Source organism: Panthera tigris, chromosome A2 (genome assembly GCF_018350195.1).
Source record: "Panthera tigris isolate Pti1 chromosome A2, P.tigris_Pti1_mat1.1, whole genome shotgun sequence".
Lineage (NCBI taxonomy): Eukaryota > Metazoa > Chordata > Mammalia > Carnivora > Felidae > Panthera > Panthera tigris.
The window spans coordinates 91,673,250-91,745,338 of record NC_056661.1 but is presented as its reverse complement, the minus strand read 5'-3'; the positions used below and the strand labels follow the sequence as shown (position 1 = coordinate 91,745,338).

The 72,089-nt window shown below is 37.4% G+C and overlaps 1 long non-coding RNA gene across 1 annotated transcript; it reads right to left on the bottom strand.

Moving 5' to 3' along the window:
• Nucleotides 1-42,359: 42,359 nt before the first annotated feature.
• On the bottom strand, nt 42,360-66,904 carry LOC122233488. The gene is made up of 3 exons (XR_006211029.1): nt 66,728-66,904; nt 42,978-43,055; nt 42,360-42,538 (listed from the first exon to the last, which is right to left on the bottom strand). It is a non-coding gene; the product is annotated as an uncharacterized LOC122233488 (long non-coding RNA).
• Nucleotides 66,905-72,089: the final 5,185 nt, after the last annotated feature.

Below are 72,089 nucleotides of genomic sequence, written 5' to 3'. Positions count from 1 at the left end.
TGCATTATTGAGATTCCTATATAGCTCACTGATATCACGTCTTTAAAAGGAAGACACCCATGTACTATATGTTTGGGTATATTTGATAAAATGCTGAAATATTCAGACCTTATGAATGTAATTTAATTTGACCAAGTAAAAAAATGTGACTTATTAAACTTTAGGACAACTCATAAGGTAATTCTCAGTCCAATGAGAGTTATGGTTCATTACAGTAAAATTTTCCATAAAACTAGAGTACAGAAAGAAGTTAACCGAAACAGAAAATGAGTATCTTAATACTGAGCATGTAGCATTCAATGTTCTTATAACAACGAACATAGGACATACTATATATATGTGTGTGTATATACATATATATATTCAATAAGCATGTGACATTTAAACTGGTGTGGCCTGTGCCATTCTAATTCTTTTATTTTGATATGGATATCTTTACAGTAAACAGACATGCCAATGCTCTTATGTTCGTTTCAGAGTAACCAAGGGCTTTCGGGAAGGTTATAGTTTTCATGAAGGTTAACTAAAATAATGTTATTTGGAAGGAAAAATCCTCCCAGGGTGAATTTAAAATTTTTACTGTCTTCATTTTAATTAAAGAGGCATCTGGATTCCTTCATGGAGAATTATTGTTTGATACAAATAGATTTTTACATTCAGGGACTTTATCGTAACTTTAGTGACACAAAACCACATTTCAATTCAGTTATTCCCACAATTCAATTCAGAATTCCCCCAACTTCCATGAGGAAGTAGAAATGAGACAGCCCATCACCAACTCTGAGATTATTTCATAGTGGAGAAAATGACTTAATATAGAATTAGAGTTCTCCCCCTTGTGGCCAATTATGTAAATTTCCAGATTACCTGCTGATGGGATTTAAGCAATAAACAGCACATAGTTGTTCAGAAAATATAAAGGGAACCCTCAAAGGCAATTTTCAAATGTCTGCTCTACTCTACTTGTTTGGCAGATAAAGATTCTGAGACCCAAAGACATGAAGCGTTTGCACGCAGTGAAAGCAAGAATTGATAACACAGTGTCCTATTTCCACTTCACTAATTTACATAATTAGCTGTGGTCACAGTTAGTTTAGGGGGTCTGGATTTAATTCTGAGTGGTCTCTTCACTGCTGCACATTACCCTTCCTGTGCTCCAGCCCTCACTCACATACTGCCTTCTCCAGATGTCCCACTGCCTTTCCACAGGCGTCTCTATCTCCATAAGCTCTAGATGGAATGCATCCTTCCCTGCCACCACACTTCCTTTGATTTCCCTCCCCCAGCTGCACTCTCTGTTGCTATAAAATGGACGACTCTCCACACAGTTGCCAAGTCAGAAACTTGAACTTCAGCCTAATTACCCTTCCTCCTTTTCATCAGTGACAGCCAATCAGTGCAAGCCCCAACCACCCTCTTTCCACAGAAAGTATTTCTAGTGTCTGGCCTTGTCTTTGGGCTCTCCTTTGGGATCTCCCTCACTCCAGTCTCCTCTTCCTCCTCTTTCTCTTGCTAGTCCATATAATATTTCCATCAATGTTAAAAGAAGCATAGCACAAATTTAAGAGAGCCACCTCTGGTATCAAATTGCTGTGTTGAACTAGCTCCAGAACTTGAAGCGCTGTAATTTGCTGCTTCACCTTTCAACACCTCAGACTCCTCACCTATAAAATGAGTGTGATAACAGTACCTACATTATAAGATTGATTAGGGGTATGTTGCATGAAATAATGGTATAATAATTGTGCATGTAGTAAGCATTCAATAAATGTCATTCCTCCAATCAAAATTCTTCAATGACTTCCATTTCACCTCCAGGATAAAATGCAAAATTCTATCATGATCTGAAAAGCTTGGATTCCCAATATTCCACCTCTCTGTCTTTATCTTCTTTCTTTACTTCTCTTAGCAAAATTCTGCTTATTGATCAAATTATATTTCCTCTGTGAAGCCTGGCAAACTCGAGAAACCCTCATTGTAAACTTGGACTAAGAATACCTTCTGGAAGTGATTCAGTGGAACTTTTGTATTTATATGTTACTATTCACTGAGCCAAGAATAGGAACTCATTCCAATTCATTGGATTAAAAATAAAAATACTCCTTCCTGTTGAAGCATCTGAGCAAGCTACTAGTAAGGTATATAACCTTTATTTCATATTTTAAAGCTGTTTTCTTTATGTTCTTCGAGGCCTTGTTTCAGTAGCCACACTTACCTGTTCTTTGAGAGATACATGCTTGAGAAAGCTAATATTTATTACCTAAATTTTCTTAAGTTATTATAAAAGTATAAATATGATTCCATTTTATTCATACACTTCATATTTCTAAACTCTCTCTAAAATACTAACCATTTTTAAAGATCCTGTTTCTAAAACAGTGCATTAAATGCAAAGCCTTGATTTACGGAGAAATAAATGTCTGAATATTGAACATATTTACATTTTACCAAAATGCATCCTAGTGTAATGACCTCCCAGGGGAAATCTCTCACTCATGTCTCACCTTCTTTCTGTCTCTCTCTCTCTTGTTTATACTAGACTCAGTTTATACCAGACTTTACTTTTTGAAAGCAAGTGTAATAGACTACAACAAGGTTTATCACAGGTAAAACTACACACCTTGTAATATTTTGATTCATTGATTCTTCACTTTCTATCCTATACAGTGGCAATTCATGAGTATATTCCAGCCAATATCAAAATGACAAAATGAAAAGAACATTGTAATGAGAAGACTTACCTTTGTTATGCACTCCATTGCCAACTCATAATGTGGCCCTGAACAAGTAATTTGTTCCTTCTGGGTTCTCTGTTCTTCTACATCGTAGCGTCTCTGAGCATTATAAACAAGTCCCTGAAGCCCTTGAACTGTTAAGCAAAAATGTGTCTGAAAAGAAAGACTTCTTGTTTTAGATCACTAGGAGGAAAAGATTAAGATGTTTTTATTAAAAATCTGAAGCCTAATGTGTGAATGAATGAATGAATGAATCTACCTTATCAGAGAGTACCCATGGACAATACCCACATTTTCCTTTAAAAATTCCATCCTGGATGTATCCATTTTAGTGCAAGGATGAATGGGAAACTGACAAGCCAGAAATCTATATACAGGATTATGACATCTAAATAGCAAGTTTGGTAGCACTTATGAAGTCAGAAGAAACTGTGAAGAGTGGAACATTTTACTTTAAGGTTGATGGGAAGCCATTGAAGATTTTCAGCAGGGCATAATCAGACCGGTTTGGCTGCTGAGTGAAGAATGGACTGGCAGGAGACATGTTGACAGACAGCCTTCTTAGGAAGGGTTTACAGGTCTTCTGGGAGGGGATGATAATAGTTCCCACCAGATTAATGACTATGGAGATGGATCTAAAGGGACCAGTTTGAGAGATAATCAGGAGGTAAATAAACATAGGTTATGAGGGAGTGAAAAGTGTCAACTATTTTAGGTTTCTAGTTTTTACCACAAGACAGTTCCATTCCCGAGGTAGGAAATATATAAGGAGTATAGAGTTTGTAAAGGAAAATGTGCTTTCAATTACTGATATATTACAGTTACATCAGGTTGGAATCACTTTTGTTTGATTCTTCAACTATTAATATCTTTCGGTGAGGTATAGAGAATGTGTTTCATATTAAATCTCATACTTTGTTGCAATGGCTAAGTACTAATATGCATCTTCTGATAAAAGCAAGTAACTTCCAGGAAAGTTAAACAGTTTGATAAGTTAAAATAAATCAATCTAAAAGAGCAACTGCCCCAAAGATTATCCTGAGTCTGATATTCACTGCCATGGCTCCCCTTAATATCATATCTGCATTCAGTTGAGCCAAATATAAAACCAGCAGCTCTTAGTGAGCTTAATTCCTTCCCTTAGTCAAATAAAGCTCATTCGAAATACTAATAATCATTTATTGATTCCCACATAAATTTATTCAATGCCATGCCATTGTCATTTATTGATATGTACAGTCATGTGTTAAGGGCACAAACATATAAAAGCCTCCATAGGGCCCTTCCAAATTCATTGGCATACTATTTATTCCATTTGCAATAAAAATGTAGGTAAAAAGGTGTCTTTTGGCATTATATTGAAATGACTTGTCCTCTGTTTCTCTCAGTTAGTTGCAGGACAACATGACACACACTGAATTTTACTCTTTCTCCGCATTTAATCATTCAAGTGTGAACTGACAAAGTGTGTCAAACACTTAATCAGGCATGGAGGTGTGGGGGTGCCATGCAATCATGAGCAAATAATATGTGGTCTCTATTTCCCTCTACCCCAGACACAAAAAAATTAAAGTTACAGTAATTATATTAATATGTAATAATATATAATTATAATTATTGTTATCATCTTGAATATACAGGTTGCAATTATTTTCTAACTTTACCTAGGGTAAAGAATTAGGGGATGCCTCTGAGGGAAGAAAGATACAAGGATTTCTGGAAGTTACACAGAACTGAGCCAAATAAAAGGCAAGGAGTAGGAGGGGAGTGTTCCTGGTGGAGGATACCAGGGATGTGCTAAAACCCAAAGGCCAGAAGAGTCACACTGTGTTGGATGGAAGTTGAGAAAGAATATCAATAAGGCAGGGGTTGAAGTACAAATGAAGTACTCTTATGAAGTACATAAGAGATGAGATTGGATAGGTAGGCCTGGGACCAGATTATGCAGACACTTAGAGCTACATAAGCTAGATAAGCTACCAAGATTTCATCTCAAGTGAAATGGGACACAGTTTTGTTTAAATCAGAGAAATGCCACGATCAGCTATGCATTATAGAAGTACCACTTTGAATTGAGAGAAGAGATGAGAAGAGTACTTGGTAACTAGACCAGGTACACCTATCAGGAGGCCACTACAATAATCAGGTAAAGAGATGAAAGGAAGTCTATACAAAGATAACGACAATAAGAAGAGAGAGTGCTGCCAAAAGTCAAGAGATCTATATCTTGGTTTCTGATTGAAAGTAGAGAGTGTGAAGAAGACAGAGTCAACATAAGCCACGGTGCCATTCCCCAAGATAGGCAATACCGGAAGAGCAGCAGCTTGGGGTGTGTAGGGAGTGAGGTGAAGTTTTCTGTTTTGAACATGCCGAATCTGAGGTTTCTGCGAAACATCAATGTTAAACTATCCAGTAGAGATTTGGATATATTCCCCAAAGCTCTGGACACGGGTCTGGTAGAGATAGAGATCGAACATCACCACAGATGATGACTGAGCTTTCAGGATTAATACTATCCCCCGGCACAAGAAGATAGTGAAGAAAGAAGACAGTCTACTCCAAAACCCTGAGGAATGTCCTGGGAAGAACAAGGACCCACAAAGAAGTCTAGGAAGACATTATTTAAATTGCCCAGAAGCAGAGAAAATGAAACAGATAGGGGCAGTGTCAAGGAAGCCAAAGGAAAAGCACATTTCTTTTAAAACAGAGTACTCGATAGTATCCATTGTGGTCTCAAAGTCCAGTAATAAAAGGAATAAAAAGTAAATCTAATGACAAAGAGATCACTGGTGACTTGGAACAAGTGACTGGAGACAGAAGCAGGATACAGTAGGTCGAGGAGTGAGGGCTGGGTGAGGAAACAGAACAAAGTATAAACAGCATTTCTACAAGCTTGGCTATTGACATAGTTGTCAGTGAATCTGCAGAATCAGTTTAGGAATGCAAAGGGCCTTCTTGAGATTTTAAAGTTTTTACTAAAAGAGAGCCCATCATTTATTCTGGTTCCAAGAAAGGAATCTGTCCTCTCCTGGGAGATTAAACATCCAATCATGGCCCAAGAGGGAGAGTTCTACCCAGATTTGAATGGCAAAGATCTGGTCTTGTACCTTAAAGGTCCTCAAGTGACTATTTGTACAGTTCTGGAAAAGAATGATTGCTCAATAAACATTTTGTTTAGATAAATGCACTAATCTCTGGGAGAAATCTAACTATGCAGAAAGTGGCTTTAGAATATATATGAGCTCAAACTTCTGGTTATTCCATTGGTGCTTCCATGGTCAAACTTTTATAGTTGACTGCAGATTATGCCATGTGCTTTATCTACTTTATGGATCAGCCCCATTACATTTGTAAATTTTGCTCTGACCATTATCCAGACTGCTTCCTTCTTTGCTCAGTCAGGGCATGCTAGGAAATCGCAAATTACAATCAAATCTCAATTTTCCAAACTAATGATTTTAAAGAGCAATAATGCATAATCCAAAATGATGGTGAATTCATGAACCATTTATCTCTGTAATGTATATTCATTAAATTTGACTATAAGTACATCTTAGATGTCATTCACAATGAAATGATGAAGCATTTCAACTGAAATGGCTCAAGAGGACTTGCAAGGTTTTCTAATTTCTATTTCTGCTTCCTCCTATATCCTATTATTTATATCACCTTTTATGTTTAGGTGACTAATTAAAATAAAATAACATACCATGTTTTTAGGATGGAGGAAATAATAAGCAGCATTTCCTTACTGTTGCCATCATCCTCTATAGTTCTCTCTCTCTCTCTCTCTCTCTCTCGCTCTCGCTCTCTCTCTCTTCCTCCCTCCCTCTCTCTCTGAAAAGTTTCATTCAAAAAAGTAACGAGAACAGTATAATGAACCTTCAACAGTGATCAGCGTCTCTTTTTAAAATTTACTTTTTGTTAAGTAACATGACTATGATCTCTGAGATACCATAGATTAAGAAAGGACACAGGAGCACCTGGGTGGCTCAGTTGGCTAAGCATCTGACTTTCACTCAGGTCATGATCTCACAGTTTGTAGGTTCAAGCCCCATGTTGGGCTCTGTGCTGACAGCTGAGAGCCTACAGCCTGCTTCAAATTCTGTGTCTCCCTCTTTCTCTGCCTCTCTCCTACTTGCGTTCTCCCCTACTTGTCTCTCTCAAAAATAAATACTTAATTTTTTTCATTAAAAAAAAGAAAGGACACAAGTATGATAACTAGAAGGAGCTTCATTACAAGGTGTATTACAGTCTCGTCCTTAAGTGATGAAAATGGAGCAAGTAGAGGTTCAAAGCACAGCACTGACTGATGGTAAGGCAAGAGCTAGACATCATCCACATCTTGCTTATTCTCTCCAATGAAATTAAGGCTACACCTCTACTGCCTTATTCTTGGTACACAATATTGCCAAAAATCCACATATTATTAAATGCTATTTCCCACCATCTTACAATGTGCAAACTATATGCAAAAACTTGGAGGGTTTTAAAAGTCTGCATATTAGCCACATGATTATCAGGCTGAGTTTTTAAGGGTGAACAGCTGAGTGATGAGTTGTAAGAAGCAAAGAAAGTTCTCACGTCAGTTGTTTTTTAAAAGGATATCATCCATGAACATACTCAGTATTTATCTCTTTATGGGATGATTTCAGCAATTCCTGTATTCCTTTCACCACCCACAAGGGGAGGTAATTAGCAGCTTGACATTTTCACTTTTGACCTTCTTATATAAGCAGCAAATGTTTTTCTAGACTTGAAGATGTTTAGGGATTTCATATAATATTAAGTCGAAATGAGTATAGTGTTTTCCTCAAGAGTCCTCCCGTCCATAAAAACTGCTTTGTGGGATAATTCTTATGAGGGCCACTAACTCATGTCTGCTGCTAAAGATGTTTACTCAAGGGATAGTGCCATGTCAGAGATGCTGGAGACCCACAGCTTACAGGCAGGCACACTCCACTCACAGAAGTGCCATTTCTTATCTCTGGCACTACCTGGCTCTCTTTGTTAATAGTAACCAAATGATAGCTGTGTAAGCACAAGTAATTAGTTTACAAATGACAAAAAGACAATGCTTCCCCTTTTGTATCATAGAAGAGACACCAAAATATCTCTTTGATGAAGATAACTCTCAGTTGATTAACAGGAATAAAATGCTTACATAAATAGAATTATATGTGCATATTTGGAATAGAATTATAAGTTAGACATATCAGTACACACACACACACACACACACACACACACACGAGTATATGCACAATGCTCTTAACCCAAACTAGAGAAACCAATTAAGATTCATGAAACTACTCCCAATCAAGTGGGAGAATCAGGGATTTAACTATCAAAGTTTAACAGAACAGTACAAGAAAATCCTTTTGTATAAATAATACAGATCATTCCGTTACCAGATATGTCCTCCCATCTCCCCTCTGACTCCCATCTGAGAAGCTGCCCATCAAACTCAGAGTGTCTCCTCCCACAGCTCCTTGTGTGGGTCACAGACTGCCCTGCACCTTTCCTCCCACCCAATCTCTCTCTCTCCCCGTTCCATTAAGTACACACACATGTACACACACAGGCTAGACCAATCATTATCTATCAGAGGCAGAGAGAGGCCATTTGTAAGGCAGCGATTGATGAAGCTGAAATAAGAAACAGATGAGATATCTGGAAATACCAGAGACACAGTCTCCTCAACTCCTGATTCCATTTCCTAGCCCTGACTGAGGCCCTAACATTTTCGAACCAGGAATCTTCTCTTTTGTTTAAGTCAGTTGAAGTAATTTTGGGGTTTTTCTTTTCCTTGAAGCAAACAATTTCTTAGCAGCCTGACAAATGTTTTTCAAAGCAACCCACTCACACACAGTGCAGAGTTCTAGGTTTCGTACTAGAAGACTTGTGTTCCACTCTCTTATTTTCTGCTAGCTAACTGTGACCTTAAGACAGTTATTAACCTCTCTGGGCCTCAGTTTTGTTGCCTATAAATTGAATGAGCATCCAAATATTAAATGAGATAAATCATACATGAAAATAACCAGTAACTCAATAAGTCATTATTGAATTCATCAGAGTTTACAGTGTGCTCTGCGAGTCTGCAGTTTTCCTAATGCAGTTATGACAATACGCTTTGTGACAAGGACATGAGATGGTTTGAATTCTGACCAGCAGCCTAGGGAGACCTCAGGGACGTCAGGCCAATTAGTCAAGCTGCTGATACATAATGCTTCTGCAGCAAGCCTCCAGTCGTCTAGAGATATTCTAGAAAATCCCCTAGCAGGGTAAAGCACAGGGTTAGTCCTTTAGCTGGCTTTTGCTCCTGCCTTTAATATTTTCTGGAAGAGTCTGAGCTACTCTTCCATAAATGCTTAAATACCACTTCAGACAACTGGACCCTGATAAGTTAATTAACTTTTATTAATATGTGTTATGAATACCCGACTTATACTCTTCAATAATAATGTGAAGATTAGAAAATCACTCACCACTGTAATTAAATGGTTTAATATACTTATGAGGGAATTTATTATTATTATTTTTAAAAACTTGAATTCTAATAAGATGAAAATGGACTTATGTAGGTTTTATGAGTTTTGTTTCTATTACATGTTTCTAAGAAGAAATTGGTTGCTTAATCACATGTACCTGAAGGGATAAGGTAATAACACCATTATGCGTTGTCACCTGACATACATAGATTGACTTTTACTATTCATAATTATGAGGAGAATTAGGGTATGATAAAATAAGAAATAGTACATAATAGTAAAGAAAGTAAATAAACATTTTTATTTTCTCCTATGAAGAGAGATAATTTGGGGTCTTCACCTTGAAAAATTACATTATTTGCAATTTATATGAGATAAAAAAATTCAAAGTATCCATTTCACTTTTCAATTATTATGCATTCTTAGTGTCTTTGGGTTCTTGGAAAATACCTTTATAATTTTGTGTAATTGCCAATAGCGAGCTTTTATCATTAGTTTTTTTTTTACTAAAACCTGAACGTTAGTTAATTATACCTACACTTTGACTGCAGTACATACGGATATTGTGTCGAAGTTCTATCTGCTAATTTTGCCATGTGTGCAGGAACCCAAATTTTACACTTATTTTAACTTTTTTTAAATGTTTATTTATTTTGAGAGAGAGAGAGAGAGAGGAAGCAGGGAAGAGGCAAAGGTAAAGGGAGAGAGAGAGAATCCCAAGCAGGATCCATAGTCGGGTGGCTTACAACACTGGGATCATGACCTGAGCTGAAATCAATAGTCAGATGCTCAACCGACTGAGCCACTGCCCGCCTACTTTAGCTTGATATTTTCATTTTGACCCACTCTAGGCAACTATGACTCAATGAATGAATCCAAGGATGACCAAGGGGACAGAGTTTTATTGAATGCCTCCTGAACTACAGACTCTGCAGGACCCAGGTGCTGTCATTTAAATGGCAGTCTCCTGCTGCCAGGAGACTCAAAGAAAGAAAAAACAGATATGTGAACCAACAATTTAAGTGCCATTATATTGTAATAAAGGGATGTGAAAATCATCATGGTGGCACACAGAGAGAATAATCAATTCTCCAAGAAATGCTTTCACATCTGAGCCTTGGAATCTGAAGGTCCTGGATCCAAGCCCAAGCTCTCTGACACTCAGGAGTTGTGAAATGGGGAGCTTCATCTCATCTGCAAAACGAAGTCAATAGTGCCAACATTTTAAAATTGTTTTAAAAATTAAATAAAACAATGTATGAAAGGCTTGCTTCGGCCTAGTATGTCTGACATAAAATGAGTGCTTCTAACCTGCTACTGTAACTGTGACCTGGGAATTAGGGAGGTATTTAGAACTCCAGGGCAGCTTCATGGAGGATATTCACAGGACTTACCAGTGGGAAAAGGAAAGGACAGAGAGTAAGAAAATCACAAAACCTTCCTCTGCCCCGGCCTCTGAATTACAAATCAAGGCAGCATTGGTGAGTGGCCACTGGTTCACTAATTCCCTATTGTTAGTGTGTACAACACACTCATGGGCTCCTTGTTTAAAGTGCAGATCCCCGGCCCCACCCCAGGCATTCTGATTCTATCAAGTCTAGTCTGGGGACATCAAATTCTGCAGTTTAACCCCTTTTAGACAGTAACTGAAGAAGAGGAGCTCTACAGACAGTTCTAACTTGATTTTACTACAAGTAGCTAAATTGCCATATTTGGCTTGTAATTTAAGTCTTATCGTTCATCTTTATGTTCTAGAATCAGGAGAGAGTGACACATATACACACAGAAAAGTACTTACTACTGATTGCATTTAAAGCAGCCAACTTGACGACCTTTCTCTAGAATATTCACATTTTAACCCCAATTTTTGAAAAATGAACCATAATGGCAAAGATTGGAAATGTCCTCTTCTGAGACATTTGTCATACAGGTTTATTTGTATAATGTGTGTTTTCCATTCTAGACTGCAAATTCCATTGAGGCAGACAACAGGGGCACTGGATTTGCATCAGTAGCCCCCTCAGCTCACACAATGCCAGACAAAGTTAATCAAGAAGCATTTTGTTTTTAAAAAAATGGAAAATGCTTGCATTCTTTGGCAGGAGGAAGAATGGCAGAAGAATCACAGGGCAGGAGTAGACAGGAGAAATATTTAGGAAGTACAATGAGCAGGTGTACCGATCTGATGAGGGATTAAAGAAAAACACTCTCAAGCTTCAAGCCTATGTTGTTGGATGAAAACGATGTCCCCAACCAAGGAAGAACACACTTGATGGAAGATATATTTTTAGAGGTTATGTGTCTGAGATGTCTGTGAGAGATAATGAGTGAAGGACTACACATGTATATGAACCTAAAATTCTAAGGTGTGGTGAGCAGAATAACAGCCCCCATCAATGCCCGTGATCAAATTCTCAGAACCCATAAATTCTATCTCACATGTCAAAAAGGTCTTTGCAGATACGATTAAAACTAAGAACCTTGAGCTAGTATCCAAAATCTATAAAGAGCTCATCAAACTCCACACCCGAAAAACACATAACCCAGTGAAGAAATGGGCAGAAAACATGAATAGACACTTCTCTAAAGAAGACATCCGGATGGCCAACAGGCACATGAAAAGATGCTCAACGTCGCTCCTTATCAGGGAAATACAAATCAAAACCACACTCAGATACCACCTCACGCCAGTCAGAGTGGCCAAAATGAAGAAATCAGGAGACTATAGATGCTGGAGAGGATGTGGAGAAACAGGAACCCTCTTGCACTGTTGGTGGGAATGCAAATTGGTGCAGCCGCTCTGGAAAACAGTGTGGAGGTTCCTCAGAAAATTAAAAATAGACCTACCCTATGACCCAGCAATAGCACTGCTAGGAATTTATCCAAGGGATACAGGAGTACTGATGCATAGGGGCACCTGTACCCCAATCATTATCTATCAGAGGCAGAGAGAGGCCATTTGTAAGGCAGCGATTGATGAAGCTGAAATAAGAAACAGATGAGATATCTGGAAATACCAGAGACACAGTCTCCTCAACTCCTGATTCCATTTCCTAGCCCTGACTGAGGCCCTAACATTTTCGAACCAGGAATCTTCTCTTTTGTTTAAGTCAGTTGAAGTAATTTTGGGGTTTTTCTTTTCCTTGAAGCAAACAATTTCTTAGCAGCCTGACAAATGTTTTTCAAAGCAACCCACTCACACACAGTGCAGAGTTCTAGGTTTCGTACTAGAAGACTTGTGTTCCACTCTCTTATTTTCTGCTAGCTAACTGTGACCTTAAGACAGTTATTAACCTCTCTGGGCCTCAGTTTTGTTGCCTATAAATTGAATGAGCATCCAAATATTAAATGAGATAAATCATACATGAAAATAACCAGTAACTCAATAAGTCATTATTGAATTCATCAGAGTTTACAGTGTGCTCTGCGAGTCTGCAGTTTTCCTAATGCAGTTATGACAATACGCTTTGTGACAAGGACATGAGATGGTTTGAATTCTGACCAGCAGCCTAGGGAGACCTCAGGGACGTCAGGCCAATTAGTCAAGCTGCTGATACATAATGCTTCTGCAGCAAGCCTCCAGTCGTCTAGAGATATTCTAGAAAATCCCCTAGCAGGGTAAAGCACAGGGTTAGTCCTTTAGCTGGCTTTTGCTCCTGCCTTTAATATTTTCTGGAAGAGTCTGAGCTACTCTTCCATAAATGCTTAAATACCACTTCAGACAACTGGACCCTGATAAGTTAATTAACTTTTATTAATATGTGTTATGAATACCCGACTTATACTCTTCAATAATAATGTGAAGATTAGAAAATCACTCACCACTGTAATTAAATGGTTTAATATACTTATGAGGGAATTTATTATTATTATTTTTAAAAACTTGAATTCTAATAAGATGAAAATGGACTTATGTAGGTTTTATGAGTTTTGTTTCTATTACATGTTTCTAAGAAGAAATTGGTTGCTTAATCACATGTACCTGAAGGGATAAGGTAATAACACCATTATGCGTTGTCACCTGACATACATAGATTGACTTTTACTATTCATAATTATGAGGAGAATTAGGGTATGATAAAATAAGAAATAGTACATAATAGTAAAGAAAGTAAATAAACATTTTTATTTTCTCCTATGAAGAGAGATAATTTGGGGTCTTCACCTTGAAAAATTACATTATTTGCAATTTATATGAGATAAAAAAATTCAAAGTATCCATTTCACTTTTCAATTATTATGCATTCTTAGTGTCTTTGGGTTCTTGGAAAATACCTTTATAATTTTGTGTAATTGCCAATAGCGAGCTTTTATCATTAGTTTTTTTTTTACTAAAACCTGAACGTTAGTTAATTATACCTACACTTTGACTGCAGTACATACGGATATTGTGTCGAAGTTCTATCTGCTAATTTTGCCATGTGTGCAGGAACCCAAATTTTACACTTATTTTAACTTTTTTTAAATGTTTATTTATTTTGAGAGAGAGAGAGAGAGAGGAAGCAGGGAAGAGGCAAAGGTAAAGGGAGAGAGAGAGAATCCCAAGCAGGATCCATAGTCGGGTGGCTTACAACACTGGGATCATGACCTGAGCTGAAATCAATAGTCAGATGCTCAACCGACTGAGCCACTGCCCGCCTACTTTAGCTTGATATTTTCATTTTGACCCACTCTAGGCAACTATGACTCAATGAATGAATCCAAGGATGACCAAGGGGACAGAGTTTTATTGAATGCCTCCTGAACTACAGACTCTGCAGGACCCAGGTGCTGTCATTTAAATGGCAGTCTCCTGCTGCCAGGAGACTCAAAGAAAGAAAAAACAGATATGTGAACCAACAATTTAAGTGCCATTATATTGTAATAAAGGGATGTGAAAATCATCATGGTGGCACACAGAGAGAATAATCAATTCTCCAAGAAATGCTTTCACATCTGAGCCTTGGAATCTGAAGGTCCTGGATCCAAGCCCAAGCTCTCTGACACTCAGGAGTTGTGAAATGGGGAGCTTCATCTCATCTGCAAAACGAAGTCAATAGTGCCAACATTTTAAAATTGTTTTAAAAATTAAATAAAACAATGTATGAAAGGCTTGCTTCGGCCTAGTATGTCTGACATAAAATGAGTGCTTCTAACCTGCTACTGTAACTGTGACCTGGGAATTAGGGAGGTATTTAGAACTCCAGGGCAGCTTCATGGAGGATATTCACAGGACTTACCAGTGGGAAAAGGAAAGGACAGAGAGTAAGAAAATCACAAAACCTTCCTCTGCCCCGGCCTCTGAATTACAAATCAAGGCAGCATTGGTGAGTGGCCACTGGTTCACTAATTCCCTATTGTTAGTGTGTACAACACACTCATGGGCTCCTTGTTTAAAGTGCAGATCCCCGGCCCCACCCCAGGCATTCTGATTCTATCAAGTCTAGTCTGGGGACATCAAATTCTGCAGTTTAACCCCTTTTAGACAGTAACTGAAGAAGAGGAGCTCTACAGACAGTTCTAACTTGATTTTACTACAAGTAGCTAAATTGCCATATTTGGCTTGTAATTTAAGTCTTATCGTTCATCTTTATGTTCTAGAATCAGGAGAGAGTGACACATATACACACAGAAAAGTACTTACTACTGATTGCATTTAAAGCAGCCAACTTGACGACCTTTCTCTAGAATATTCACATTTTAACCCCAATTTTTGAAAAATGAACCATAATGGCAAAGATTGGAAATGTCCTCTTCTGAGACATTTGTCATACAGGTTTATTTGTATAATGTGTGTTTTCCATTCTAGACTGCAAATTCCATTGAGGCAGACAACAGGGGCACTGGATTTGCATCAGTAGCCCCCTCAGCTCACACAATGCCAGACAAAGTTAATCAAGAAGCATTTTGTTTTTAAAAAAATGGAAAATGCTTGCATTCTTTGGCAGGAGGAAGAATGGCAGAAGAATCACAGGGCAGGAGTAGACAGGAGAAATATTTAGGAAGTACAATGAGCAGGTGTACCGATCTGATGAGGGATTAAAGAAAAACACTCTCAAGCTTCAAGCCTATGTTGTTGGATGAAAACGATGTCCCCAACCAAGGAAGAACACACTTGATGGAAGATATATTTTTAGAGGTTATGTGTCTGAGATGTCTGTGAGAGATAATGAGTGAAGGACTACACATGTATATGAACCTAAAATTCTAAGGTGTGGTGAGCAGAATAACAGCCCCCATCAATGCCCGTGATCAAATTCTCAGAACCCATAAATTCTATCTCACATGTCAAAAAGGTCTTTGCAGATACGATTAAAACTAAGAACCTTGAGCTAGTATCCAAAATCTATAAAGAGCTCATCAAACTCCACACCCGAAAAACACATAACCCAGTGAAGAAATGGGCAGAAAACATGAATAGACACTTCTCTAAAGAAGACATCCGGATGGCCAACAGGCACATGAAAAGATGCTCAACGTCGCTCCTTATCAGGGAAATACAAATCAAAACCACACTCAGATACCACCTCACGCCAGTCAGAGTGGCCAAAATGAAGAAATCAGGAGACTATAGATGCTGGAGAGGATGTGGAGAAACAGGAACCCTCTTGCACTGTTGGTGGGAATGCAAATTGGTGCAGCCGCTCTGGAAAACAGTGTGGAGGTTCCTCAGAAAATTAAAAATAGACCTACCCTATGACCCAGCAATAGCACTGCTAGGAATTTATCCAAGGGATACAGGAGTACTGATGCATAGGGGCACCTGTACCCCAATGTTTATAGCGGCACTCTCAACAATAGCCAAATTATGGAAAGAGCCTAAATGTCCATCAACTGATGAACGGATAAAGAAATTGTGGTTTATATACACAATGGAATACTACGTGGCAATGAGAAAAAATGAAATATGGCCTTTTGTAGCAACATGGATGGAACTGGAGAGTGTGATGCTAAGTGAAATAAGCCATACAGAGAAAGACAGATACCATATGGTTTCACTCTTATGTGGATCCTGAGAAACATAACAGAAACCCATGGGGGAGGGGAAGGAAAAAAAAAAAAAAAAAAAAAGAGGTTAGAGTGGGAGAGAGCCAAAGCATTAGAGACTGTTAAAAACTGAGAACAAACTGAGGGTTGATGGGGGGTGGGAGGGAGGGCAGGGTGGGAGGGAGGGCAGGGTGGGTGATGGGTATTGAGGAGGGCACCTTTTGGGATGAGCACTGGGTGTTGTATGGAAACCAATTTGACAGTAAATTTCATATATTAAAAAATAAAAAAAATAAAAAAAAATTTAAAAAAAAATTTCATATATTAAAAAATAAAAAATAAAAAAAAAACAAAACTAAGAACCTTGAGAGGAGGAGCGATTCCTGGATAGATAGGTCCAGTCTAAACACGTGAGTCTTTTAAGGCAAAGAGTTTTTTTCCAGCTGTGGAGAATCAGAGAGATGGTACCAGGAAAGAAACTTGCTGGCTTTGAAAAATGGAGAGGGGTAATCATAAGGCAAGGAATACAGGCAAATTCTAGAAGCTGGAGGAGGAAATGGATTCTGCCTTAAAGCCTCCAGAAAGGAAGGCAGCCCCTTCCTATCCCTTGATTTTAGTCCACTGAGATCTCTTTATGACTTCTGACCTACAGAACTAAGGAATAATAAATGTATTGTTATAAAGCTATTAAGTTTATGGTAATTTATTAGAGCAATAGGAAACTGATATACATGAGGTCTGGGTGGAACATAAACATTTGAACCCATTCTTCAGATTTCTGTATAACAGATATAAAATAATTTCCTTCCTTAGTTAATGTCCCTCCCTCTTAGTTTCTGCAATCTTAGAGTACCCGGTTTCAATGCAGGGCTGGGTATTTCTCTGTTGTCATTCAGCTCTACACTTACCATTCATACTCTCTTCTGGGACTGGAAGCCACAAAGCTACAGCTGGCCCTTGAACAATGCAGGGCTTAGGGGCACTGACCCCAGGCAGTTGAAAACCTGTGCCTAACTTTGACTCTCCCCAAAACTTCACTCCTTCTGTCGACCAGAAGCCTTACTGATAACAATGAACATATTTTGTATGTTACATGTATTATATAGATATTTATTCTGACAACAAAGTAAGCCAGAGAAAAGAAAATGTTATTAGGAACATCTAAGGAAAATACACTTACAGTACTATATCGTATTTAGCAAAGCAAATCTGTGTATACGTGGACCAGGAAGTTCAAACCCATGTTGTTCCAAGGTCAACTGTACTAGCTGGAGACCTTTAAACTACATATCCATAGAGCTCCTTGCCAGCCATTCTGGTTAGGTCTGCCAATGGAAAGCACCGGTGGGAGAGTGGAATTAGGAAAAGGAAAGAAGCCATGAGCTTCTTTCACCTACTTCTGCCTGAAGCTGCCTTGGCATCTTAGCACTCCTGGGTTCAGGTAGCGGTGGCAGCCACACAGCACAACGGCTGGCCTCTGCGACACAGCACAATGTAGCAGCAGCCAGCAGTGGTAGGCCGGCCACTCGGGCAGGGAGGCCAGCAAAGAGAAGACCTGCAAACTCTTAGATGTTCACAGAGCAGAACCTTTGGCGGTTTCAGAAGCAGCAGCAGCAGCCAGAGAACCAGAGTAAGGTTTCCAGGGCTTAGGGAACACCAGTCCCCTTTTGGTCCTCCAGTCCCAGGAGCTATAGTGACTTCCTACAGTTACTAACCTCTGGGTATCACAGCACCTTCCTCTTTTGTCTCCCTCAGACCATTCAACACATTTGGGAAGAATTCCTTGCATTGTAAACCCTCTGTCTGAAAAGCTAAGAATGGTTTCTGTCATCCTGACTAGACACTGATACAAATGCTTTTTGCAACAATGATAAACATTGATTGAATATTTTCTGTATGTATTCTGTGCTAAAAGCAGAATGTATGTGTACAAGAGCTTGTATCTCCCCACAGACCTTAATATTTGCTCATAATGTGATCTTATGTAGAACATACACAACCCTTAGCCACATACTATTTCCTCCTTTCAAATATTTTACTGTTAAAGTAGGTTTTTAATTGGGGAGAGAAAGTGATGGACGAAAAAACACCCGATTGGTTCACTGGAATATCCAAAGTCAGTGAAAGATATTTAAACACAATAATGAGGCTGGATGCTTATCAGCACAGAGACAGCAGTTTTAGATTAAATATCTATCTCAAATGGAAAAAAGGAGAAAAAATTCCTTCCACAAGGCAGCAAGATCATAACAACAACTCATCTACTTAACTCGATTTGCTTTGACAAAAACAACAGGAAAATGTAGCATTGTCATGAATTAAAGCTGTATCAGGAAAGTAGGGCACATTGAGCATTTTCATTATGAAAGTTGTGAAAACACGGAGCTGCTATTGGCAACAGTCGTGTTAAACACAAAGCTAACTGGCCTCCATGCCCGTGCTTCTCTTCCCAAGAAGACAATTCTAGTAAAGAGCAGTCTGACAGGGTTATTCCAAAGAGCAACAGTTTCAACAAGTTAAAGTTGAAGCACCAACTTCAGCACCACTCTCAGTCAGTGCTGAAAACGTTTTAAGGGGTCAAGGACACCTGTTTGTGACAGAACAAGCCAGCTGCTCTAGGAGAATCCATCAGCTGCCATTCGCTGTTGCACTTACTAAGTGCCTGATACTTTGCTAAGCACATGATATTCATTAGCTCGTTCACTTCGTACGATGGCCCTAGAAGACCATAACATCACCAGTGAGCAAGCTGAGGTTCAAAGTGGCAAAGCAGTCACATAGTTACTTGGGGCTGGAGAGGGAGGTCACAACAGGACAGGTCAGTTCGACTCTAACATCAATGTGGCCTCAGGACTTCTCTACACTGATGCAAGAAGGGAAAATGTTCATGCTCCCACCCTTAAACTGTAGGGGTAGGAGGGATACATGCATAAAATAAGATAAAATACGTGCATAAACAACACAACAAAACCCTAAACACAGCACAGTTGTTACCTTCAAATTTCAAATAAAGATAAAAGCATGTAGCCTTTGTCACCAACCAACACTAGGAGGGACTTATCTTTTAGTGGGCACACATGCATTTCAGAGATCTAAGGAAATTATTATTGTCTTGGATCATCAAATTTATTATATTATACCTTTGATCAAATTTCCTTAACAAAGACAAAATGAGTTTCTGTAATTGATTCAAAACCTTCTTTAAAACCTCCATTTTCCTTTGCTTTCTTGATGGAAATGTTCTATACCCTTAAAGCAAGGAAACTCTCCTGTGGCCAGACCACCCCAGATTACCCTAAAACAGCAAAGAGGAATATTTTGGGTGAACTTTAAAACATATCATTCCTGTGTATATATCTGAAAAGTGACTTCTCAGTTCTCTTCTTATAAGAAAGGGACTAATTATAATGAACTTACTCCACAAGTAACTGCGTTACTGATAATTCGATTTTGGTGCTCTTATTTTCTTATTTATAAATCATTTGAGTTTGTAACAACAACAACAACAACAGCCATGTTACCTATCTCATTTGGCACAACTCATAGAAAGTAATTAGAAGTTCGCAAGCCAGAACTACTCGAGCGTATCTAAAATTCTGTAGTGAGATTAAAAGCCACATTTTTTCCCCAGATGATTTCCTCATTTCCTTGTTTTGCCTTGCTCCTAGGATTTTCTTTGAACAAAGCATACACATCATAGCTTCAAAAAACAAAACTACAATCTGAAAACAACTGGTCAGACATTAGTGAGTCGTTTCCCAAGAGGGAAGTAACATATTTAGAGGTTGCAGTTTCTTACCACACTTCACCAAGCACAGCACTCATCAAGATCAGAAACTGAATCCTAGGACTAGCCTGATCTTCATGACTTAATGAAGAATTTAAAATTTTACATACCTAGATTTTTGTCACACAAGCAGATCACACACTGTATTCCAGTTACTGTCTGTTGGGTCTAATTCTAAGATCTTCAGATTAAGTGATGCTTATATACTGTATAAATCCAACCAAGGTCACTCTATGAATATCTTTATGCCAATTATGATCTTTCCCTAGTTACGCTTTCTCACCTGTTCTATTCCCTGTAGAGAACTGGTTTTCTCTAACACTTTCAAAAGTGGATTCCACCCTGATGATCAGAGAGTATATAGAACTGACTATGGCTTAAAAAAAAAAAAAAAAACTAAACATACAAATTCACAGCAAAGTGACCTACTATTGGAAGGGACACATAAGGTAGATTCATTGATCTTTATTACTTTTTTTTATGATGATAAATCATCAGTGGCTGTCACCAAAGATTTTCTAGCAACATTAGACACAACTCTTAAAATCATACTGTATAGCAAATGGATATTGGAAGATGAGCATTAAATTTCATTGAAAATATATGGTCAGTTATTTACATATATTTAAATTCATTGAAATTAGGATTGATTAATATAAGCATTGTTTGGGTTTTATCTGTAAACCTCTTGGCAATAGTCCTGTTTCCATAGTAACACAAACTTGTATTTTATCCCCGTGCATGTGCGTGAAATTATAACAACTTTTGTAATAAAGTTTCCACATCATTTGCACATAAATTTCATTTTTTATGAAAAGTCCAAGCTAGAGGTTTATTTTCTTAAATTATGTATTGTTATCTTGCCACTAAATACATAATTCACATCTCCCCTCAATGAAAACACACCAGAGCCATCCCTAACCACTTGCAAGAGATTACTGAATCTACATGATGGTCGGATCTTTGAATTTAAACATGTGATATTAAGGAAAAGATAATGAAATATTTCACAGATGTCACCCTGGATATAATCTGTGTGTTTTATTAGCATAAATCCATTCGTTCTTGTCCAATCAGAATTCTTTTGTTCATTTGTTTCAAACAGTTAACAAGTTTGCTTCGGTCACTCAAAGAGAAGTAGAAAACAAAGCAGCTGAAACACTGGCATGCCTATCCTGACCTAAAAAGAGGGACTTAATTCAACAGTTTTCTGGTGGCTGAGCTGCAAATTCATGCGTTCTTTACTGAAACTCATTTTGACATCATTTTAAAAAAATACGGCAGTTTATAATCTGGTGTTCGGACTTTCACCGCCTTTGGGGTAGGTGGTACTTGAAAAGGGGGACATCTGGGGCTTCCAGGGAGGTGTGATGTTCTCTATCTACATCTGAGGCATGAAAAAGCTGTACGCTTATGATCTGTGACAATTCACATCTTATTTTATTCTTCGACACGAAAGTTAAAAAATAACTTTCCGTTCAGATACCACTGTGCCTAACATAGCAAATGTTGGGGATTTCATGAAATTACAATTATTACTTTAATTGATCTCATCACTTTTTATTTAAAACTCATGCCTTCCCCCTCCTAGGAATTAGCACGTGTCTAAATCAAAGACTAAAGAAATTATGAAAGATAGCCTCAAGATGTGCCTTTGAGATGATCTGGCTTTTGTGTTCTTAAGTTCATCTGCTGTAAAGATGATGGATATGATATAAAAAGGGAAATATCTGGGGAAGTAGTTGAAAGTGTGGACAGTATTTTTCTAAGTGTATGATAATGTTTTGCCAAGTTTACCATCTTTCAAGAATATAAAACCATAAGTATGTTATATTTCAAAGCCTGGATTACATTACAAAGTGTAATAAATAAAGCACTTTGAGTTGCAGAAAATTCAATTAATGTGTAATAAAATAACGCAAATGATGTACAGGGAAGATTAGTTAGTTCTCACAAAGTTTTCAGTCCTTGACATGATTTAACAATGGAAAACCACCAGCTGTCTCTGAATAGTTGAAGGGCTGTCACGTCCTAGATGGGATAGATCTATCCTCTTGCTTCCAAAGGGCAGAGTGAGGAACAGTGACTAAAAGCAAGAGGGAGGCAGATGCATTTGGGTAAAAGCAAGAGGAGATTCAACCTTGATGACATTAGTTTCACAAGAGGATCAGTCACTCTGGTGAGCAGAAGGCCTCCCACCATTGGATATGTTCACCCATGTTAAGAGTGGTTGTATTAGTTTCCGATGGGTGCTCTAACAAATTACCACAAATTTACTGGCTAAAGAGAATACAAATTAATCATCTTTCAGTCCACTAAGTGAAAAGTCTTACTGGGCTAAAATCAAGGCACTAGCAGGGCTCTGATTTTTCTGGATGCTCTATGGGAGAATCCATTTAGGTGCCTTGTTGAGCTTCATTCTTTGACTTGTGGCCACTTCCTCTGTCTTTAAAGTGAGCAGCATACCATCTTCAAAGCTCTCTCTCTGCCTCTGACATTTCTGCCTCCTTCTTACAAGGGCCATTGAGATTGCGGTGGGTCCATATGCATAAACCAGGACAATCTTCTCAACATCCTTAGTTTAGTCACATCTGCAAAGCCTCTTCTGCCATGTGAGCAACAGATTTGAACGTTTCGAGGATTATAACACAAACATCTTTGGGAAATTATTATTCTATCATCGTGATATATTTAAAAATTTATACTGGGAGATTAAACTAGATTGCTAAGGGTCCTTCCAATATTAATATCCTACAAATGAGGCAAAGAAATCAAATATCTGTTAACAAGTGTGAAAAGTTTATTTGTATAAAGAAACTGAGACTACAGTAAACCGGATTCTTTCCATTCCAAATAGTATTACTATCTCTCTGTATCTCCATAATAGATGGCTGGATATTTTCGCTAAAATTCATTGTTTAGAAGAAGTCCAAGCTTCTCTTATTGACAGTGGCCACATCTTGGCTGATCCAAGAGACAACAAAGTTGTTGGAGAGTGTGTGACTAGTAAGTTCAAGCAATGGGAAAGTATTGGCAACTATGCAAAAACCACCCTGTGGCTGCTCCAGGATGGTACTTCCTCAAGGGCTTTAGTGACCAGTGATCAAAGAATTATTGTCTCTCTTTCAAAAGAAAGAAAAAATGACAGAGATAGAAAGAGAGAGAGAGAAGGATGAGGAGGAGAAGAAGGTGGAAGGAAGGATGGAAGGAAGGAAGGGAGGAAGAGAAGAAGGGAGGAAGGAGACAGAGAAGGAGGAAGAGAGGAGACAGAGAAAGAAAGAAAAGGTGTAAGAACCCCTGCTTTTTCTCCTTATTATACACTCCTAAATAGGAAGGGAATAATCAAGTTCCTAACTTGAATTCATTTCTCAGAAGCTATTAAATATATACCAATGAAAAATATGGCTTAACTAACTCATGTACAAATTTCATCTATTCACATATAGCCAATCTTCAGTCTCTTGTGGCCTTTAACAAAAATGTTCTGAAATGGTTACATGGAATAAAGCACTCTGCAATTTGGATTAATAGGAAGTATTAAATTATACTCGAAGCAATTGACCAAATGATCTTGGTAGATGTTAAAGTGAGAAGCATTACCATGAAAACAGTGACCACTTAATCCATCAGTATAACAGTGTGCATTCTAAAAGATTCTGACTAACTAACTTGGGAAAAAAGTCTCTAAGGAAAAGTTTTCTTCATGGAGCTACAAGCAGGACCAAAGGGAACTGTTTACACTAATTAAATTTCCACTGAAATCCTTTTTTTTTTCTATTAAAATCAATAGTAAACCACAAGCTGTGCTTAGTACTGGGGATATAAGGATAACAGCAGACATGACCCCAAAGGTCTCACATTCCATGGCCAAAATGGAGACGAATAAACAACTACAGTTCAGTAATAATCTAGGTAAGTAATAGATGTGATGGCAGCCTGAAAGGGAAACATTTGACTCATGGTAGGGAACTCAGTGTCAACTCACATGAGAACCCAACTCTTTAGTTAGGTCTGAAAGAATGTATACGACATGGCCCAACAAATGAAGGCAAAAAGAGGATTTGTGCCAGAGGGAACAGAATGTGCAATGGCATAAAGGTCTAGAAACACCTGTCATAGTCAAGAACTCTGAGTAGTTCGGTAAGGCTAGAGCATAATAGGATCAGGTGGAGAAACAGAGTTAAAACTAAAGATGCAGGTAAGGACTGGATCATGAAGACTCTTCGATACCATCCAGGGACTTAGAACATTTTAAAGATAATGTGAATGTAATTAATATGGCCACCAGGGTATCTTTCAACTTCACATTTTGATGAAGCAAATCAATAAGAAGGGCAGACTTAAGTAGGGCTTCCAGCCCCTCCATCATTCAAAAAGGGGGTCCAATGGTTATGTTCTGTTTAGAATATGATATTTATTTCATCCACAAAGAGGAAACGCATTTGGCTTTGCTTGCCAAGAAAAATGTTAGGGAATATAATTATTCATTGCAAAATGGAGATCTGGCAAGGATACATGTGTGTGGGGGGAGGTACTGACTGTATTTGTTGCTCAGGAGGTAGATAGGACAAGTCAAGTGCTGAGTAATAGCTGTGGGAAGGTGGGCAGGGGAAGAACACTGAGAGGTAGTTCTGAATGGAGATAGGCAGGAAGCTCTAAATGCGGAGGGTGAACAGAGAAGAAACGTGTCTGCTTGGGCTGGGAAGCAGACAAAATGGCATGCTGCTCACCATTTGCAGGGGTTTGTACCTCCGGAGTTAGACACATACACCAACATTTGTGCATAAACCAAAAAAGATATTGAAAAAATTGATAATCATGTTAACAAAAGGAATAAGGACCAAGGACAAGAGGAATAACAGGGAGGGGAAAAGATTGTTTGGAAAAAAAAAAAAACTGGCAGTATCTGTTTCAAAATAAACTATATCCTGCCTTAACACCCACACTAAAGTGAAATAAAATTTGCCAAGAGAAATTTGCCAATTGTCAAAGCAAAAATTGGCAGCCCTAATTATGCTTGTTACAAATGAACAAAATGAATGTTCTCTATTCCATGAATCGTGGTCAAAGCCTGGATGACCAGTACAAAATCCTGAGTGGCATCCTTATCTTTAGGTATTCTATATTTCATTATTTATTTATAGCCTGACTTATTTTCACAACAGAACTAAGTCATATGAAAGAAACTTTATACATGAAAATGATCAAATATAAATTTAAATGAATGAGAGCCATGGAAAATAAAATTAAAATGAAAGCTGAACTGGGAATAGGAGATGAGCAAGGATGCGGAAATCATGTTGCTTTGAATGCCATCATCAATTCCCATGGCTTTGTTAAGCCACAGATTTCTCTCTGAGTTTCCTACCAGCCAAAGAGGAAAAGAAAAAATAGCTAACTCTAATAGCTGTCTTTATTTGTGAAGAACAGTATATTATCAGTTTTTCAGAAAGATATGCTTACATTTTAGGTATCAAATTCGAGTGAAAGAGGGGATTAGTTCAAAGCATGTTATCGGGGTCCATCTCAGGAAAAGCAAGATAATACATTAGTAAATATTTCTAAAAGCCCTTTTTCATTTCATATGCCATATAATATCTTTTTGCATTTTTTGTTTTCAATAAATTGACAAGGTCTTAGTTACAAGTGAGAATACTGTCTAAGGTATAAAGTAATTCAACTCTCCAGAATTTCTCTTCAAGTTCAGCATGTACTTCCCATGCAAGAGAGACTGTGGAAGTAGGGAACTGGCATATTCCTTTCATCATTATAACTACACCTTGTCGTGAAAACATATCAAATATTTAATTTGTCTCTCCACACCTTATCCACTAAGTAAACCTGACTCATAATATCTATCTCCAAAAGGCTGTCACCTGCCATTTTATAAGGATTATCTGAAAAAGTATACTTGTTAAAACCAAGATATTTTCAAGCAAAGTAGCATTTTTATTTCAATTTTGCTTCAAATTACTTTCTACAAAATATGTATGTATATGCTAAGGAATTATTCTGACAATATTCATTTTGAACAAACCAAATTCACACTGAAGTCAATGACTTCATAAAGTTATTCGAAATATATATACTCCTGCTCCTTGCTCCCAATACAGCCTAAAACCTACCTACATTTCGAGCTTTGTTAATACATAACACATGAAAAACATGTATCATCGTGCCTACACATTGTACAACAAAGTTTTCATAGTTACTCTTTCCACTACAAATGATTATGTTTTATGTTAAATTCCACCTTCATTAAGTCTAAACATGATGCCAATATGTTTTACTTTTATTTTGTTTCCAAATTATGGAGTAGAAATTTAAATTCGAGGTTATCTTAATTGTATATCTAAAAGAAAGAAATTGAAATATTTGATCTATCAAATTTTAACTATGAAATAAATACAGTATAATCTACTAAAAGTCATGAATTAAAGCATTCAAACACTCATTTGATTCTTTTTACTATGGAAGCTTTCTAAAGTCAGATAGACACACATTTAAGACCTGGAAAGTTGACACTTATATTTGAAAGCATAAATGCCAACTATAAGTTTCTGAAATCAGTTAGTTGAAAAAAAGAAGGGTTGAAAAGGCAATGAGAAGAAAGGAGGTTACACACTTCTTAAAAAGTATCACCCTAAGCTGCAAGAGAGTGGTAATATGCTAAACATATACCATGGATCAAATATACAACTACAAATATTATTAATATTTAATCAATCGATAACCTGAATGAGTCATACTGTTAAAGACACAAATTAAGTAACAAACCATACTCAAATCTAAATTGAGACAATATTTTTCTTTTTTTTTCAATTTTTTTAACGTTTATTTATTTTTGAAGGAGAGAGAGACAGAGCATGAGCAGGAGAGGGGCAGAGAAAGAGGGAGACACAGAATCAAAAGCAGTCTCCAGGCTCTGAGTTGTTAGCACAGAACCCAACCCCAATGTGGAGCTTGAACTCATAAGCCAGAGATCATGACCTGAGCCGAGGTCTGATGCTTAACCGACTGAGCCACCCAGGTGCCCCAAGACAATATTTTTCACTACAAAAATAACTAAGAACCGATTCAAACACATTTTTGACACTATAGAGAGAATATTTTTTGTTTTACTGAATTCAAACATGGGGATAGAAGAACTTGGAAGTTCACAAAAAAAATGAATTCACTTATAGATTGTTTTCTTAATGAATACTTCAATTACTGTAACAAAGTTTTAGAGTTAACATATATGATGGTAAAAGACTTTATAACATAATGCATAGTGACTTCTTATGTTTGAGCACCAATAATAATGTATCTGTATCTAGGTGCATGTGTGGGTGTAGACCTGTGTGTGTGTGCATATGTATCTCAAACGGATCTTTTAAAATCATCGTTCAGTCATTTTATTTCAAAGTTCTGACAGGGTGAGGGATAAATATTCTAAATTGTGAGGACGCAAATTTATTTTCTAAAATTAGAGACTTTTACCATCAAGTACTATGTCATCATACTAAATGGTCTACATAGTACTATGTAATACTCTGTCATTTTTCTTTTCTTTTCTTTAATGTATCCCTACATTTAAAGTAACATAAACTATCTAAAATCAATTATTCACATTCTAATTAGGATGAAAAGCAGTATGCTATTTTTTTCATATCAAGTCTCGATGCAACAGATAAGACATTTGCATGTTTTTACTTTGAAGATAGGAGCTGAATTTTACTCTAGGATTTTCAGTTTGCTGATCTGTGAACATTGTTTGGGGGTAAAATGCTTTATTTATTTCTCAAGTATCCCACTAAGTATCTGTTACAAGAACTCCATGTAATGATTCAATGTTTTCTAAATGAAATCCTTCGAAATAAAAATGCATATAAATATAATAATTTTCCTTATATGGTCAGTTTAATGTCATATGTTCAGATTCTACAGACATGTGATGTGAACATGACAAATGTATATAACTACTTTAAATATAGAACTGAATAATTCTATCTAGAAGACACCAATTCATATTAAATTATATTATTATTAAAAATAAATTTAAATTATATTAAATTCATATTATCCAAGTATATGTGTGTATGTGTGTGTGTGTGCATTATATATAGATAGATAGATATAGATATAGATATAGATATAGATATAGATATAGATGGATATATATAAATATATATCAGAAGAAATTCTTGTTACATCAAAAAGGAATTGTGGCTTTGCTCCTTTCTGTAATGAAATTACAGAATATTCGCATTTGATAATTGTGTTATGTGCTACTTTTAAAGAGCTCTATTAAAACAGGAAAATATGGATTAAAGTAGAAAGGAAGGACACTTAGATTAGAAAAGTAAGAACCAAAATTGAAGTATCGCAGACCTTAGTAAGAGTGAGTAAAATCAGCTAATGGTTTCCCAGTCCAGAGTCCCAGATAAACTGCATCTTAGTGAGTTGAAATAATCCAAGTCAATGATGTAGAGGTCAATTTGAGACTATTCAGGGTACTAAATTTGAAAAACAAACAACAAAAAAAACGTATTGTCAGAGTAGAAATGTGTTTTAAGAAAAAAATTAATGACTATCTTACGGATCTGTGAGTTTCATATTTATGTTGATGAAAAAAATCAATAAATTTTAGGTCAACCTGAAACTAACTAGGGTGTGTGTATTGCTCAATATAAAAAAAAATGACGTATAACCACAGTTTTCAGCTTCATGCTTCACAACTCATTAATAAAGAAGGCAAATATACACTCTTATACACTAGGAAACTCTTACTTAAGTGCTCAGGGGACTAAGGTCCAGAAGGTAGTGACCTATTTTAATTTAGGAAGAAAGGCTAAGTGTCATGTAATGTGAAGGCAGTGACTTTTTTCAAAAACCTGCCTTTGACAGAGAAGGAATGAACATCAATTTTTCACACACTGCCTAGCTCATGTGAGAAACTACTGAAACCTTGAAAAAGCCATTCAAATTCCATAGTAAAATGTAAAAGAAGAAAAAATAAATCAGTTGTAGGAAGCCCATATACAGACTAACAGATATTTTTAAATGATGCAAATGTAATTTAAGCACACTCAAATGTGTTAATACTGAAGAGAACAATCCCATGAGTCAAAGTGTAGCACCTAGATAAAAGTAAATGAATTAGTATTTTAGTAAAAATGAGCCCAGCAGTGAAAACGAACAGTGTCCTGTGCGTGTGAGCACCTGGTCAGCTAGCAGAGCCATGTGGATTATGGGATGTCTTGTCACGTCCACACTCATGTGTCCAGTCCCTGGGGCATTAATCAGACTTCTGGGATATGAATGACCAATAGTGGAGGAGGGAGGACACCTTCTGACCATGTGACAGAAATTTCCTCTGCAAGCCCCTTAGATTTTGGAAGATTAACACCATATTCTAAAGCAACTTCAATAGAACTGAACACTAGGAACTAGGAAATAATTCTTCCTTTATCCTGTGAACTACTAAGGCATACATATACTATAACACACTACCCAGTTCAGATCTCCATAATCAAAGAGAGGGTTTTGGAACACAGCCACAAAGATTATCGAAGCGTTGGAAAATAATAAAAGGTGGAAAATTCTAGGTTTTCAAGATGAAATGAGCTTAAAGAAAAATTTGATATCTTTAAGTTTGCTATAAGGAAGATTCTGACACTGTGGGTTGTTAAACATTGAGGTGGTTTGCTGAGACTGCAGAAACTCCAATCCTGAGAATCTTTAAAAATAGAAAGGATTCCGACCAGCTGCTCAGAAGGATTGAATGTGGGCTTTATTCAACTAAAACTCTCCAAGACCACTCTAACCCTAAGAGTTTATTTGAAAGTGCCAATATAAACAGCATATTCCATCTAATGCTTTTGATTCAGTACTGCGTAACTGAGGAAGTCGGAGGGATTACAATAACCCCACACTTCCAGTGCATAAAAACATGTGAGGCGATAGTTTGTCATAATTAGGACTTAGTGATACCTCTGGGCACTTGGACTTTCTGATTTTAAATTTCTCATGCAAATCACATATAGTGCTTAATCAAAAGTTTTAAAGATATATTGCAGTTTTGAATAACTCATGCTAATGAAGCATGAAACCATGATGAAAAGTACAAAAAGTAAATAAATAAAGATCAGGCAACTTAAGTTTTCACTCGTTATATCATACAGACTTAAAATACTGGTTTTTGTATTAAACTAGAAACTTGATCTCAGTCATTTATAAATAATCCAAAATTTTAATATTTCATGACATTTTTTGAAACACATCTGAATCTGTAAAACAGTTGTCTATAATACGTACTAATTAGTAAATTAATAAGACTCTCAGAAGTCATAGAGTCTGGTCAAAATTATTTCTTAAAAAAACATAAATAAATCAAATAGTAAACTAAATTGAATAGTATACTAAGTTGAGCGATCAGTCAAATGGCATATAAATACATTTGTACCTAATACCACAAACTATCCACTTCATCTTTCCACAAAGGACTCTTGGGCTTTCCTTAAAGAATGTATACAGTCAAGCATTAGATTTAAGCAAATTTTAACATCTAAACCCTTTCCGTTTGCCAGTGCTCTGATGCGAAATCTTTAAAGAGTTTATTTTCTTGTAAAGTAACAGCAGCATTATTTAACTAATCCCAACTAATGACTTCACCAAGCACGGTTATAAAGTGCCACTCAAACTTTCTACACTGCCCAAATCAGCAGATTCATAACTTGACAGAGCACGCTAGAGCTACCTTTACAGCCCTGCAGTTAACTGCATTCAGTAAATATTTGCATCCACAGCACTATAGATGTTAATAACTGTGAAGAACATATATACACATGTAAACACACACCCCTCCCTGTGTAACAGTCTACCAATAAACTGTAAAAAACAGACACAATATACTTATGGGTAAGGTAGATATCCACCAACCACTGATTGTACCAGGACGATATCTCTTTTTGTTTATCTTGATTTTCAACGTGTGTGTGTCTGTATGTGTGTGTGTGTGTGCGCGCGCGTGTGAGCAGGTTACCGGAGAGGGAGATCCATTCTTGCAGAGGGGCCCTCGGAAGACTCCTTTAATGCCCCGGTAGTGCCCATTGCTGAGATGTCTCGAACTGATGACCAGGTAACAAGCCATGTGGGTCCAAGCAGGAGGCGCAGCGTCTCAACTCCGCACCAGACGCCCAGCCGTGGAAATGCGGGCTGGTTTCTCAGCAGCAACAGTGACTGCCACCTCTCGAGAAGAAGCGGCCAGCGGCAAGCAGGGGACGCGGCGGCCGCGCGTCCCCGCTCCTCGCCCCGCGCGGGGCTCCTGCTGCCGGCAGCGGCTGCTCTGACGGAGGCGGCGGCAGCGGCAGCCACACAGCGCTTAGGGGACCCGGCGAGCCAGTCCACATGCTGCTCTGACGAGGCGGCTGCTCAACCGCGGGCCGGCGATATAATTTTTTTTTTTTTTTTTTTTTTTTTTTTAAGGACAACTTCCTGGGTCCGCTAGGGAATCAGGAACTCCCCCGCCCCCTTTCCTCCCGCCTCCCACTTTCGCACCCAGTGCACGCCTCGAGATGCTCCGGCGCGGGTCCCGGTCGCCTGGCCGGGGTGGGGAGGGTGGGGGGAGGCGTCCGCGGGCTGGGCTGCGGGCAGGGGACTGCGACGCCGGGCGGCGGCAACAGCAGTCGGCGCGGGAGAGCCGCGGGCAGCCCCCAGGAGCGCCAAGCCGCTGCCCCCGCTGCAGTGGCGGGGGCGGGGTCGCAGGAGGCAGCGCGCGGGCTGGGGCGAGGCCCGGGACGTGGGGACACGGCGACCTGTGAGCGGGAGCAGTCAGCGCCCCCGCTCAGAGCCGTCGGCTGGGGGCGAAGGGCGCGCCGGGCGGCCGCGCGGGGAGGTGACAGCAGCCGCGGTGGCGCCCCCGAGGCCCCGGCGGCTGCGGGACGCGCCGCGCCCGCTTCCTGCCTTCAGCCGCCCCGGCCCCCTGGTCGCTCCGCGCGGTCTCCGGGCCAACTTTGCACCGGGTTTGCGGGCGGGAGCCCGGGCGCCTGGGGAGAGCCGCGGCGGAGGAGAGGAGCAGGAGGAGAGCGTTTCCTTCACCCTTTGGCTGCCTGCTCGCCTTCAGCGTTTTTCCGCGCTCCGGCTGCCGGCGGCATTGGCGGAATCAACAGCTCCCCAGCCGGCTGGCTGTTTGGACGAGCCGTGCAGCCCCAAATAAGGCAGATTGATTAGATGCGCGATGGAGGGTGATGGATGCAGGAGGAAATAAGTTTTAGATAGAAAACTTATGTAAGGAATAGAAACGAAACGTGCACTCGTGTGTGTGTGTGTGTGTGTGTGTGTGTGTCTCCAGAGTTACAAACACTTACAAGTCTTTCTGTATCTTTAAGGAGGCAGATACTTTGGACCTGTCCAGGACGTTTGCGTGTCCACAACCCTCAACAATCGCCCCTCAGCGGTGTTTCTTAATGAACGTTAAATCATTTGCTGTAAATGAAGCCACCAGGGAGCGAGGTGCACGGAGAATAAATGACCTGTGCAGATACGTGTTCTGAAATGAGAAGGAAGCCTTGCCGGAGTCAGGAGGAGGTGTGCCCTTTCCACCCCGCGCTGACCTAGTACGGTTCTCTCTCGCCCCACTCGCCCAGGTCTGTGCTGGGGAGAAGATAAAGGGGTTGGGGGGTGGCGGTTCCTTTCCTTCTTGCCTTGGCACTGTAATTAGTGCAAGGTTAAGGCTAATGCTCCTAGTCAGCTCCCCAGTTTTTTCCCTCTTCCGTCTCGCACAGTGCTCCACTAGCACCCTGAGGACCTTTCACAAATGACAGAAACAGGTCAAAGAAAATAGGTAATTCAGTTTTTCCTATTGAGGCAACTCATAAAACTCTGAAGCGAACATATATTCCAATTAATATACTTTTTATAAAGTATAAAGTATAAAGTCAAGTCAATAAAGATGACTTTTTGTTCACATTACTACAATAGTTTATATCCTTAATATTTTATTAAACACATAGATGTTTTTTAAATGTTTCAGATAGTCTTTATAAAAGCGCTTATATAAGGCAAAATGCCGATTCTTTGCGAACTTCGAATTGAAAACTGAAACTGACATAGTGTAATATAAATCTTGTAGGAATTGTTTATTTTATAACTATCTTGTTGGTAAGAATGTCTGAAATAAAAAATAATAGAGCAGTGACAATAGATACAACATAACCACATTTTCCTTTCTATTAAGACTGATGTGCTTAACAATGTGGTGTTTATTGAACTTAGAGCTGTGAAATGTTTCCTGAAGCTGAGAGTAAGTAATATTAGTTATGTATAGACAGTAGATACATTCTCTACCAAGAAAACAATGTATTTGCAAATAGCAAAATTTCAAAATCAGGCAAAAGCTTTGCCAAAAAAATGAGTGAAGTGAAATTTTAAAAGGAGATAGTGCAGCTCAGTCTATAACTACTATTTCACTCTTCATAAATGTAATAAGCATTGAGGACATAAGTGTAAGCATCCTGGAATGGACTAGAAAAATGAATGATGTCACATGCTGTGAATAACAACTCCAAAGATACTATCCCTTTTTAATTAGGCACATTTAATTCCTAATAATGTTTAATCACTAAGAATCAGGTATACTCTCCTAAAATGAAAGAACTGACAAGTAATCAAAAAGTATAACTATTTGGCAATGAGAAAGAATGAAATATGGCCTTTTGTAGCAACGTGGATGGAACTGGAGAGTGTGATGCTAAGTGAAATAAGTCATACAGAGAAAGACAGATACCGTATGTTTTCACTCTTATGTGGATCCTGAGAAACTTAACAGAAGACCATGGGAGAGGGGAAGGGGGAAAAAAAAGTTACAGAGAGGGAAGCAGACAAACCATAAGAGACTCTGAAAAACTGAGAATAAACTGAGGGTTGATGGGAGGTGGGAGGGAGGGGAAAGTGGGTGATGGGCATTGAGGAGGGCACCTGTTGGGATGAGCACTGGGTGTTCTATGGAAACCAATTTGATAATAAATTTCATATAAAAAAAAGTATACAATTCACATATACCATCTTATTGTATGATTTTTTTTATTCAAAGTATTTGTTAGCTATCCTGATATTCTAGTTCATTTGACTGTTCTCCCATGTGCATTTGAGTTTTCCCATAGGAAACAAAGTAATCCCTTTTTACAGTAGTATTTCAAAGACTTAGTAATTTCCCTAAATTTCTTTAAAATTATTTAATTTTTGCAGTCTTTCTTCTTTAAAATGAATGATACCCGGGCACCCGGGTGGCCCAGTCTGTTAAGCATCCAACTTCGGCTCAAGTCATGATCTCTTGGGTTTGAGCCCTGCATCAAGCTCTGCACTGATGACTCAGAGCCTAGAGCCTGCTTCATATTCTGTGTCTCCCTGTCTCTCTGCCCTCCCCTGTTCACACTCTCTCTCTCAAAAATAAATAAACATTTAAAAAATAATAATAAAATGAATGATACCAATTCTGTTGTTTGCCATATTTTAAGTCAATTATGGTTGTTCTGTTATTTGCTTTCTAATTTTGTCATCCATCTTAAAATGTCAAGGCAAAAATTGACACATTTGTTACTCTCAGCCAATTTTAAGAATAGTTTTTAAAATAAACAACAATCACAAAAACAATTTTCTTCTATTCCTTGCCAGGTTGTGATTGATATCTATCTGTGTGATGCTATCATATTCAACAACTCCCCATCATTGCTGGCCTGTATTTTAGATGTGGTTTACCCAATCTAATTAATAGAAACCTAAGTGATTTTATTCGCAGGGGTGCTACAGACACAAAGTTGCTCAGTTGTATTCTCTCTTTGCTAAACGAGGCACTTTCTAACTTTAGTAATTAAAAATTTTCAGAGGAAGTGAAAGGAAAGGAAAACACTTTAAAATAAGCCTATGGTAAATGAATTTTAGATACAGGTCAAATTCTATTACAACAAACATTATGTGCAGTCTTGCAAGGCCCATTTATAGTAAAGTAATATTGATCTGATGAGTTTTCATCTCATGGAAGGAGATGTGAAGAACAAAGGGCATGGATTTCAGCCTATGATCAATTTGACATTTCCATGTATTTCCAGATTCATGGCTGTATCACAGATGGTTGACAGAATGAGAATCCCTTCCTTCCATTACCTTTATCAAACACATCTCAAATTGATCTCCTTATTTTCATATCTGCTGTCCAACCTTAGTCCAGATCCTCTTCACCTCTTGTTTGGACGATTGCAGTAACCTCCTAACCAATCTCCCTGCTTCCATGTTGCTTTCATACATAGTAGATTCTCTGCACCCAAGAACCACAGCGATGTTTTTAAAACACAGATCATTTCCTATCTTATTGCTTTTTATTGCTGGAATAATGGAATATTTTAACAGTATTCCAGTATAGATTGAATGGTACCTCTCCCCCCAAATACTAAAGTCCTGATGCCCTGTGAATGTGACCTTATGTGGAAATCGGGTCTTGGGAGATGATCAGGTTAACATGAGATCGTCAGGGTGGGCCCCACTACAATATGACTGTGTTCTTATTAAAAAGGGGAAATTTGGACACAGAGACAGAGGCACAGGGAGATTGCCATGTGAAGACTGAAATTATGCTTCCACAAGTCAAAGAATGCAAAAGATCACCAGCACACCACCAGCAAGGACAGACACATGGAGCAGATTCTCCCTCCCAGCCCTCCGAGGTAACCAATAAGGCCAACATCTTGATTTCAAACTTCCAGGCTTCAGGACTGTGGGACAATTCCTGTTAAAGCAACCCAGTTTGTTGTACTTTGTTCTAGCAGTTTGAGGAGACTAATACACCTTGTACAGATGTGCCACAGTCTGTTTATCCATCACCTATTGAAGGACGTCTTGGTTGCTTCCAGGTTTAGGCAATTATGAATCAAGCTGCCATAAACATTCATGTGCAGGTTTCTGTGTGGAAATAGCTTCACAGCTCTTTCGAATAAACACCAAGGGATGCAACTGCTGGATCTTATGTTCCATTTTGGGAGAAACTGCCCAACCGTCTTCCAGGGTGACTGCGCCATCTAGCACTGCCACCAACAACAGATGACAGGTTGTGGTACTCCACATCCTCACCGGCATTCGGTATTGTCAATCATTTTGTGTTTTAGCCACTCTGACAGGTATGTGGTAGTATTTCACGATTGTTTTAATTTGCAATTCTCTAATGACATACAATGTCGAGCATCTTTTCCCTTATGCTTATTTGCCATCTGTATATCTTCTTTGGTTAGGAGTCTATTTATATCATCTCCCCATTTTTTTTTTAATTGGGTTGCTTTTTTCTTATTGTCAAGTTCTAAGAATTCTTTGTATATTTTGGATACTTCTCCTTTATCAGATATATGTTTACAAATGTTTTCTCCCAGTGTGTGGCTTTTTGGGGTGCCTGGGTGGCTCAGTCAGTTGAGTGTCGGATTCTTGATTTCGGTTCAGGTCATGATATCACAGTTCGTGTTCAAGCCTGACGTCGGGCTCAGTGCTGACAGTGAGGAGTCTGCTCGGGATTCTCTCTCTCTCCCCACCTCTCTCTGCCCCTCCCCTACTCGGCACACTCTCTCTCAAAATAAATACTTAAAAAATATGTGGCTTTTCTTGTCATTTTTTAACAGTATCTTTTGCAGAATGTTATTAATTTTAATATCGTCCAATTTATTTTTTCTTTCATGGATTGTGCTTTCAGTGTTGTACCTAAAAGTCACCACCAAACCTAAAGTCAATTGGATTTTCTTCTACGTCATTTTCCAGGAGTCTTATGGTTTTGGCACTTTACATCATGGTCCATGATCCATCTTAAGTGAATTTTTTGTGAAAGGGGTTTCTGTCATATTTCTGGTTTGCATGTCGATGTCCAGTTGTTCCTGCACCAGTTGTTGAAAAGAATTGAATTGTCTTTGCTTCTTTGTCAAAAATGAGTTGACCGTATTTGCGCGGGTCTATGTCTGTATTTTCTTGTCTGTTCTGTTGATCTCTTTGTCTACCCTTTCACCAATACCACAGTTTTGATTACTATAAGAATCTAATTTTAACACTTTAAACTTGTAGATGTTTTCAAATTTTTATTTGAAACTCAAAAATTCTTTGAGTTGTGTATCTAGGTATCAATTAGTTCTCATTCTTGAATGACAACTCTGAAAGCTGGGAACTCCTCTATTTTGTCCCCTCTCTGGTTCTAACACCTAGACGAGTACCTTGCCAATGCAGAAGCTCTTAAGTGATATTTGGGAAGGGAATGAATACGTGTTTTATGTTTTAACCTCCTGATAACTACAGTTAAGGTTTTTTCCATATGAGTATACATGTATATGTACGTACACACACGAGAGAAATTCTGAAATTTGGGTTGCAATATTTTAGGTTTCTTAGGTCTGCATTCTAAGACACATTTGGTCAAATTCCACTAATTCCACTACTTAAACTGAAATAATTCCACTATTATTAAACACCTTTTGAACTCTTAGCTTCTCCCAAATTCTATGGGTTGTATTCTGATTCTTGAAAAAGAAACTATTGTAGAAAGTATGTACTTAATTGCACTAAAGTATTTATTATTTGGTGGCCAGAGATTTGACATTATTAAGTATGTGATCCCCAAAAGACATGTCTTATCCCTCATACTGATTAAGTCTGTTAATCCAAAAGAGGTCTGGTTAGCAGAACTCAGGCTTTAAAAAAGGAGACTATCTCAGAGCAGGGTCCCATACTGGGTGCCTATTGGACTAGGCTGGTAACGTGAACCCATGAATTGTGTTGGTATAGAAAACAGAGAGCATGGTGGGCATCTCATGTGGGCAGCTCCTATAGAGTCTTAAGTATATGAGATCTCAAGCAGGATGTTTCAGAAGTCTTACAGTATTTTAAAAGATATCTGAAATCCAGATATTTATATAAAATCTCCTAGTATTTAAATATTGGTAACTAAAAGAACGTATTTGTTCAATACTATGAGAATTCTAAACAAAAGCACCATATTATGAATGAAAGGCAAATTTCACTGGGAGAAGATATAGACAATATAGAGATACAATAAAGAAGTCCCATCTACTACACATAAAGAACTCATATAAATCAGTAGTAAAGAATTAAAAAGTAAGACAAGGACTTTAGAGACATTTCACCAAGGAAGGTATTGATACAGCCAAAAAACAGAAGAAAATATGTTCAATATAATTACTCATCAGAGAAATGGAAATTAAAACAGCAATTACATATCACTATACAACCCCAAGAATGACTAAAGATTAACAAACCTAAAGCATAAAATGGTGGCAAGAGTCTGGAACTCTCTTACATTGCTGATGGGAGTTTAAATTGGAGAAACCTATTTGGGAAACTATTTGGCAATATTTGCTAAAGCTAAACTTATTCTATGACCCAGCAATCTTATTCCTAGGTAAACACCAAAGGGAAATGAGAACTTAGGTTCACCGAAGACACATACAAGAGTATTTACAGCTGCTTTGTATCTAATAGCCAAAAAATATAACAATGCAATCTCTTCATCACCAAGAGAGCAGATAAATGAAATGAAACATATTCATTAAAAGGAATATTATACAGCAATATAAAAGGAAAGGTGGCTGTTGTGTAAAATAACACTGATTAATATTACAGGCATAAAAAATGAGCAAATGAATTGAGAGCTGAGTGACTAGAAATTGCATGATTCCATTTATATAAAATTCAAGAACAGGGAGAACCAATCTCTGATGGAAGTCAGATAGTGGCTATTTCTTGGTGGGGTGCACTGACTGCGAATGGATACAAGAGACCCTTCTTGAGAGTCGTGCCAATGCTGTTTTGATCTGGGTAGTGGTCAGGTGTGTGCGTGAATGTGCACGTAAAAATTCTTTGAGTTGTATACTGAAGATTCAATGAGATACTAGTACACATCCACCCAAATGGCTAAGATTAAAGAGACTCACAGTACTAAGAACTGGCAAGGATAAGGAATAAGTGTAACTTTAACATATTATGTACTTAATACAACTCCTCTAGAAATACTGTTGGCAACACCTAGAGTTGAGTGTTCGTATAACCTGTGATCTAGCAATTCCATGGCACATATACATGTGTTATCACACCAAAATACACATTCAAGGATGTTCACTGAAGAATTATTCATACTAGTCCCCAGATGGAAATAACCCACATCTTCATCAACAGTGGAATAGATAAAAACTGTTTGTACATTCATACAGTGGAACAGAACATAGCAGTAAAAACAAGCAAACTGCTCCACAAAAGAATTGAATGTATCCCATGGAGATCTGGCTGAACAAAAGAAATCAGATGCAAAGAAGTATATAATGTATGATGCTATTTATATAAATTCAAAAACTGGCAAAAACTCATCTATGATGTTGTAAGTCAGGTTAGTGGTTACTTTTGGGGGTTAATAAGGGAAGGGGAACAAAGGTCGATCCTGGGGGGCAAATATTCATCATATGATTTGCTTATTCACTCAATGTATGTTACAATCAATTTTTAAAGTATATTTAAAAAATTAAATCCCTCATATTATAGATGAAGACAGTAAGGCCCAGGGAAGCTTAAAAATATTCAAGTGAGGCAAATTGGAAACACAGCTAGTCCCCTACCAGCTGGCTCTCTACTGGGTTTTTTGTTTGGTTGGTTTCTTGGGCTTTTCTTTCCTGCGACCAATCTAAGTTAGTTAATTTATTTATGCCAATCTTCTTCCACAAGCAAAGGAATGGAAGACCAGTACACTGGTCATCATTTGATACAAGAAGGTGAACTTGAAGTCCCGTGCACTTTTCTCATCCGTGTCCAGAGTAACAATCCAAACCAGTGCTGTGGTCTCAGGGCCTCAGAAGTGATCCCAGGTTCTCTTTATTCACTTTCATCACCAATGGGCAGTGGATTCACATGAGGGTTATGAACAGAATATGGTTACCATCTCCCCAGGAAAGGGGCTGGACCTGATGTGAAAATGGAGGCAAGTGATGAACCTGGATGTCTGGTGCTCTTCAGGGAAGCATTCATCATGCTCAGTCCCAGCCCAAGAAGCATGATGAGGTAGGTAAGGTCTTTCCTTCTTGCTGTGGGTACCACTCAACACAGGCTGCCTCAGCTGTAGCCAGACCTCGCTAGCAGCATAGAAACCCAGGACCCAGGTGCTGTCAGCGTGCTGACCCAGACCACCGCAGAACCAGAAAGGGAAGCAGGTCTGCATTTTCTGATTTCATCATACATATACATAAAAGAGACTACAGATAGGTAATTCTGATTTTCACTGAAACAAATTATCATGGTAGCATGACTATGAAAAGTGATACAATTTTTAAAATAAATTCCTCAAACTTAACACTTTTTGAGAAAGTCTTCAGAAGCTACAAATTGTAATATTTTTCTTTTCCAGACATTTCTTCTACTGATTCTTTCATTCTAAATTGTCTTACTGATTTGCTAATTGCATCTCTTCTCTCATATTGGCCTTTTTCACTTTTACAGATCTGTTCCATTTTACCCTAATATTTAGCTTAACAGAGGTTTAAAGTTTTGAAATAAGAAAAAGCAATGTTTTTCAACCAGTTAGTGTCTAACTCCGCTTATGTCTCCAAACAGAACTAGTCGTTCTTTGTGTTTGCCTCTAATCAGCACCTGATCCAAACTCCAGCCACAACTCCGGGGAACTGGCCAAACCCTGGCCAGGCCAAGCTCACCGAAAGGCTCAAATGAGAAGTTTGAGGCTTACCACGTGCCTGACTCCAAACCGCCCCAATTACACGGACTTTTTTTTAACCAATCTCTCTTTTCCTAGGTCTTAACTGCTAGTGAAATTTTCTATGAAGGGTAACTGTTTCAAACTAGTTTCTTACAGGCATAATTTACCTGCACCTGCATAGGAAGTCACGGTAAAAGATGAAGAGCCTTAGCATTTTCACAATTGTAAATCTAAAAGTAAATACAAACTTTCATATGCCAAGTTCTATCTGAGCTTAAAGCATACCAAAAAAGAAAGAGAGAAAGAGAAGAAGCGGGGGAAGAAGGAGAGGATGTGGGGAGAGAAAAAGAGAGCATTTTTTTTAGCAGCATCTTTAAAATCCTTAGGAGAGTGATGTTCCCCCCTAAAATGAACCCAACAGGGTTAAAAAGTGGATTGAAGAGGATTAAAGGGTCCTGCAGTCCCTAAGGCAGAAAGTGTACTGTTTCTAGTCCTGCCTCATAGCAGATCAAATAACAAAGACAGGGATGATTATTTAATCAAAGTCAAGAAAACAAATTAGGGTATGAGTCCCTCAGACTTAGATTTAATAACTAATTTTGCAAAACGACACCAGTAAGTCAGAGAGCTACATTTATACTGTGAAACATGAGAATACAGGGCAAATGATAAGAAATCAAACAGACCTCATAGATTTATTTAAAAAGTATTTCCAAGATTTGCCTTCAAATGAAAAAAAGTTTCAGTTTAATTAATCAAAACTACAGCATAGAGAAACCTCTGAGGTTGATTGCTGTTGTCCTGAGTCATCAGAAGAAAGACCTCGCATTCCCATTAAAATTCAGAAATTCATAACCGAAGAAGACCTATCCATAGCCTCTCACTGTAAGGTACCCAGTCCCATTCCACCCTCTTCCTCCTCATGGAAAAGCCCCAGAAGCACAGGAGGTAGAGAACAACTTCAGATGACAGAATCAAAAAAAAAGGGAACCCACAGTCCCTACTGTTCACACAGCATTTTGGAGTTCTCATTTCCCTATTTCCAAAGCTTTGGTCCAGTTTGATAAAACTGGAGAGAGAAGAGAGTCTTGCCTGCCAGCAAATGGCAAGAAAGGGGGTCATCATCACACCTGTTGGCATTCAGAATCCCAGTAGAGTCTGGAAGGATGGGAGAGTAATTCATTGTAGCCGTGACCCTCTTCTGCTTTTCCTGGAGTTTTGCCATGTCACATTCAAGGGCGGTAACCATTCATTTACACATAAGGTGCGTTTTCTAAACTTTACTGTTTCTGATTTCCAGGTGCCACAGTTTCAAAATACAACCTGATTGTATATACCCTTGAAATTTAAAGTGAATCTCAGTATACTTGATATACTATAAAATCTGTTAGCACTTTGGAGATGATACAAGACAAAAAGGTTTTTAACACTGGCAGATAGAACATTTCCTTTTTTTCTTTCTTTCAATCTCACTCTACATATTGGAAAAAAAACCCCACTCTCAGCACACATTGAGGGAAGGATGGAAAGAGGAAATATTTATGAATTGCCATCCACTTGCAAGGTTTTTTACATTTGTCATATCATTTCACCTTTACAACAATGGCTTTATTGTAGGTAATATGGCTACTTTTTCAGAGAGAAGGACACCGAGGCACAGAGAATTTAAAGAGAATATCTAAGGTCACAGAACAAAGTGGTAGAGCTAGTATTCATGCACATATTACTTAAGGCCTAGACTCTTTACACCACATTGCCTTTTATCCTGTATCACTCAGCCTCCTTGGACGATCAAAGGAGGATAAGCCACAGGGGCTCCAGCTTTCATCAAGTTGAAAATTCTCTGGAGGAAAAATAGGAAATACAGATGTTTTTGCTAAATTAGTAGCATGAGAACCAAGTGGAATTCCTGATTCTGGATTGGATGCTAGGTTTTAAAAAAAATCTATAAAAGATACTTCAGGATCGAGATATTTAAATTGGAATAATATCTGAAAATATTATTGGATCAAGTTAAAATATCATGGATGGTACCCAGGTTATACAGGAGAATGTTTTTAGAAGACACAAGCTGAATTATTTCAGGGTGAAATGTCAAAACGGCTGTGACTTATTTTCAAATGAAAATAATTTTCGTTATTTGAAAATTGAAATGAAAATGACTTATTTTCATAAGAAAAACGTGTGTGCGTGCATGAAGAGGGAGAGAGAGAGAGAGAGAAAGTAATGGTGTACAATGGTAAAGACCGCTGAATCTAGGGGAAGTAGATAAGGGTACTTACTGTGTTTTTTTTCTGTTTTAGGGTGAAATAGGAGATTACGTAATATGGCTTGCAGTTGCAACAGCATTCACATAGTTTCTAAAAGGAAAAAAAATTGCATGAGTTTTAATCGAAAACAGGTGATGAAGGAGGGCACTTGTTGTGATGAGCACCGGGTGTTGTATGTAAGTGTTGGATCGCTGAATTGTACACCTGAAAGTAATATTATACCATATGCTATCAGGAATTTAAATAATTTTTTTTTAAAAATTACATTTCATCAAGAAAAAAAATTAAGTTAAAAGACATGACCAGTAGAAAATCATACCAGTCTACCCTTGATAATTTCTCTTTGTGAACTTTAAGGATAAGAAAGTATAGAAGGAATAATAAATCATAGATTTTTGCAGAGGACTGAAGTTTTTGGATTAAGGATAACTGATAATCTTAATACAAGAGAATATTTGATTATAGCTCCATAATTTGCAGGGCTCAGTACAAAATGAAAAGGAGGGAACTCTTATTCAAATGTTATTAGTATCCTGGCATTATTAATACCAGAACATTAAACCAAGTGTGGGTCCCTTCACAGTGGGACACCCTGTGCAACCACCCAGGTCTCATGTCCACGAAGCCCATCCTTATTACAAGTAAAAAAATGGTAAATATGTCACAGCTTTCTCCCTGTAATTATAAAAAATCAATAGTCACTCAACCAGAATAGAGATTGTATTGAACCACTGTAGCCTGTGTCAAGAACTATAGTTGAAATAAACGAGCTCTACAATGCATTCCTTCCACATACAAGTTCCATAATTTATTAACATTGTTTTGCATTAATAGTATTTATTAAATTTTGTATTCAAAATATAAATTCGTATGTTAATCTTTCATATCACATGACCTGGGGCTATTATATGAAGGCTATATGAAAACATTTGTCATAAGCCACATAAATTATACTATGTGAGCTGTAAACTGGATATTCTCCAATGTGTCCATGAGAAAGTAATCCAGCAATTTAATAATAATATACGAGAAGACATAGGTTTTTACTACGTTTATTTTCACATTTTCAGTTATTTGCACATGAATTGGTTTGTAATGTTTGCATTTGTGCTGTCAAATTGTGCTGAACTGGTTATTTGCCTGTGACTTTTGTGCAGTTTTTAGAAAGAATCGGGACTACCAGCCTCAGTCTTAGAAAACTCATGCCAGAGGTAAACAAGTCAAACTAAGGAACACTGGCTACTAAGTTTATCTTATTACCATTTCACAGTTATGTTATGTCACAGACTTCCAACGAATGGGGGTTTCTGTTGTTGAAATGCTTACCCCATAAAATGTTCTTTCATTAGGATAATTTTTCATTTTCCTGTACCTGTTAGACTATTTCTTTAGTTATCATTAATCATGCTTTATGCAAATCAACTGCACAGGCAAACTGCCAACACAAAAGGTCTTAATGAAAATTTTAATCTTTATTTTTTCATAAAATACTTTCATTATGAATTAGACTATATTGGTTATAAGGCATAATATCTAATTAACTTCCAGATATAAATATAGTTCCATTACTCAAAAAAAAATAGCTGCATTTCCTGACTTCTTATAATATCAAACATTTCATGTTAACCCTTGAGCTTTTAAGACATTGTACCAAATCTTCTTGAAGTTTTCTGGATTTCCGTATTAGAGGAAATGCAGAATATAAGACAATACAGTTATCAGGGAAGATGGGCATATATCTGGTGATATTTCAAGTAAGGGAAAAATCCCTGCAATGTGTATGTATATTTGGATTTACTAATAAAGGAGATGCTTTCATATAATACTATTTTAGTTTTATTTTAAGCAATAATCACATGTTTCTTAGTTCTCTTTTAAAAATACCTGTTTTTCAAAACAAAACAAAGAATATCAAGCTAATGGATACAGGTAAGAGACTGGTTGTTGCTTGAGGTGGGGGATGGGGGGTGAGCAACATGGAAGAAGGGGGGGTCAAAAGATACAAATTTCCAGTTACAAAACGAGTAAGTCATGGGGATGTAATGTGCAGCACAGGGACTACAGCTAAGAATACCATATTGCATATTTGAAAGTAGTAAGGAGAGAGGGTCTTCAAAGTTTTCATCATGAGAAAAATAATTTTGTAACTCTATATGGTGATGGATGTTAACTGGACTTACTGTGATCACTTTGCAATATGGACAAATATAAAATCATTAGGTTATACATCTGAAACACAGAATATTATGTCAATTATACTTCAGTAAAAAAAGAAAAACCCACTATTCGTTTTATTTGTTTTGTGTTTTTTTCATTGCTTTTTAAAAAATTTTTTTAATGTTTATTTATTTTTGAGAGAGAGTGAGTGAGAGAGTGAGCAGGGAAGGGGCAGAGAGAGGGAGATGCACAATCCAAAGCAGTCTCCAGGCTCTGAGCTGTCAGCACAGAGCCCAACACGGGGTCTAAACAGATCATGACCTGAGCTGAAGTCAGACGCTTAGCCGACGGAGCCACCCAGGCACCCGAAAAACACACTATTTGTAAGCAAAATACTTCTGGAGTATTTTATGATTCCTCCACAATGGAAATAGTGACCTATTGACCAATACTTTTTGTTTTTTATTTTTTTTTTTCAACGTTTATTTATTTTTGGGACAGAGAGAGACAGAGCATGAACGGGGGAGGGACAGAGAGAGAGGGAGACACAGAATCGGAAACAGGCTCCAGGCTCTGAGCCATCAGCCCAGAGCCTGACGCGGGGCTCGAACTCACGGACTGTGAGATCGTGACCTGGCTGAAGTCGGACGCTTAACCGACTGCGCCACCCAGGCGCCCCTGACCAATACTTTTTAAAAGGTGCTTTTACATAAGTTGATCTGTGGAGTTGATACCATGCCCATTAAATGAAAGAGTTCCCACTTGTTTTCTTGCCATTTGACACAACTTATTTAAGTTGCAAAAAACAAAAAGAAAAAAAAGAGATTATCAAAAATGTTTTTAGTAGAAAAACTAAGAAGGCTGACAACCCAATCAAATATCAAGTCACATTTCAAAACAGTTGTAATCAAAACAGTATGCTCCTAGAACAAAAATAAGTTTCATGAAGATAAAAAGAATATAATGAAAATGTCTGAAACTTTAACATTTTTATTCGACATAGGTAACATCTGGAAATAACAGAGACAAGAAAATTAATAAATGAGAATAATTAATTAGAATTTGTGGAAAACTTAACTTAGGTACATAGCTCACATACACTATATCAGTCTAGTTCCTGATGGATTGTTGAATTAAGTAAAAACAAATCTTAGAAAATTTAATTAAGTACAGATCACTACAAGGATGATCCATCTGTAATACATACAATTTATTCAAATCAAGACCCCAACAGATAAGTGAACAAAGATAATAAATAATTTACATTAAAGGAATTTGAACCCACCTAGAAGCTATAAACTTCAATAAACTTCAATATCTGCCTATAAACTTTAATTTTGATACAGAAGAAATGCAATTAAATGAAAAGTAAGGTAACATTTTATTTTCTTTATGTTGAAAAAAAACTAATGCTAATATCAAAACACAGGATATTTGACTTTGGGGTCAAACTGGCTTACTCTGATGAAACTGTCTTTACATATTCTTTATGAGAGGCAAACTATGATCTTTAAGAACAATTGCAGATTTATTGCTACTAGCGATCTGAATTCCCATATTTCCAAGAAATTCATGCAAGAAAATAACTTAACTTTGCAAATCTATACATACAAAACAGTTTATAACAGCAACATAACAATAAATAATTAGAATATATGTACGTTTCAATGATGAAAGAATGCTAAAATTGCTAATTTTTCATCAGTTGCAGCCTTAACCATCTCCTTTAAACCTTTATAGGAAAATTGGCAACATGATTATAATGGTCATGTAGAAGAATAAATGTAGGAGAATCTCTAGAAAGTATTACCAGACCTTTTCTAGTAAATATTAAAATTGACTGTAAACGTTTGAGTATAATCTTGGTTAGAAATCATATGTGCAATCTAAAAGAAACAAAAACCCTCAAACAAACAAAAAGCAGAATCAGACCTCTAAATACAGAGAGCAAATGAATGGTTGCTGGGAAGGGGTGCGAGGTGGGCAAAATGGGTGAAAGAGAGTGGGAGATAGAGGCTTCCATTTATGGAATGAGTAAGTCACGGGAATAAAAGGCACAACCTAAGGAATATAGTCAATGATACTGTAATAGTGTTGCATGGTGACAGACAGCAGCTACACTTTGGATGAGCACAGCTTAATTTATAAACTCATCAAATCACTATGTTATACACCTGAAACTAATATAACATTGTATGTCAACTACATTCAAATAAAAAAAATTTTTTTAAAGAAAGCAGCAGGGATACCCTCACTGCTTAGACTTTGAGTGATGTAGTTTAACAATATGTATCAAAGCTTCTAAAAACAAGTGTATTACTTACCATAAAGCAGTATTTTTTTTAAAGACCCTAAATATATAATGGCTCAAGACCAGTATCTTTCACTCGACCAACCCCTGAGATGAATGTTCCTGGTTCAGTTAAAGGGTAGCTCGCTCCACATGGTGGCTAAGGAGCACAAATTTGTTCTGTCCTTCATACCTCTTCCTCTGCTGCCTCCTGGCTCCCCAGAGGAAAGAGGACCTGGAGGAAGGAGATCTGCTTGTCAATTATCTTAGCCCAGAGATGGCACAAAAGAATCATACTCTTCTATGCCACTGACTAGGACTCAGTCACGTGGCCACACCCAACTGCAGGTGGAACTGGGAAATGAGGTACCTGGTTCCTCGGAAGCAGAGAGAAATTTGGGATATGACTAGAAATCTCTGCCACAACATATACATCATATGAGTCAGAAAATTTATCTTTGAGAATTAATCTTAAAGAAATAATGATACACATTTATAATAATGTATGAATAAGTATATTCACTATATATTAGTGCTCATTTTACTAGTGAAAATAATCTCCAATGATAATAATTTATAGGACATCAAAACAATGATGTACTATATAGATAGAATATATATAATAATGATCCTAGTATAAAATAAAATGAAAGTGCAACATAATATTAACTGGAGAAATGAAAATCAAGGATAGAACTACAGGGTATGGTTCAAGATTTGTTATAATCAAAAGTATAAATAAATGTGGATGTAGTTATAGGTATATAGATTCATATATACATACAGACATAATCGCATGAGAAAAATAAGGATATGCCCCCAAATTGGTTATTTTTTTTCCAGTAGAATCAGACAATCAATTTTTCCTTTTGTAAAAAAAAAGTTTGTGTTTTCTACAATGACTAATCATTCCTTAAATAATTAAAAGAAAAAAACAAAAAAATAGTGAGTTTTGTAAATTGTTAAAATATTGAACAGACTTATTAGATGCTAAGACTAAGCACAGTATACAGTTGTAAATAGATGAGGATTAGAAATATGCATTTTTAGGGGCGCCTGGGTGGCTCGGTCAGTTAAGCATCCGACTTCAGCTCAGGTCATGATCTCGCGGTCCGTGAGTTCGAGCCCCGCGTCGGGCTCTGTGCTGACTGCTCAGAGCCTGGAGCCTGTTTCGGATTCTGTGTCTCCCTCTCTCTCTGCCCCTCCCCCGCTCACACTCTTGTCTGTCTCTCTCAAAAATAAATAAAATGTTAGGGGCGTCTGGGTGGCTCAGTCGGTCGAGCGTCCGACTTTGGCTCAGGTCATGATCTCGCGGTCCGTGAGTTCGAGCCCCGCGTCGGGCTCTGTGCTGACTGCTCAGAGCCTGGAGCCTGTTTCAGATTCTGTGTCTCCCTCTCTCTCTGCCCCTCCCCTGTTCATGCTCCGACTCTGTCTCAAAAATAAATAAATGTTAAAAAAAATTAAAAAAAAAAGAAATATGCATTTTTACATATTCACATACATACACAAAGATACAATGGCATTTGTATAAATATATACAAATTTTTCTTTTTTTTTATTATAAGTTTCCCATATTTAAAATGTTACATTATTTGTAACCATTTTTAATGGGTTGGGTCTTTTAATGAGAAGAAAAATGTCATGTAAAATCAAACTGTAGCGGCACCTGGGTGGCTCAGTTGGTTGAGCCTCCAAGTCTTGATTTCAGCTCAGGCCATGATCTCATGGTTCATGGGATCAAGCCCCGTGTAGGGCTCCACACTAACAGCACAGACCCTGCTTGGGATTCTCTCTTTCCATCTCCCTCTCCATTTCTCCTACTCCTCCCCTGAGCACGCATTTGCACGCACTCTCTCTCACTCAAAATAAATAAAATTTAAAAATAAAATAAAATAAAATAAAATAAAATAAAATAAAATAAAATAAAATCTAACTGTAATTTGCTCTAAAAGCCCTAAAAGTACAGAAGTATTCTGGAGGACAGAATTGGTCTTCCTCCTTTACATTGGGAAAATACTTACATTGTCTGCCTCTCATTGTGATGCTTGAGAAAACCAGAGTTTTCTTAGATTGAGCCTGTGCAGCAGGTCAAATGACAGCCCCCCAAAAGAGAAGCCTATATCTTAATTCCTGGAACCTCTGAACGTTCCCTTTTGCAGACAAAGCTTATTTGTAGGTATTTTAGGAATCTTGAGATGAGATCATCATCCTGGATTACACAGTGGGCCCTATCTCCAATGACAGTCTCCTTACAGGAGACAGAAGAACTGGAGAAAAGAAAGTCACAGGATGAAGAGACTGCCATGATACAGCCACACACAGAGACTGCCCCGAACCACCAGAAGCTAAGACACAAGGAAAGGAATATCCCCTGGGGCCTTGGAGGGAGCATGGCCTCACTGACACCTTGATTCCAGACTTCTGGCCTCAAGAAGTGTGAGAGAATGAATGTGCTTTGCTTTGAGCCACACAGTTTATGGAAATTATTACAGCAGTCGAAATAAATCACTCTGTGTAATAAAGTAGCAAGAATAGAGAATCTCTTCCTGATTGTGGGACAGCAAGTTTGAAGGTACCTGCATGGGGAGAAGAGGATTTGGGAAATAATCTCCAGAAAGAACATAATGTGGCACAAAGTGGCGAGCAGGACTGAGGTGCGTATGACCAAGAAGCTATCAAACTAACAAACTTAGTTTCACTTTGATGTTATTATCTATGCTGTGCTGTTCCCTAGCTTAACCTTTATCCTTCATCCCTCCTTCTTCAGTGAAAGTGTTTTCCTAAGAGAATGGTGCTTTGGAGAGTGAGCAAGCAGGGGTTTGCATTCCGAGTCATGGAGAAGCAGGGTCAAGGGAGAACAGTACAGGGAAGGGGCGAAACAAAGAAGGATTCCAGAAATCAGCTGTGGCATGCCAACAGTAATGAGTAGTGAGAAGGAAAACAAAAACCAGACAACCTACAGCGACCTGGAGGAGGCAGGGGACCTTTCACAGCACAGAGCATTGGATCCAGTGAGTGCATGTAGACAGGAAAGGAGAAATGACCACAGAGCTGCCAGGGGCTGGAGAAGTACACAATAGCCACACACAGACAAACAGGGGTTTGGATTACAGAAGGAGAGGTCAAAGTCAATTTCAAGCAGGGTTAAAATCCAAGTTTCTTTCAAAACCAGCCACCTGAGGGTTGCCTGGGTGGCTTAGTCAGGTGTCCCACTCGATTTCAGCTCAGATCAGGATCTTAAGGTTCATGAGATCAAGTCCCACTGTCAGGGCAGACCCTGCTAGGAATTCTCTCTCTCCCTCTCTCTCTCTGCTATTTCCCCCACTCACACTTTCGCTCTCAAAAGAAATAAACTTCAAGAAAAAAAGCCACTTGAGGCCATAGCCTTTTCTCTCTCTTCCTTCTCCATCTCTTCCATGTTATGATATGGATTTTTCTTATTCTGGTATATAGTAGGAATAGTCAAGTTAAATCCAACACCAGAGGTATGCTACCGCACTGCAGGACTGATCCTGTGACAAAACAATCAAAGCACAGAGAGCTTGTGAGGACTCCACAGGAGGAGGAGTGATGAATTAAAGTAGTTGTCTTTCTTTGAAACAGCGAGGAGGGGAGGAAAGTTGAAAAAGGAGAGATGCAAGCAGATGAGAACAGTAATGTAACAGAAGCTTCTGGAAATGGGTGGAGGGATGATTCAGGAGTAAAAGAGTAAATAGAAGTGTGGTTAAAATCAAACAAGGAGGTCAGGAAAAGTTGGAAGAGATGGAGAAAAGAGCTCAGCAGAAAAAGAAGTAGAAGCAGAGAAGAAGCAGAAAGAGAGCTTTGAATACAGAACACTGTATCGTCATAATAAGGTAGTTTGTATTAAACGTGAATATTTTTAGAGCCTATATAAAATCATTTCAACTTTCTGGCTTTTAATGAGAAGTGTAGTCAATTTAAATTTTAATTTAAGTAACACTTCCCAAAGACCATAAAATTTCGGACTCCATCAGGATTTATTACCCTCTAGGAAAAGTTAGGTACTTTAGAAATGCATTAATTCCCTTACGACATTTGGCTTTTGCCACAGAACCAGTTTCTGGCTAAATGACTCTGTGACCTAAAAGAGCTAATTTATTTCTCAGAGTGAATATTCACTTTTACGGAGCATCTTTCATATTAGGGGGCTCCCGTTCGGGTTTGTGGAGAAACACGAAGAAACAGGACTTGACTGCTCCTATTTTGAATAAATTATTAGCCCCTTCTAGTGTCAGCACTAATTTTATTATTTATGTGAATTAATATAAACTCTGAAAAACAAACCATTCCATGTTATGAAGTTTGAAAAATGTGACTTTGGAAAACTTATAGTCATCCATTTTAGTTTTATACGAAAGAAGTTCTTTTCAGAATGATGAGATGTGGAGGTGATAAATATGTAATAATGTTTTCATACACTTGCCAATTTAATGTGTTTGCATAAATATTTAATACATCAATCTTTTCAAGAAGAACATGTTCTGCATTTCAATGTGTCTTTTCTTTTTCATTAGATTGACCTATTTCTAAAGTCCCCAGAGAAAATTTTTTCATTTGGTGGACATTTCCAAGACAATGATCAAATCTCCTTTTTTTGTGAGTGTATAAGAAAATGTGAATTTTGTTTGGACTTTATGCAAAATCATCATTATATATATGTATATGTGATTTATAAGAGTAAAATCCACTTCAGTGGATTTGTATTATAAAAAGTATGGAGGACATAATTTGAGACAAATATTTAAATGAAGCAAATGTGTTGAAATGATTTTAATTTAATTAAAATAAATTTATAAATAATTTATTTAATCATTTTAGTTATTTTAATTTGAGTCCAAAGTAGGAAAGTTTCTGGTAAATGGTGACCCCACAACTTTGTCCAAGTTTGAGATATGTGTGTATAACACATGAACTTTTTTCAAGAAATTCACTAAGCCTCCATTCAAATTATTATCCTTTTAAGGTCTGCCCAGCTAAACACAACTCCTCATTAAACCAATCTCTCTAAATATCATTCAAATTTGGTTATTTTTCCAGTGTGCCTTCTCCAATCATATATATACCTGATTACTGCATAGATAGTTCCTCTCAACTACACCTTGCATTGTTAGTTTATTTCTTTACATGTGGTCTTTGGGGTTATATTTCATATACAGGTGCTTGCTGCTGTATAAGACTATTTTATCTCACCATGTTGCTATTCTTGTTTCTTTTCTCTCCATATATTTCTACTGGGGTATATCATTTTGAAACGATGCTAAAAAGGGTTGTACAACTACGCACCAGATATCAACTACTGAGCATCTGCCCAGGTCTTCTGAAGCTGAAGAGGCAGCCCTCTCTCACCTTTCAAGTTTCCTGCAAGTCCTGAAGGTCAGCAAGACACAGCTTACCCTCCCAGGACTGGGTAGGTAGGCAGGTAGGTAGGCGCTGCCTTCCCCCTGGGAAAGTCATTTACTGGGCTAAAAGGCCAAGCCCCTCTCCTCTGAGTGGCAGAGTATCCTTGCTGTCTCCTTCAACAAGGAAACAATTGAGAGGTGGAGAGTTGACAAGCATTCAGGCTGCCCTTTTCCTCAGAATTCCCCAGTAAAAGCGTTAGCTTAGTAGTTGTAAAATCTGAAGAGATGAACAGGGGACGAGAGAAGGGAGCAAACGAACAAGAATATCTACACTGGAACGTAGAACATAGCGTCTCAGGGAACAAAGATTTTTGTCTAGTTTCATATTCCTCTGTGGTTAGAAATGAGCCTTGTACATGCTAAATGCTTAATAGTTAGTTGTAAAATAAATGAATCAAAGGAAGACAATAATTTTTCAAGGGAAAAAAATGGTTTTGTAATATGCCATTTATAAAATCAAATAATAGACTGAATATCTAATGGATAAACTAGATCGAGATTCAAATAACTCCAGGGTGGGTTTGGTAAAACTCTAGGGATTTGGTCTTCTCTGGGAATATGCTACCAAGTAACAACAATCTCCTTTTTTTTGTATTCCAGAAGCTTTTTTTCCCCTATCATTCTATTCAACAAACACTTCAATCAGAAGAAAACACACAATTAAAATAATTGAAGTTTAGGGAACGTCTATTTCTGACAGACTGTTAAGAAATATGCGTAAGACACCTTTGAATCATTGAGGCTGGAAGGAGAGCAGTCCTTAAAAAATAATAGACTTTTAAGTGAGTGCGCAACCTAAACTATGTGTTATGAATGTGGTCTTGCGTAAATCACTTGCACTTCTTTCAAAGGAAGATTCTGTAATTTAAATTAAGTCATGTATTTTTTGAATAAACATAGTAGTTCTGTTTCCAGAACTTAATGAGTACTGTATCACAGGGACAGGTAAGACATACCAAAACCATGTAAGCAACCTGGTTACCATGAATTGTATGTATATTTATGGAAAGAGGAAGAAGTAAATTACTTTTAATTTTACTTTTGTATTTTATATTACTTCTAAAGAATTGGGAGACACAGAATCCCAAGCATGGCCTTCTACACAAGGACAACTTATTAGAAAATTCTTAATTATTTAGTTGAAAGGCTGATAACTTTCCCACAGATTACTTGTAAGTCACACAAAAATGCTAAGATATGAAAAGTAGGAATTGATAAATGGCATTCATTAAATATGATAGAAATTGCTAGTGACCCAAATAGCCCTTAATGTATAATTCAACAATTAAGGTAATTCAACCCAATAGAAAACAATTGTTGTCATCAAATATAATTAAAATATTCCATTACTTATAACAGAAGTCCATAAACTTTTCCTATAAATGATTAGATACTTAATATTTTACGCTTTTTGGGTCTTACAGCTTCCGTTGCAACTACTCAACTTTGTTCTTAAAGGATGAAAACAACCACAGCCATGCATAAAAGAATGAGTGTAGCCATGTCCCAACAAAACTTTTTTTACAAAGGCAATCAACAGTCCAGATTTGGACCATAGATCACTGTTTGACAAATCCCATAATATGGCACAGAAGACTCTTCAGAATATAGCAAAAACGTATAGGATTCCACATTTGAAACATAGGGGGCCACTCCCAAATTTACTACTTATTCATATTCTCTCTCCCCCTTCCTCTCCTCTCCCCATTTTTTTACTCTTCCTTCCTCTGACCTGCTGTATCACAGTTCATCAAGGGCAGGGGTGAAGGTGTACAAAGGGAGTAACCTATGCCAGAGGAGAGGAGTATTTTTTGATGCTGTTTAAATTGCCAATTCATGGTAATAATAAAAGCAGGCTGACTTTTTGTTGGCTTTACTGTTGTACTGAAATCCCACATCATTTTTATTGCCCATGACTGCCCACTCAAGGCAGTCTGTTGCCACGATACCCAATGCTCTTCTGTATCTTAAATGGAAAATATAACTGTGTATGTTGGACTTTTTTCTGAATTAATAAATATTCTTTAACTGTTGTCTAGAGGTTATAGGATGCATCATAACTTAATAAAGCCTACATTGATATATATTTAAACTATTCCAAATGTTCTCTGGTACAAATAATGCTTCACTGTATATATTTCAACACTCTTCTTTGCACACTTGTGGGAGTTTTATTTGAATAAATTCCTAGAAAGTAAATTGATGACACGTTTAAAATTTTAACATATATTGCCACGTTGCACTTCAAAAATTCTGTGTCAGTTTAAACTTTATCCAAGTATAAATGAATCTTATGAATAAATCCATACTCTCCAATAGAAAATAAAATCAATATTTGTAACTTTTGCCAATTTTTAACTCAAATGTGATATCTCATTTTATTTCAAATTGCATTTCTTTTCACAAATTATCAACCATTTTTAAATGTTTTCCTCTGAAAATACTCTTCAATATATAATACTGTATAATTTGGGTTTAGTTAAAGGGAATGTCCATAAAGGCAATCTTACAAACAAATAAAGTTTAATATATTCAAGTAGAGTACGTTAAAATTGTACAGCTTGTTAAGTTGGATCAGTCTTGTTAAGATTATTTAGCCTCATTAGTTAAATGTGTTCGGACATTTTTGTCTTGTTATATTTAAAAACTCTCATAGGCTCCTCAATAAACTTTTTGTATTTTTGTCAATAAGAAATAATTATTTGAAGGAGGACCCAAAATAGCAGAACAGCATGGAAGTTTTTTGTGTGTCTCACGTCCATGAAATATAGCCAGACCAACACTAAACCATCCAATACACCTAGAAAACTGATTGGAGGATTAACACAACAATCTGCACAACCTGAACCACAGAATTCAGCAGGTACACAGCACGGAGAGGTGAATTTGGGGAGCGAGAAGCCATGAAAGGTAGGGGACCACTATTGTGGGCGGAGAGAGGACAGAGACTGGGGGGTGGGGTGGAGAATACGGGAAAAGCACCCCTCCTCAAAAGCAGCTGAAGAGAAAGTGGAAAATTGGAAACAGCCTCAGGGACTAAACTAAAAAGGGAGAAAGGAGAAAGGAGAGTCTTAAATTCCATTAAGACTGTAAACAAGAGGAGCACAAAGGCTGCAACTCCGCAGCTCTATACCTGGTGGTGCTCTGGTAGGAAGGGCAAATCCCCAGGAACAGAGTGGAGGTGGAGGTTCTCGGGTCACATGGGGAAAAGCGGTTCCACTGCTGGAAAGACATTTGGAAGAGACTGTTGAAGCCACCTGGTCCCAGCAGACCCCAGAAAATGGCCACATTCGCTGGTACTGGAACAAGGTTGTTAAGGGTGAAGCCTGGTGCCAGATGTGTGTTGTGATTTTCCATAATCCCTGAAACGCTGCTGCTACACTGTCTTGCAAACTTTTTCTGGGGCAGGCTGTCACCTGGCTGCAGTCTCTGGGCACCGGCAGCAGCAGGGTCCAGCAAGCGTTCCTGGGTGCAGCCAACATTCGGCCATTGCTCATTTGGCCATTGCTTGGTGAGACCCTCCCACAGAGGGGCTGAACAGGTCAAAGCCGCAGTCCTTCAGAAGTAAGGGGCTGGGGAAAACAGCCGCATCTGAGATAAAACTCGGGAGAGAGGTACTGTCTGGGGCCTGGTCACGGAGGGTGAAAAAGCGGGGAGTGAATGAGAGCTGAAGACAGAGGACAGGTGTGTGATTGCTGACCCGGGAGAACAGACTGGGTAGCTGGGTGGCACTATTTTCACCGCTCCCACACATGCGCATACGCACCTACAAGCACCACAACAATCCACCCCAGTAGGCTAGTAGCGCCATCTAGTGGAGAGCGGAGCTGTTACACTGATCTCCGCCCAACTGGGCCAACTTCGCTCTTCAAGAACACTAGTCTCATCGCCAGCTTAGTTTATGGACTATAAAGAGCTACATAGACTGACTTCTAGGGGAAAAATGAAAGAATTTCAGTCCTCCTTCAATCTGTTAGCAGATTCATCTATTCAATTTTCTTTCTTTTTCTTTTTCTTTTTTCTTTTTCTCTTTTACAATTATTCTCTTTTTCTTGAATACAGAAAGAGAAAAAATTCATTTTTATTTTCAATTTTTATTAAAAATATTTTTCTTTAATTTTTATTACTATTTTTTTTACGTTTGTGAAATTTTTTCAAATTCTATTTTACTTCCATCATTTTATTTTAGTCTACTTCAGTGTATTCACCTTTTTAAGTTTCAAAAAATTTCCTTTTTTTAATTTTTCTTTTTCTTTTTTCTTTTTTTCTATTTTTCATTTCTTTTACTTGAATGTAGAAAGAGAAAAACTTCATTTTTACTTTCAATTTCTATTAAAAATATTTTCCTTTACTTTTATTACTATATTTTTTACTTTTATGTACATTTTTTCAAATTCTATTTTACTTCCATCATTTTATTTTAGTCTACTACAATCTATTCACTTTTTCAAATTTTCAATTTCCTTTTTTCTTTTTTTATCTTTTTTCTCTTTTTCATTTCTTTTCTTTTTTCTTAAATACAGAAAAAGAAAAAATCATATTTGTTTTTAATTTTTATTAAAAATATTTTTCTTTAATTTCTTTCTACTGTGGTCTTTATTTTTGTGTATATTTTTTCAAATTCTATTTTACCCCCATCATCTCATTTTAGTCTACTTCAGTGTATTCATTTTTTCAAATTCTCAAATGATTTCCTTCCCCCCCCACTTTTTTTTTGTTTAATCTGTCAAACCATTTTGAACACCCAGACCAAAACACATCTAGGATCTAGCATCATCTATTTAATTTTGTGTGGGGGTGTGTCTTTAATTTTTAATTTTAATATTTTTTTACTTTCAATTTTTCTATCTCATTAATTCCTTTTCTCCCTTCAAAAGGACAAAACGAAGGAATTCACCCTAAAAGAAAGAACACGAAGAAATGACAGCCAGGGATTTAACCCACACAGATACAAGCAAGATGTCTGAACCAGAATTTAGAATCACGATAATAAGAATACTAGCTGGAGTCAACAATAGGTTAGAATCCCTTTATGCAGAGATAAAAGAAGTGAAAAATGGATGGGTGCAGCAGCAGCAAGGATGGATGAGGCAGAACAGAGAATCAGCGATATAGAGGACAAACTTACAGAGAATAACAAAGCAGAAAAAAAGAGGGAGAACAAGGCAAAAGAGCATGATTTAAGAATTAGAGAAATCAGTGACTCATTAAAAAGGAACAACATCAGAATCATAGGGGTCCCAGAAGAGGAAGAGAGAGAAATAGGGGTAGAAGGGTTATGTGAGTAAATCATAGCAGAAAACTTTCTTCACCTGGGGAAAGACACAGACATCAAAATCCAGGAAGAGCAGAGGACCCCCTTTAGATTCAACAAAAACCGACCATCAACAAGGGATATCATAGACAAATTCACAAAATACTCAGGCAAGGGGAGAATTATGAAAGCAGCAAGGGAAAAAAGTCCCTAATTTACAAGGGAAGACAGATCAGCTTTGGAGCAGACCTATCCACAGAAACTTGCCAGGCCAGAAAGGAGTGGCAGGATATAGTCAACGTGCTGAATCAGAAAAATATGCAGCCAAGAATTCCTTATCCAGCAAGGATGTCATTCAAAATAGAAGGAGAGATAAAAAGTTTCCCAGACAAACAAAAATTAAAGGAGTTTGTGACCACTAAACCAGTCCTGTAAGAAATTTTAAGGAGGACTCTCTGAGGAGAGAAAAGATGAAAACATATATATATAAATAAATAAATACCAAAAGAAACAAAGATTATAAAGGACCAGAAAACACCACCAGAAACTCCAACTCTACAAGCATCATACTGGCAATAAATTTGTATCTTTCAGTACTCACTAAACGTCAATGGACTCAATGCTCTAATCAAAAGACATAGGGTAACAGAATGGATAAGAAAACAAGATCCATCTATATGCTGTTTACAGGAGACCTACTTTAGACCTAAAGACACCTTCAGATTGAAAATAAGAGGATGGAGAACCATCTATCATGCTAACGGTCAACAAAAGAAAGCCAGAGTAGCCATACTTATATCAGACAATCTAGACTTTAAAATACTGTATCAAGAGATGCAGAAGAGCATTATATCATAATCAAGGGGTCTATCCACCAAGAAGACCTAAGAATTGTAAACATTTATGCACCAAATGTGAAAGCACCCAAATATATAAATCAGTTAATCACAAACATAAAGAAACTCATCAATAGTAATACCATAACAGTAGGAGACTGCAACACCCCACTCACAGCAATGGACAGATCATCTAATCGAAAAATCAACAAGGAAACAATGGCTTTGAATGACACATTGGACCAGATGGACTTAACAGATATATTCAGAACATTTCATCCTAAAGCAGCAGAATATACATTCTTCTCCAGTGCACATGGAACGTTCTCCAGAATAGACCATATACTGAGACACAAATCAGCCCTAAGTATGTAAAAAGGATAGAGATCATACCGTGCATACTTACAGACCACAACACTATGAAACTCGAAATCAACCACAAGAAAAAATTTGGAAAGGTAACAAATACTTGGAGACTGAAGAACATCCTACTAAATAATGAATGGGCTAACCAAGCAGTTAAAGAGAAAATTAAAAAGTATATGGAAGTCAATGAAAATGATAACACCACAACCCCAAACCTCTAGGACTCAGCAAAGGTGGTCATAAGAGGAAAGTAGATAGCAATCCAGGCCTTCCTAAAGAAGGAAGAAAGATCTCAGATACACAACCTAACCTTATGCCTTAAGGAGATGGAAAAAGAATAGCAAATAAAACCCAAAACCAGCAGAACACAGGGAATAATAAAGATAAGAGCAGAAACTAATGCTATCGAAACCAAAAAACTGTAGAATAGATCAATGAGACCAGAAGCTGGTTCTTTGAAAGAATTAACAAAATTGATAAACCACCAAATTGATCAAAAGGAAAAAGGAAAGGACCCAAATAAATAAAATCAAGAATGAAAGAGGAGAGATCACAACCAACACAACAGAAATAAAAACAATAATAAGATAATATTATGAGCAATTATATGCCAATAAAATGGGTAATCTGGAAGAAATGGGCAAATCCCTAGAAACATACACACTATCAAACTGAAACAGGAAGAAATAGAAAATTTGAACAGACCCATAACCAGTAAGGAAATCAAATTAGTAATAAAAAATCTGCCAAAAAACAAGAGTCCAGGGCCAGATGACTTTCCAGGCGATTTCTACCAAACATTTAACGAAGAGTTAACACCTATTCTCTTGAAACTGTTCCAAAAAATAGAAATGGAAGGAAAACTTCCAAACTTTTTGTATGAAGCCAGTATTACCTTGATTCCAAAACCAGACAGAGACCCCACTAAGAAGGAGAACTATAGACCAAATTCCCTGATGAACATGGATGCAAAAATCCTCAACAAGATATTAGCCAACTGGATCCAACAATACATGAAAAAAATTATTCACCACGACCAAGTGGGATTTATACCTGGGATGCAGGGCTGGTTCAATATCCGCAAAACAATTAACATGATTCATCACATCAATAAAAGAAAGGACAAGAACCATATGATCCTCTCAATAGATGCACAGAAAGCATTTGACAAAATACAGCATCCTTTCTTGATAAAAATCCTCAAGAAAGTAGTGATAGAAGGAGCATACCTCGAGATCATAAAAGCCATATATGAATGACCCAACGCTCATCCTCAATGGGGAAAAACTGAGAGCTTTCCCCCTAAGGTCAGGAACAAGACAGGGATGTCCACTCTCGCTACTGTTATTCAACATAGTATTGGAAGTGTTAGCCTCCGCAATCAGACAACACAAAGAAATAAAAGGCATACAAATCGGCCAGGAGGAGGTCAAACTTTCACTCTTCGCAGATGACATGATACTGTACATAGAAAACCCAAAAGATTGCACCAAAAAACTGCTAGAATTGATTCATGAATTCAGCAAAGTTGCAGGATATAAAATCAATGCACAGAAATCGGTTGCATTCCTATACACCAACAATGAAGTGACAGAAAGAGAAATCAAGGAATCAATCCCATGTATAGTTACACAAAAAACCATAAAATACCTAGGAATAAATCTAACCAAAGAGGTGAAAAAACTATACATTGAAAATGATAGAAAGCTTATGAAAGAAATTGAAAAAGACACACAAAAAAATGGAAAAAGATTCCATGCTCCTGGATAGGAAGAACAAATATTTTTAAAATGTTGATACTACCCAAAGCAATCTACATATTCCATGCAATCCCTATCAAAGTAACACCAGCATTCTTCACAGAGCTAGAACAAATAATCCTAAAATTTATATGGAGCCAGAAAAGACCCCAAATAGCCAAAGGGATCTTGAAAAAGAAAACCAAAGCAGGTGGCATCACAATCCCAGACTTCAAGCTATACTACAAAGCTGTAATCATCAAGACAGTATGGTACTGGCACAAGAATAGATACTCAGATCAATGGAATAGAATAGAGAACCCAGAAATGGACCCACAAATGTATGGCCAACTAATCTTTGGCAAAGCAGGAAAGAATATCCAATGGAATAAAGACAGTCTCTTCAGCAAGTGGTGCTGGGAAAACTGGACAGGGACATGCAGAACAGTGAACTTGGACCACTTTCTTATACCATACACAAGAATAAACTCAAAATGGATGAAAGACCTAAATGTAAGACAGGAAGGCATCAAAATCCTTGAGGAGAAAGCAGGCAAAACCTCTTTGATCTTGGCCACAGCAACTTCTTACTCAGTATGTCTCCAGAGGCAAGGGAAACAAAAGCAAAAATGAACTACTGGGACCTCATCAAAATAAAAAGCTTCTGCACAGTGAAGGAAACAATCAGCAAAACTAAAAGGAAACCAACAGAATGGGAGAAGATATTTGCAAATGACATATCGTATAAAGGGTTAGTATCCAAAATCTATAAAGAACTGATCAAACTCAACACCCAAAAAACAAATAATCCAGTGAAGAAATGGGCAAAAGACATGAATAGACACTTCTCCAAAGAAGACATCCAGATGGCCAACATACACATGAAAAAATGCTCAACATCACTCATCATCAGGAAAATACAAATCAAACCACCATGAGATACCACCTTACACCTGTCAGAGTGACTAACATTAACTACTCAGGCAACAACGGATGTTGGTGAGGATGTGGAGAAAGAGGATCTTTTTTGCATTGCTGGTGGGAATGCAAGCTGGTGCAGCCACTCTGGAAAACAGTATGGAGGTTCCTCAAAAAACTAAAAAGAGAACTTCCCTACAACCCAGAAATTGCACTACTAGGCATTATCCACGGGATACAGGTGTGCTGTTTCAAAGGGACACATGCACCCCCATGTTTATAGCAGCACTATCAACAACAGCCAAAGTATGGAAAGAGCCCAAATGTCCATCGATGGATGAATGGATAAAGAAGATGTGGTGTATATATATATATGTGTATATATATATATATATACACACACACACACACACACACACACACACACACACACACACAATGGAGTATTATTGGGCAATCAAAAAGAATGAAATCTTGCCATTTGTAACTATGTGAATGGAACTGGAGGGTATTAAGCTAAGTGAAAATTAGTCAGTCAGAGAAAGACAAAAATCCTATGACTTCACTCATATGAGGACTTTAAGAGACAAAACAGATGAACATAAGGGAAAGGAAACAAAAATAATATAAAAACAGGGAGGGGGATAAAACAGAAGAGACTCATAAATATGGAGAACAAACTGAGGGTTACTGGAAGGGTTGTGGGTGGGGGGACAGGCTAAATGGGTAATGGGCACTAAGGAATCTACTTCTGAAATCATTGTTGCACTATATGCTAACTAATTTGGATGTAAATTAAAAAAAATAAAAAATTAAATTAAAAAAATTTAAATTAAAAAAAGAAATAATTATTTATATTTTTGTTTGGTGTGTAGTGTCAGTAATTTTACTCTAATATGGGTAAGATATTTTCCAAAGGCATATGTCCTCTCCAGGAAATCCTACCTCTCTTCTTGGACATTAGGAATGAGGATAGAGTACACTTACACATAATCACCCATACTATTTAATAATAAAATATATAATTTCTCATCTAACTTCATAGGTGCAGAGTATACTATCTGTTTGGTATGACATGATAACTGTAGACAAATACATGATGATCTGAAATGCTTTTGGACATTTGGCTTTTATGGGGGGAGTGTTGAGCTGTTTTTAAGTTTTGAAGTACATCCTACCCATGATATGTGCACTCAGCCTTCTTGCCTGTTGGCAGTGGTACAGCTTTTGTCTTGGCTTCTTCCCTGTGACCCTTCCCATTAGTTTCTAGCCACTGCTCAACCATCTCCACTCAAAGAGGAAGCTTTATCTCTCCTTTTATTTCCTTCCAGTTTCTGTTAAAAAAAATAGAGGCCTATTATTATCCTAATTATTATGCATAAAAAGATAATATTTTACACCAGAAAAAAAAAGTTCTCTGTCCATATTACATCAACTCAGGCAGAACTCTTATACCCAAATAGTATACACTCTGTCTTCTCCCTGGTTCCAATGAGTGAACTGTCAATGCTCTTCTCTAAACTCAGGTGTTCTACTATTCACCGGATGCCATCTGCTACTGACTACTCAAAGAATAACTTCTGTAGTCGTTCTCTCTCTCTCCCTCTTGTATCACTGTATGCAATTTTGCCATGCCCAGGGCTCTTCCCTGTACTCTTCACATCTTGGTCTACAACTGACCCCTAAATGTTCTCAAATTTAGACTTCAAATACGCTTCATCTCTTGAAAGATTCATCACTTATATCTCAAAGCCAAACCACACTCCTAAATTCTAAATTAATATATTCAAATTGCTTACTTAACATCTCCAGCTGCATAACTAAGAGGCGTCTTTAACATATTTAAAACTGAGGTCTTGGGGCGCCTGGGTGGCACAGTTGGTTAAGCGTCCGACTTCAGCCAGGTCACGATCTCGCGGTCCGTGAGTTCGAGCCCCGCGTCGGGCTCTGGGCTGATGGCTCGGAGCCTGGAGCCTGTTTCCGATTCTGTGTCTCCCTCTCTCTCTGCCCCTCCCCCGTTCATGCTCTGTCTCTCTCTGTCCCAAAAATAAATAAAAAACGTTGAAAAAAAAAATTAAAAAAAAAAAAAAAAACAAACTGAGGTCTTGACCTTCCCTGTATCTTTTCTTCTCAAGGTTCCACGTCTCTGAAAATGGCAATTCCATGTTTTCCAGTTGCTCAGATCAAAACATTGGAGGCACAACTGAGTTTTCTCACTTCCTCATAACTACATAACAACCAACAACAAATACTCTGAACTTTTTCTTCAAAATATATCCATAATCTAATAATTCTGAATAATCTAATTACTACCATCATTGCCCCTCTAGTCAAAGCCACTATTATCATTCACTTCAACTACATGGATTCTTTCCTTCCACCTTTGTTTCCATGCAGTCTGTTCTTTACACAGGAGCCACAGGCAGGTCATGGCATGCCTCTGCTTAAAAACATCCCATGGCTTTCCAGCCTCCTCAGAGTAAAAATCAAAGTCCTTGCCATGGTTTACAAGACCCTCTGTTATCCAGCCCAATAAGATCTCTCTCCAATGTCATCTCTTACCCATTCCCCCCTTGCTCACTTCTAGTCACACTGGCATGTTTCTATTTTCTAGAACACATCTGGCCCTCAGTCATCCAAAGAGCCTGTGTTCCTTTGCCTGTGGATCACCTTTCCACGTGGATCAACAAAGCAGACCTCTTCACTGTCTTCAATCTTCTGTTAACTTATCATACAGGTCTGACAGAAAATAGAATATTAATAAAGGCTAGAACATGCATAATAGTAAATGCTTGCTACATCCATCATTAGAGATTGTATTGGATCAGATATGATATATATTTAGAGAAATACAGTTTCACTGTATGAATGAAATCTAGAAGATTTAAAACAATAAATATCTTCCATGTAACTGTGAAAGAGAAATACTAATTGCTAACACTTCCTGAATTCTATTTTCCTGGCCATTGTGTTCCTTATGCATATTAAATCACTTAATCTTTAAAATTGCCCTGGGGAATAGGTAATATTATTTCCATTTTAGAGATAAGACACGTGCAAAGAAAAGTAATTTGCCCCAAATCACAAAGAACAGGAGCTGGGATTTCAAGCTAAGTGATATCTTCAAAACTATGCCTTTCACCACCACGCTCAGTCATTTTCCAAACTATGTCCATAATTTCAGGTTTCTTCATGAAACAAAATTCCTTAGGTTCAACCTTGGTTTTTTAAAAGTACCGTTCTTAGGAGAGATGTTGATCATAAGGGAGGCTGTGCATGTGTTGGGGGAGGGATTTTATGAGAATTCACTATACCAGCCTCTCAATTTTGCTACCAATCCCAAACTTCTCTAAAAAGTCTGTTAAAAATTCCTTTAGAAAAAAAGTTAGAATGCTCAAATAAATTGTAAATAAGATTACAAAAGTAAAGACAAGTACGGTTGGCACAATTCTAATACCCTCCCAAGATTCTTGCCCCTTGGTGTACACGTCTGCATGATCCTCTCTGTTGAGGGTAGGCAGGCTTTGTAAATATGATGGAATGGTCACTCCAATGCCTGGATAATGCTACTTTGCACGGGTGACCTTAAGAAAGAGTGATGTTCCTCGCTGGGCTCCAGCATAAGTGAGCATAAGTTCAGGGAGCCCTCTTCCTGAAAAACAAAGTCAAAGTCGGGAACACAAATTTTATGTGCAGGAAGTTTTCCATTGTTGGCTTTGAAGATGGAGAGAGTCATATGGCATGGACCTGCGAGTATGTAAGTGACCCTCTAGTAGGTTTCTATCAAGAAACTGAATTCTGCCAACAACTTGAATCATCTTGGAGGAGGACTCTGAACTTCAGATGAAGACACAGCTGAGAACCTAGCTTCTCTGTGCCTGGATTAATAACCCACAAAACTGTGAGATCATATATTGGTATTACTTGAAGCCATTATGTTTGCAGTGATTCCTTACTTGGCAACAGAAAACTAAGACAACAGGCATCTCAGTTATATCAATGAACATAATTCGTTCACATTCACTCAGAAAAAGAAACTACTTTGTCTGATTCGGTTTAAAGAAAATATTTTGCCTAGAAGAAATATATATCTAAAGCAAAATGCTGTAGAAATAGAGCAAAAAAGTGGCAATATTAATAGAGTAGATTGAAAAAATAATGCAGAGGCACTAGGATGGTTTATATTGACCAAAGAGTTATAATCTACCAGATAGGTAATACAGCCATACACTTCTATGTGCCTGCTACACAAAATAACAAAATGAAGCATGAGAAGTACAAGATGAATTTGAAACAAAGATCTTGTGAGAGTGTTCGATACATCTTTGTCAAGCTCAGATGAGGTTCATAGAATTTGTGTGCTTAAGGGATCATGGAGGTTGGTGGCAGCAAGAACAGATGAGAAGCAGCATGGAGAGGGATTCCTGCTGATTAACTGTTGCTTAATTTCAGTTATGCCCTTCGTATAAGAGCAAACTTCAGGTCAGAACCTGAAAGGACACCAATTTCTTGCTCTTTGCCCCATTATCTAGTTAAAATATACTGAAAAACCTGAGTGTTTAAAGTATATTCAGAATCCACATTTGACTTAATTGTATACTTTATCCTGGCTAATATACGGTTATGTCAGCATTCGGATGAACATTACCAACAAAATATTGAACAAAAAATATATACAGTGCGATTGTTATTAATATGAAACTATTGTGACATTCAGTTTATTGTGGACTTGACCTACTTTTATTAAGATTTTTATTGTTTCACTGAAATTAAATACCTTACCAGTTGATTGGTTTTAACTGGACTGCCAAGTCCACAGTGTGGCATGGAGCTGTGGTCTTCACACAAGGTTGGGCATAAACACACCAGAGGGTACACAAAGACATTCCAAGGGTTCAAGTTTCCTTTACTGATGCTGATACTTTCAGATCCTTAGCTTCTACGTAGATTCTATTCCAATCCTTATCTGAAAAAGAACATATTTTGCTGATTCTTCATTCCCAACTCCCCTTTCATAATCCTTTCTCCTACTTCACCCAGATTATGATCCTCTCACATTATCCAGAAGCTTGCAATGAAGTGTGTCCCTAGCCAATAAAACTATCCCAGGCATCAAATGAAGTCAGTTTGATTGAAAGAAACATTGGTGAGTGACTTTAGTGACTGTTTAACAACTTGTTTTGCAAATCAGTTGGCTTTAAATTCTTTGCTTTCAACAAAATTGATGTAATACCCAATAAAATCAATACCATATTATTGAAAATAATTTTTGTGACTTTTGGCATATTTATATAAAAGCTTCAGACAAATTGAGTAATATTAATACTCCCATCCCATCCACTTAAAAATGTGAAAAGGATTTTACATTCATAAAAACAAAACCTAACAGATTTGATTGAACTCTGATTCTCTAACAATTCTAATTATTCATCCATAGATAGAAGAGAAAGTTTAATCTCTCTCATTTAGAAATGTAAGACTGATCAATTTTGTCATATTTAATAATTATTTATCAGCCTCTTAACATGTCTATATTGTTCTGACCACATGAGACCTAATAAAAATTGCATTGGCAAATTAATTACGAAGATATGTCTTAGTAATTAGACATAATTCTTTTCATAAGAAATTTAAAAAATTAATTTTGAATTATATACCCATATTTATTGTAGGGAATTATAATAAGGTGATCAATAAAAGATACTAAAAATAGAATATTACATTAAGATAAAATGTTATGAAAGTTGTATAACAAAACTCAGAGATCTAGGATTAAAAAGGTATTATATAGAATTCCTAAACATAAAAAGAATGAGTACTTTTTAAAAAGTAAATGATTGTAGGGGTGCCTAGGTGGCTCAGTCAGTTGGGCAGCCGACACTGGCTCGGGCCATGATCTCATGGTTCATCGGTTTGAGCCCTACGTCAGGCTCTGTGCTGGTAGCTCAGAGCCTGGAGCCTGCTTCAGATTCTGTGCTTCCTTCTCTGTCCCTCCCCTGCTAATGCTCTGTCTGTCTGTCTCTCGCTCAAAAATAAACATTAAAAAATGATTCAAAAAATAAATTATTGTGAGCATGAAATCACTGATATTTAGGTTCAATCGGACATTTTTAAGAGAATTATCTAGATGTTAATTTTTAATGAAAACAGTTGCAGTCTGTCAAATTGCATCATTATGACTATTTAAAATTTTGATTAAAAATTTTAGCTATCAGCTTAGACGTTCATATTGGAGAGCATATTTTTCACAATGTATTAAAGACAATATGAGCAAAGAAGTTTGAAGGCATTACCACAGAGCAGGGGCTTTGGATTTGGTCATTCCTGGGATGTAATAATTTCTTGTACTACTTTCTAACCAGAGCATATTTCATCAGCAATAAATTAGGATTAATTCCTCTTTCAAGATTGCTGAGAATAAATAAAATAATGTCTATAACTGACCTACCCTGTACTTAGTACCCGTACCTCCTTCATATCTTCCACTACAGGGAACATGGTGCCTAACCTAGTAAATGTGTTGACTTAATTTCAAAAAAAAAATCAACTTTAGCCATAACAATACCCAGAGAAAAACCTTCTTGTGATGACAAGGGGAACCAGGTCTCTGACCAACATCCCAAGACATGGATGCCATTAAAACAGACTGCTTTTCTGTTTTTTTTTTTTTTAATGTTCACTTTTGAGAGAAAGAGAGACAGACAGACAGACAGAGAGTGAGTGGCAGAGGGAAAGAGAGAGAGGGAGACACAGAATCCAGAGCAGGCTCCAGGCTCTGAGCTGTCAGCACAGAGCCGGATGCCGGGCTCAAAGTCAGGAACCGCGAGATCATGACCTGAGATCAACCAACTGAGCCACCCAAGCGCCCCTTGCTTTTCTTTTAATTAGGATTATGTGCCATGTAGATGAATTCAAATATTATAAGGAGAATTTCTGAACTTTACACATGCTTGTCATTAAATTATAAAAACTAATATTTTACAAGAAAAGGCATACAGATGTTTTCTTCAGGGAATACTAGACTTACCCTTAAAAAAGGTCCATTAAAAAAAAAAACACACTCCTCCCTTGAAATTAGCATATTCTATTATAGCTAGTAGAGATTTCAATACAGAGTATCTTTTTTAATTTTTTTTAACGTTTTATTTATTTTTGAGACAGGGACAGACAGAACATGAACAGGGAAGGGTCAGAGAGAGGGAGACACAGAATCTGAAACAGGCTCCAGGCTCTGAGCTGTCAGCACAGAGCCCGACGGGGGGCTCGAAATCACGGACAGAGAGATCATGACCTGACCCAAAGTCGGCCACTTAACCGACTGAGCCACCCAGGCGCCACTCAATACAGAATATTTTTGTGCCTGTCTAATGGGGAACTCAAAATTATCTGTGTATCTTTGTATTTCGTAAACTGTAAGGCTGGGGTTTGTCTGAAGAATTCAGTGTATCAGTGATCTTTAAATAGATGTGAGTAAGCAAGAGATTGCAAATTTATCAGAAACATGGATAAAATTTAAAATTAAGGGTTTCAGTAGGTCCTCAAACCCATGAACTGCAGTGAAAGGCAGACCAGGCTTCTTTGGACCTCATACCCCATGTTAGGAAGAATAAAGAAATTAGTAACCCTGAGGAATGAATTAATAGAAGTCAAATCTGTGGAAAAAAGGACCAAAATCAAATACATAAACTGGCAGATTTATCCAACAGTGATTTTGGTCATAACAATCAACTACAGTTTATTAGCTTCCATAAATTAAGGCCCTTTGTGAATTAATCAATCTAAAACTTAACCTCTAGAAAATGGTTCATAGATTAGATTTCTGACTCATTATGACAGATGAATGCCTGGGTTTATTTTTGATTTTCATAGAATCCTTAAATATTCCTGGTTAAATAAACTCTTGGCAAATAGGAATGACAGATTCCTAAGTACAATTGTGGCTTAAGCAGATACAAGGCAAGAGAAAACTATCCCCACACCTACCTCCACACAAATAGGACTTCAATAAAAAATAATTTTCACCATCCTTCTAAGGTTTTTTCTTTTTATGTAGACAAGTAAAATTGGACTGGAACTATGGAGTTACATATTCAGAAACATATATTTATTTGATAAATCAAATTATGATTCAGCCTTAGTAAGGCGATGTATACTATGCTTATGTCTAACTTTATTTAATCATCTTTATTCGTGCATACATCTCTTTATTATCTTTTGTCTTTAGGATTTTTATAAGAAATAACTGCTTATGCAAAAGTGTAAATTTGGTGCCTGGGTGTCTCAGTGAGTTAAGCATCCAACTTCAGCTCAGGTCATGATCTCACAGTTCATGGGTTCAAGCTCCGCATCAGGTTCTGTACTGACAGTGCAGAAGCCTGGAGCCTGCTCCCAATTCTGTGTCTCCCTCTCCCACTCTGCCCCTCCCTGATTTATGCTCTATCTCTGTCTTTCAAAAATGAGTAAACGTCAAAATTTTTTTAATGTAAACTTTTGAAAGCAGTCATCTAAAACTAAATACTGGCCATCAAAAGAGTCAAGTGAACCATTCAGCACAAGCAAAAGGTTTATGCCCAAAGGTTTTACAACATTCATTTATATGAGAATAAGTAAAATATATTTTAGCATATATATTCAGAATTGATTTTATGCACATTATGTATTCTAATTATAACATTCTAATTTATAAACAATACATACTATGGTTCTGACAGTGAAACTGTGATGAAACACAGAGTACAAATTTTAATTACATACAGTTCTAATACAGTGAGCACTGCAGCATTTCTGTCATCTTTGAAATGGTAACAGAATGAAAAAAAAGTTTTTGAAATATGAGCATGAAGGTAATGAGATCAATAAATGTCAGCTAGAAAAAGTAATCACAACTCCTGAGACTCACTGACCTTTCTACAAATTCCAGAAATAATAGAGTAGCTTGGGATGAGGAATTCTTTAACAATGAGAAACTGATACAATTATAAGAAGAAAGGGAAGCATAGATTGCCTTATGACAGCAAAAACATTGCCTATAAAGGTAATTTTGACACAATAATTTATTCCCTTGATTTTTCTGCTAAGGTCACCACCAACATTGATCACAAATCTTTGGTCTTTACAGAGACAAAATTCCCATTGAAGCCTTGTGAATACTGATATACCTGCTTCATAAACTTTTAGTTTGCTTTGTCATATTTAGCATCCTAATAGAGGTTAATCGTGCAGTTAGTTAAATTCCCAAAGTGAAAAGCATTCTATTTTGGAAGTTGTAAAATCACTCTATCAGTATCTGAATATAATCTGGAAAAATCCAATTTTGGAAAGTGTTTGAAGGAGTCTTTGGAAAGATTTAATCATCATTAAATATTCAGCATTTGAATATAAAATGAAATGACACTGTAAAACTCCGAACTATGATATTAAAATATTTTTTAAAGTCCACAAAATTTTAGAACATACTGTAAAATAAGGCTTCTGGAATGGCTAAGTTTCTACAGAACCAGAAGGGATGAGAAAGGAGTAAGTTTTCATTTATTATGGCTTTTATTCTGAGTGCAGACTGGAATTGGCAGTGTAAAAGTGGCTAAAATTTCAAGAGAAAACCCACAGTCGTTCTACACCAAGAAATGAGAAAAAAAAAAGTTCAGGGAAAACACAAGTATTTAAAAGTGAAGGTAAAATCAAGGAAATTAAAAAACCAGAAACATAAACCACAGATTCTGCTCAAATACCTCGTCCATATGTTTGGCTGACCCCGAACTATACATGCGCTGGGAAAAGTCAAAGTAGTATGTCTAAATATAAAAAAACAAAAAAAACAAAAAAAAACAAAAAAACCTGAGATTTAAATATCCAGCCAAGAGGCAGAGTTTTCAATTTGACTCCAAATTACCTACTGAAAGAAGTCATCAACACGCTTCTTAGAAATAGAACAAAATCCAGAGACTCCACAACCTGAAATTCAGGATGCTCAGGACATGATTATAAACTACTTGACTCATAAAGAATCAGGAATCTTAAAAAAAATCATCTGAAACCCAATCAAAAAAAGAAACAGGTCTTGAAATTATGAGAAAAGGAATTCTAAATAACTGTTATAATTAAACTCAATAAAAATATGATCACAATGAGAAAAAGAAAGCAATTC